Source organism: Ascaphus truei, chromosome 12 (assembly GCF_040206685.1).
Source record: "Ascaphus truei isolate aAscTru1 chromosome 12, aAscTru1.hap1, whole genome shotgun sequence".
Lineage (NCBI taxonomy): Eukaryota > Metazoa > Chordata > Amphibia > Anura > Ascaphidae > Ascaphus > Ascaphus truei.
In genome coordinates, this window is record NC_134494.1 from 48,641,202 (window position 1) to 48,713,290 (window position 72,089).

At 44.8% G+C, this 72,089-nt stretch overlaps 1 protein-coding gene across 1 annotated transcript; it reads left to right on the forward strand.

Annotated features, from left to right (window-relative positions):
* The first annotated feature begins 2,586 nt into the window (after window positions 1-2,586).
* On the forward strand, window positions 2,587-58,613 carry LOC142464236 (vomeronasal type-2 receptor 26-like). The gene is made up of 6 exons (XM_075567642.1): window positions 2,587-2,801; window positions 5,057-5,348; window positions 32,559-33,368; window positions 38,202-38,429; window positions 49,760-49,883; window positions 53,126-58,613. The coding sequence occupies exons 1-6, from the start codon at window positions 2,677-2,679 to the stop codon at window positions 54,037-54,039; spliced, it is 2,493 nt and encodes an 830-aa protein (XP_075423757.1). The 5' UTR covers window positions 2,587-2,676; the 3' UTR covers window positions 54,040-58,613.
* Window positions 58,614-72,089: the final 13,476 nt, after the last annotated feature.

Genomic DNA, 72,089 nt, shown 5'->3' on the forward strand with positions numbered 1-72,089 from the left:
TAAATACTTTTAGTGTAAAAAGGATGCTGGTTTTGGCAAATTAACACATTTTCCCCAGATGCCTAAATGGTCCGAAAACAGCATCAGCGATGGGATTAGAATATTTTCTACATGGCGTTTGCAGCTTTAATAAATAGAGCAGATTAGATTGCAATAAAAGTATTCCTTTCCCTCAATAATACAACAGGAGAAACATTGTATTATAGAATCATGACACATTTATTCTAAGAAGGAGCGGCTCAGTGAGTAAAGACACTGAGTGGCACTGAGTGTGAAGCAGGGGAGCCTGGGAGAAGGAGCGGCTCAGTGAGTAAAGACACTGACTGGCACTGAGAGTGAAGCAGGGGAACCTGGGAGAAGGAGCGGCTCAGTGAGTAAAGACACTGACTGGCACTGAGTGTGAAGCAGGGGAACCTGGGAGAAGGAGCGGCTCAGTGAGTAAAGACACTGACTGGTACTGAGTGTGAAGCAGGGGAGCCTGGGAGAAGGAGCGGCTCAGTGAGTAAAGACACTGACTGGCACTGAGAGTGAAGCAGGGGAACCTGGGAGAAGGAGCGGCTCAGTGAGTAAAGACACTGACTGGTACTGAGTGTGAAGCAGGGGAACCTGGGAGAAGGAGCGGCTCAGTGAGTAAAGACACTGACCGGCACTGAGTGTGAAGCAGGGGAACCTGGGAGAAGGAGCGGCTCAGTGAGTAAAGACACTGACTGGCACGGAGTGTGAAGCAGGGGAAGGAGGAGAACCTGGGAGAAGGAGCGGCTCAGTGAGTAAAGACACTGACGGGCACTGAGTGTGAAGCAGGGGAACCTGGGAGAAGGAGCGGCTCAGTGAGTAAAGACACTGACTGGCACTGAGTGTGAAGCAGGGGAACCTGGGAGAAGGAGCGGCTCAGTGAGTAAAGACACTGACTGGCACTGAGTGTGAAGCAGGGGAACCTGGGAGAAGGAGCGGCTCAGTGAGTAAAGACACTGACTGGCACTGAGTGTGAAGCAGGGGAACCTGGGAGAGGGAGCGGCTCAGTGAGTAAAGACACTGACTGGCACTGAGTGTGAAGCAGGGGAACCTGGGAGAAGGAGCGGCTCAGTGAGTAAAGACACTGACTGGCACTGAGTGTGAAGCAGGGGAACCTGGGAGAAGGAGCGGCTCAGTGAGTAAAGACACTGACTGGCACTGCGTGTGAAGCAGGGGAACCTGGGAGAAGGAGCAGCTCAGTGAGTAAAGACACTGACTGGCACTGAGTTTTAACCTAGTTCAATTCCCGGAGTCGGCTCCTTGTGACCTTGTCATGTCACTTTATCTCCCTGTGCCTCAGGCACCAAATACATAGATTGTAAGCTCCACAGTAAAGCGCTAGGTAAAACTAGCAGCACTATACAAGAAAATGCTTATTATAATAAGATAGCGGTGGCGAACCTTCTTATTTTCCAATTTACCACTAAACAGACCCTCTACATCCATTTTAAATAAACAGCCAACTCGAAACTAAATAAATGGCAAAAGTAAAGATGGGTAATTAAAACATTCAAATATTACAAACATCTTTTATTTAAAAAAAAGAAACAACTTCAAATCCTAATTTAAAAAAAAGAAGAATGTGAATTTAAATATCTCAATGTGATTTCTGAACTTGCATTTCAGTTCCCAGCTTCTCCATATTGGGATTGATGTCCGAGGTTGATAACAGAAGCAGACTGCGCCCAAATGAGCGTCTGTCAATGCAGACCTGTACTCGCTGTATTTTTAACAAAGTTCACTGCTGAAAACGTCGGCTCACAAAACAAATATGGGGAATAAGTTACATTTAATTGTAATTATTTAAACTAGTTATTAAAACTAATGTGATTTATGTTTTGTTTTTAATTAAAGTTATTCAAATTGTGTTCAATTTTCAAAATTTATGTTAATATTTATGAGTTTCCCGGTCATGTTATTTAATTTTAAGGATTTGGTATGGCTCCTTAATCGATTTTTCAGTTGCTCAATAACGCGAGTCATTCCACATGCCAACGTGGCCCGTGGGCCACAGATTGGCCACCCCTGTTCTAAGACATGTATATTAGAAGTGACTCTTACTCACTAGAGATGGACACATTTTTGGCTCCAATTTTAACCCGTTGCGGATTAGCCAGATCCTCTCAGCTGCGCATTAGTCGTAAAAAGGCAGATTATATTTCTTTTTTTCCTATTGGTCCGATCCGATATAAACGCGTTCTGTGGACCGGGTTAACGTTAAATCAGACGTTGGATTTTTATTAAATCTGTCTATGCTGCTCGAATAACCAATTGGTGCAAGCTATAGTTGCTAAAATCGGAACTCGGATTTCAATGTGCGGATCGGATTTTGTCTGACAAGCTCTGGGAAATCCGGGAAGGGGATTCAGACCAGGAAGGGGATTTAGACCGGGAAGGGGATTTAGAGTAGGAAGGGGATTCAGACCAGGAAGGGGATTCAGACCAGTCCTCTCATCTCTACACTTCACATCCCAATAACCAAAACTTCCGGCGAAGCCCATGGTGAGTTATGCGCAAAATGTCTTTCAAATATCTGTTTAAACGCCGACAGTGAGATTTCTGCCTTTCAGAAATAGACTCCTGAAGAAGATAATTGTGACTTTGCTGCTTGTTAGTGATGCTTTCGGAAAGCCACGTGCAATCCCGGTCTGTTTCTTGAGGTTAATGGGGGTTCTTCCAAACTACATCAAAGAAGGAGACATACTCCTAGGAGGAGTCTTGCAGTTGTACTACGCACGAATAGAGGGTTCTAGCAACAGATTTCCACCTTCAGTTTCTCTATGTGAGAAGTAAGTATTATTTTATTCTATCTTCATTTATCAGTCAACATGTTTAAAATGACTGTATTGTATAGATATTGGTCCTTTATTAAACATATTGAATGAGGCTTAATGTAAAAACCCAGGCTTACAATGTCAGTAGTGTAACATTATATAACAATGTGTGGCTCTGTACAGCTACTGTATTTGTTCATGTGTGCGCGTGCATGTGCCAAATTGTGTATATCATTGTATGTATGCAACTGTCTGTTTAAACTCTGGGTCTATTTGAATGCTGATGAGTGTATCATTGTGTCTGTGGATCAGTGTATGTGTACATACTCTGTGTGCATAAGTGAGTTTGTATATGTGTTAATGTGTGTTCGTGAATTGGTGCATTTGGAATACACAGTATCAGGTGTTGACATTATCAGTCTGATAAAGTTACATAGTTACATAGTAGATGAGGTTGATAAATGACATACGTCCATCAAGTTCAAGCTATGTTAAATTTAGACGACAGATACTCTATCCTATATCACTACTTACAGTATATTGATGGAAGGCAAATAAACCACCCCCTCCCCATCCCAACCCCAGTGAAATATCATCCAATTATATCTCATAAGGGGAAAAGTAAATTCCTTCCTGACTTCAAATATTGGCAATCAGATTGCTCACTGGACCAATATCCTTCCCATGTTTACTTATTAGGTATATCCCTGTATACCTTTCCTTTCTAAAAAGATGTCCAACCTTTTCTTGAACATATCTATTGTATCTGCCATTACAGTCTCCATGGGTAATGAATTCCACATTTTAAGTGCCCTTTCTGTAAAGAACCCTTTCCTTTGTTGCGGGTGAAATATCCTTTCCTCAACCTTTAATGGATGACCCTTTGTACTGTCCTTGGGATGAATAATTCTTTTGAAAGCTCCTTGTACTTTTTCTAACGTAGACAAATCTAATGCACAGTAGCTAGCCTCTCCTCATTTTAGATTGTCCATCCCCTTTATTAATTTGTTGGCTCTTCTCTGCACTCTCTGGTTCCATAATGTATTTTCTAAAGGACTGATGCCCCAAATTGTACTCCATATTCAAGGTGTGGTCTTACTAAAGCTTTATAAAGGGGCATAATTATGTTTACTTCCCTTATATCCATTGCCCATTTAATGCAAGATTAGATCTTGTTTGCCTTTGCAGCTCTTAAGGATTGTGTAGACATTTTGTTTAAATGGGGTATTCATCAGAAAACTCCCACTCAGATTAATGTGAGTTTGAGGCTTATTTAATAAACCCCTAACTATAAATGTAGTATGGTACTTTGCATAATTTATTTTGAATAAGACGAGCATCTTCTGCATCAGTGAACTATTTGGGGAGTATTTTTAAGAGGGTATTGTGACACTGTATTGTATGGGATTGACCCAAGTTCTATGCATGAGTTTCTTTACCTCTTTCTTTAGCGTAAACAAAAAAAACATCATCAGGTCTGAAGTGATGTTAACCTCCCTACTGTATGTTCTCTGTCAAATGTAAGGAAACCCGATTGCAGAATATTACTCCCAGATATTACCTGTACCTTAATGTCTTTTGCTATAAGGCACTCTTCTGGAACCAGGATCACATGTAGGATGTGAATGACTCCAGTGGTTTAACTCATCTCCTTTTGAAAGCACACAAAGTCCTTCTATTTTCTTTAACTTTATTGGGGGAGTCAACAGAAATATAAAAGGTACTTGCAGATGGTGTAATGTAGTGAGAGAGCGCTTCTCTAGCTGAAGGTGCCTTGGTATGGGGGGGGACAGTAAAAAAGGATGGCCTTGCGGGGGGGGGTGCAATGGAGGGTAGCATGTACTCAAAGCCTGCTTGAATGGAAAAGGGAACATTGTCCTGTGGTAGACAGGAAGAGTCCAAGGACCATTCCATAAAACAGAAAGGGGCAGGGGAACAACAGGCTAAACCATTCTCATGGCGATGAGAAATGGGAGGTTGCCAGGGCAACCAACTAGTGGCTGTGTAAAGAGGGAATGTGTCAATGATGTATCTTTACACATGCAGGTAGCTGCTGGAACAGGGGAACTAACAAGCAACTGAACTAGGGAGACAGAAATCCGTGAGCTGCAAAGAGACAGAAAATGTGTAATCCTGTTCCCGGACAGGCACCTTCCTCAGATTTAAGTCAGTGGGCTGTCCTCCATCACACAAAGGTGTCTTATAGCAAAATACTTTTTTGCATGGGCCTAAACGTAAACCTTCTTTACAAGGATGATCTCTTTTTACAGACACTCCATTCGTTTTCTTCGGCACTTTCTGGCGTTTGACTTTGCAGTCAGGGAGATTAATGAGAATATGAATATCTTACCCAACATTACTCTGGGATATGAAATATTTGACTCTTGTTATATGGATGTGGCAGCAGTGGAGGGGACCATGCGAGTTTTGTCAGGGAGGAGAACCATCTATCCTAACTATAACTGTCACAAAAATGGAACTGTTGTGGCTTTCATTGGACATCTGCTATCTTCCCCATCTCAGGCAATGTTACATTTCCTTCAAGTATACAGGTACCCACAGGTAAGAGATATATTTGTAATAAAAAAATGGATTTATATATTATTATTTTTTTTATTTAATTGAAAAGTTTCCCACAGTAGCAATTTCCAAAACTTCCCACTGATACCAAAAGAGATCTTGGGAATGTTTCAAGAAAATTGCATTCTACATTGCTTTTCTTGCTTCTCACAGTGATACTATCTTCCACATACTTAGAGATGTGTGTGTGTTTGTGTGTGTGTGTGTGACCTTTCCTTACCTCCACGCACGCCAGGGAGTTGTGTGGGCGGCCGTGTCTCATGGGGCACCCGGTGACTGCAGATGCAGGGTGCCATGTTGGTTTTCGGTTTGCGCATGCACAGTGGCACGAGAGCTGCGGCGTTCCTTGTGGAGAGCTGGTGCATGCGCAGTGAGAAGCGCATGAAGCAGGGACCAATCAGGAGGAGGCTCTCAGCTGGGACTACGATTCCCATGAGCCTCTGAGTCGTCACCTGTTCCTAGATAGCCAATAGGATTGTTTAGAGTAGCGTTTCCCAAATGGGGTTCCACCATGGCTCTCTTCCACCCCTCCCCCCCCCCAGCCCGCTCTCTGGTCAGGACTGCAAGATCACGCTCTAGCAGTGCGGCACTTCCGGTGCCTGCTAGAGCGTGTGCGTGCGTGCAGCCATGACTGCCCTGACCACCTCCTGCCCCCCCACTGCCGCTTCTCCTCCTGCCCGCCGTCTCCTCACCCCCCACTGCGTCCTCCTCTTGCCCCGCTGCTGCCTCCTGCATTGATGCCTCCTCCTCTTGCCCCACTGTCACTGTCTCCTGCCTAGCCACCGTCTCCTCTTGCCCCGCCGCCTCCTTCGCCCCCCCCCCCCCCGCCGCCAGAAACCACAGGGCAGGATACAAGGTAGGCATATAGGGGGGGTCTAGAGATCCATGGTGGCAGAGTGTGGGTGGGGAGATCCATAGTGGCGGAGTGTGGGTGGGGAGATCCATGGTGGCGGAGTGTGGGTGGGGAGATCCATGGTGGCGGAGTGTGGGTGTGGAGATCCATGGTGGCGGAATGTGGGTGGGGAAAGCCATGGTGGCGGAGTGTAGGTGGGGAGAGCTATGGTGGCGGAGTGTGGGTGGGGAGATCCATAGTGGTGGAGTGTGGGTGGGGAGATCCATGGTGGCGGAGTGTGGGTGGGGAGATCCATGGTGGCGGAGTGTGGGTGGGGAGATCCATGGTGGCGGAGTGTGGGTGGGGAGATCCATGGTGGCGGAGTGTGGGTGGGGAGATCCATGGTGGCGGAGTGTGGGTGGGGAGATCCATGGTGGTGGAGGTTGGGGGGTGTGAGATGCAGGGGGGGATATGAGGATGATGAGTGGTGCAGGGGAGAAATATGATTATGATGAGGGGTGCTGGGGGAGATATGTATTTTAAAAATGTACTGGGGCAGTGGGGGGGTCTTTTAAAAATGTATTGGGGCAGTGGGGGGGTCTTTTAAAAATGTATTGGGGCAGTAGGGGGGTCTTTTAAAAATGTATTTGGGCAGTGAGGGGGTCTTTTAAAAATGTATCTAGGCGGTGTGGGTCTTTTAAAAATTATCTTGAATCAAAAAAATTCGCATGCGGCTCATTTCTTTTTTTTTCATGTGCTACGCTAAAAATATTTAAGGGGTTCCATTCTGTTTTACAAAATATAAAAAGGGTTCCATTACTAAGTTTAAATGGGAAACACTGGTGTAGAGTGTGGCTGACAGGATAGGGAAGTATTTAGCAGAACCACGCTAGTCAGTGGGTGCTGGGAGAGCAAGGGGTGAGGAGGTGTGTGTGCAGGGGTCAGTGACACACTGCAGTAGGCCAGTATCTTTCCCATAGGCCCCAGTGCAGGCCCTGAGACAACACTAGTTTGTGGCTGCTGCAGAGAACAGCCCTTAGATAGGGACCTTGCCTGATTGATTCTACACACCAGTCAGAGACACAGACTGCGTTGAGGAGCCTGTCATTCTTAGTCTGGGCTCAGACTACGCTGCAGAGTCAAGGCATTTGGAGACATCCCCTGCAGTGGGGGGACTCATCGTGAGAGACTGCGCTGGATCGGCGGATCCTTTTTGAAGTGTCAGTGACCGGTTGCTGAAGCGCCCGGCAGGTATTTCCACAAGGGCACCAACATACCGGTACCTACAGGCGCTGATCCCGCCTTGGGGGTAGGTTTCTTTGGGACTGTTTCAGGGTACATGCAACCCAACCACACGTGGGTTTCTTGCAAAGGCTTATTTATTGAGTCTTAAAAAATACAGCACACAGAAACATAACAGCTTCTTTTCAGCACACAAAACAGAAATGAAGCCCCGAGCAGGGCTTGACCTTTCCTAACAAGGGCTGTTTAGATTCCAGCGTAACAGTACACAAACAGTTCATCAAAAATGTATTTTGAAGACAGACCTTATAGCAGTTATCCTACTTCAGCATTTCAGTACTCTCTCTTGATCAGACAGGCTGCATGTGTGTACAGCCTGGGGTTTTTAATGCTCCTTGATGAGGCAGCTGGGATCAGACTAATTAACCAGCCCTCTCAGCTGAAAGTTAACCTCGTCACTGCTGTATAGGTCTGCCAGGCATAAGGCTGGTGACGTTTATTCACCCTGTCACATTCCTCCCTTGTTAGTGTGTGGCTTGGGCCATGCATGGCTGAAGCCCGACCATCCACCCCTTCTCTAGAGAAGAAATCAGCATTCGCATTTTCTTTTCCAGGTCTTTGCTGAATCTCAAACGAGAAGGGTTGGAGTGCCATATACCACCTGGTCAACCTAGCATTAGAGTATTTCATATTATTTAACCACTTCAATTGAGAATGGTCTGTTACCAACGTGAAATGGACTCCCGCCAAGTAATGCCTCAAGGCCTCGATTGCCCACTTTACTGCGAGGCACTCCTTCTCAATTACTGAGTAGTTTTTTTCCCTTGGGAACAATTTCCTACTCAGAAAAAGGATCGGATGTTCCACTCCCTCAAACTGTTGTGAGAGCACTGCCCCTAGCCCTATCTCTGAGGCATCGGTTTGCACGATAAAAGGCTTACCGAAGTCTGGGCTTCTAAGGACGGGACCCTCTGATAGACACCTCTTTACCGCCTCAAAGGATCTCTGGCACTCCCTTGACCATTCCACTTGTGTAGGGGCACATTTTTGTGTGATGTCTGTTAGTGGGGCTGCAACTTCCAAGTAGTTGGGGATGAACCGCCGATAGTACCCTGCTAAACCCAGTAGAGAGCGTACTTGCATTTTTGTTTGGGGGGTCGGAACTTCTTTCAGGGCAGCTACCTTGTTGGCTAGTGGCCTTACTTTTCCACCTCCCACTGCATACCCTAGTACTTGGTTTCCGCCTTACCTAAGGCACAATTCTTAGTGTTGGCTGTGAGCCCTGCCTCTCTTATAGATTTGAGGACCGCTTTCAGCCTATTTAGATGGGCCCGCCAGTGTTTACTATAAATGACAATGTCATCTAGGTAGGCTGCGGCATAAGCCCTATGAGGTCTCAGCACTTTATCCATGAGTCTCTGAAATGTCGCTGGGGCTCCTTGCAGTCCAAATGGCATTGTCACAAACTGGTATAAACCCATGGGAGTGGCAAAGGCTGTTTTGCACTTGGACTTTTCCTCTAAAGGTATTTGCCAGTATCCTTTTGTTAAGTCCAGCGTGGATATATATTCCGCATTACCAAGGGTGCCAATTAACTCGTCCACCCTTGGCATCGGATATGCGTCAAACTTGGATACCGCATTGACCTTTCGGAGGTCCACACAAAATCTTACCTTCCCATCAGGTTTAGGGACCATAACTAGTGGACTACACCACTCACAGCATGATTCCTCAATCACGCCTAAGTGTAACAGGGTCTACCAGGGTCTTACGGCTTTCAGGCAACCTGTAAGGACGAGAACGTACTTTTACCCAGGTGCTGTCTCTATCATGTAAAACTAAATTAGTTTGCCCTGGTAAATCAGAAAAAACATAATTGAATTGTGTAATTATTTCTAACAAGTCCCCTTTTTGTTCAGAGGGCAATTGTCTACCCATTGGGATTTTCTCGTCACCACAGATGTTCCCCTGTGGGAGCTGAGGACCCAGATCCGTTTCCTCCTCCACCGGGTGGATGAATAGAGATTGCTGCACCTTCCAGGGTTTCAGCAAGTTAACATGGTAAATTTGTTTTCCCTTCCTGGAACCTGGTTGAGCGATCTCGTAATCCACATCACCCGTGCGGCGGAGTACTTCGAATGGGCCCTGCCATTTGACTAGGAGTTTGCTCTCACAACTGGGTAACAACAACATCACCTGATCTCCTTGGTGAAACACTCTCATACGAGCATTTTCATTGTAATGTCTCTCCTGACTGTAGTGGGCTGATCTAAGATTCTCCCTGGCAAAATGGCCGACCACATCTAGGCGCATCCTAAGGTCCAATACATATTGCAGGGTATTCATAGAAGGGGACCGCTGTTCCTCCCATGACTCCTTTAGGAGGTCTAGGATACCCCGAGGTTGGCGGCCATAGAGCAGTTCAAATGGAGAGAATCCCGTGGAGGCTTGGGGAACTTCCCACACTGCAAACAGCAGAAAAGGGAGAAGTTCATCCCAGGCTCTCTTCTCTGAATCTACAAATTTTCTCAGCATCCCTTTTAGAGTTCGGTTAAATCTTTCCACCAATCCGTCAGTCTGTGGATGGTAGACCGATGTCCAAACAGACTTGACCTCTAATAATTTCAAGACATCCTGCATCAGTTTAGCCATAAAATTTGTACCTTTGGCGGTCAACATAACCTGGGGAAGTCCAACCCGTGAGAACAGCTCCAACAATTTGTTGGCTACTTGCTTCGCCGTTGCTGTCCTCAGGGGTAATGCCACAGGATATCTTGTTGCATAGTCGATAAAAGGGAAGGGCAGTGGGAACAGCGATAATGCTACAAATGAAAATAGTGACACATAGGTGACTAACATATATTAAACACACTTTAAAAGTTAAACTGGGGGCTTCCAAGACAAAAGGTTCACAGAAACCAATATAGACAATAAAAACAAAAAAAACGGCGATTCCAAAAATGAATATAAATATAGCCTGACCAAATATAGAGTCCAATGGCTGGGATGAAATCCAGAGAGGGATCTTCAATGAAGTCTCATTTAAGGACAAACAAACAAATAAGACAAAAACAAAAAAGAAAAGAGAAAAAGATCATAGTGCAACTAAAAACAACTTAAACAAATAATCACTGATAAGATTGACAGGGGAATAATTACAAATTTAATGCAAATGAATTAAAATAAATAAATCAAACAACAAACACTTGAATGTTGGGCTAGAGACACTAATAAAGCGATGACATCCGGTAGGGGTAAAATTGAAACCCTACTTACCGCAAGGCTGATTGGTAATAGCCCGTAGCAAAATGTCCTTTACTTGAAACCGAAGCCTGTGTGGTAGTTGGTATTACACAGCCTCTAGAGATCCACGATGCCGGGGACTGCCACTGCTAGCACACTCACAGATGTCCTGATGTGTGGGGGGTACCGCAGGAGAAGGCCTGGACCCGATGCTGCCGAGGGAATCACCGAAGCAATACACGCAGACCAGAGGTCTCGCATTGACTCAGTGAGCCCTTTGTCCTCTCTTAACCCAGCCTGAGCTCTCTGAGTTCCCTGGTTCTCGTCCGGGTACTTCCCCTGCCTTCGCGCTGCGTGGGGACGTCACCGAGTCATCGCGAGACCTCTGGTCTGCATGGTCTTCGGTGATTCCCTCGGCAGCATCGGGTCCAGGCCTTCTCCTGCGGTACCCCCCACACATCAGGGCATCTGTGAGTGTGCTAGCAGTGGCAGTCCCCGGCATCGGGGATCTCTAGAGGCTGTGTAATACCAACTACCACACAGGCTTCGGTTTCAAGTAAAGGACATTTTGCTACGGGCTATTACCAATCAGCCTTGCGGTAAGTAGGGTTTCAATTTTACCCCTACCGGATGTCATCGCTTTATTAGTGTCTCTAGCCCAACATTCAAGTGTTTGTTGTTTCATTTATTTATTTTAATTCATTTGCGTTAAATTTGTAATTATTCCCCTGTCAATCTTATCAGTGATTATTTGTTTAAGTTGTTTTTAGTTGCACTATGATCTTTTTCTCTTTTCTTTTTTGTTTTTGTCTAATTTGTTTGTTTGTCCTTCCATGAGACTTCATTGAAGATCCCTCTCTGGATTTCATCCCAGCCATTGGACTCTATATTTGGTCAGGCTATATTTATATTCATTTTTGGAGGCGCCGGTTTTTTGTTTTTATTGTTGCATAGTCGACTATTACGAGAATAAACCTGTGTCCTTTCGCAGAAGGTTCTAGCGGTCCTACCAAGTCTACTCCAATCCCCTCAAAGGTAACTGACACCAAGAGTAGAGGAACCAAGGGGGCTGGTTTTTGTCCCTTGGAACTAGTCAGCTGGCATTCATTACATGTCGCACAGAATTTAGCAATATCACTATACATCCCTGGCCAATAGAAGCGGAACGAAATACGGTCCAAAGTTTTATCTCTACCAAGGTGAACACCCCAAGGGACAGTATGGGCTAGGGTGAAGACAGTTTTAACAAACGCCTTGGGAACCAATATTTGTCTGGTGAACTTCCCTGTTTGTGTCTGCTTATTCACCCTACAGTATACAGGATATAATTCGACAATTCAAAATGAGGGAACACCATTACCCGTTGGGCATTCAACCAGATGGTCATTAATTTTTACCACTTTGTCATATTGTCTGGCCAGGACTGGGCCTTCCCTCTGCCTCTGGCGAAAATCAGGGAGACATAGCTCTGGTAAATCCCCAGGGCCTATCGCTCCCTCCTTCTGGCCATCCCCAGTCATTACTTGTGACTTATGCCTATTTGTATGGCCATCTTGAGACCCAGATTTCTGCAACCAGTCCTGTTTATCATAGCGTCTGTGCCTCCGGGTCTTGGAACCCGGTGTCTACTGGGGAACAGGTCTGCCGAGAAGGGAAACAGTTTCCCAGATTTCTCCTGAGCCAGAGAACGAGGCTCCTTCTCAGAGACTGGAGCCATTAGGTTTGAAAAGAAAGGCCAGTCACAGCCGAGCAAAATGGAGGCAGGGAGCCAAGGAGCGACTCCTACTTTGATCCTGGCTTCCTGACCTTTTACCTGTAGCAGAATTTTGGCCGTCGGATACCATTTTACATCGCCGTGTATACACTCTGTACTCCATATGGAGTCAAAGGAAAGCACGTCAGGCGATAACAGTTTCTGGAAGACCAGCATTTTTCCAGAGCCTGAATCTACAAGGGCCTGGATGGTTTTACCCCCAATCTGGGCTGGAAGTAGCCAGCGCTTGCAACTTTCTCTGGGGAAGGCCGAGGTGACTGTCCTGTTGAAGGAACAATCCATCTGTGGACAGTCCACCTGACGGTGACCTTGTTCTTCGCAGGCCGAACAGGGAGAGCGTTCCCTCGCCGGAGGGTGCTGCGGATACCGCTCAGCTGGACCGGATACTGGAGACCAGGCATCCGATGGGTCCTGTGTACGACATTCTCTGAAGTTCCTATCATTTGGTGACGAGTGCCATCAGGAAGTAGATGAGGGTCTCGGCGGTGACTGGCGTTTAGACCTTTCCCTTGCTGGAAGGACTGCTCCTTTCGTGGCACTTTGCTGATGCGTATGTAGGGCCGTAGTTTCCCTGTTGGTCCGGTCTCCCTCTTTGGGCATCCGCAAGCACCGGTAAAGTCGGATCCGTCGGGTCCAAGACACTCGCCTGATCCTCAGCCCCAAGGAAGCTCACAACGAGTCGGACATCCAAAGCTAGGGTATCAGCAGCATGGCGTTTTACCCAAGAGCGTGCGGAAGGGGTTATTACTTGTAGGAATTGTTCCAACACAACTTGTTCAAGAACAGTTTCCTTAGTGTGTTGCTCAGGTTGTATCCAGCGAGTACACAAGTCCAATAACCACTGAGCTAGGACCCGGGGTCTCATCTTAGAGGTGTACTTCAGGTTCCGGAATTGCTGCCGGTAGGTCTCTGGGGTCAGACCTACAGTAAGCGATGCAGTATAGCGGCTTTCACTTGTTTGTAATCCATTGCCTGGTCCGCTGGGAGGCCCTGATATGCAGCCTGGGCTTCTCCTATGAGGAGTGGGGCCAACGCAATTGCCCAGCGATCTGCAGACCAGCTCTGGGCTTCGGCACCCCTTTCAAACTTCAGTAGAAAAGCCTCTGGATCCCCGTTTGGAGTCATTTTCCTCAGGAGGACCGGGGTTTGTTCGCATGTTCTGGACTGGCAGACCCCTGGAATTGGGTCAGCAGCATGCCATCCGCTCATCCTATGCTGCCTGCTGCTGGGTTAGGAGCTGGGTTTGCTGCTGCAATAGTCTTTCATCTCTCTCTGCCTGTAGTTGGGCCTGCTCCTGCATTAACAGTCCCTACTGTCTGGTCCGCTCCTGCATTAACAGTCCCTACTGTCTGGTCTGCTCGCACAGAAACTCTTTTAAAAAATTTCCATTTTTATTCCCATTTTTTTTTGTGTGTGTGTGGCCCTTCAACTGCAGGGGCCTCTCAAAATCCCAGCACTTCTGACACCATATGTTGCAGGGTACATGCAACCACACGTGGGTTTCTTGCAAAGGCTTATTTATTGAGCCTTAAAAAAATACAGCACACAAAAATAAAACAGCTTCTTTTCAGCATACAAAACAGAAATTAAGTCCTGAGCAGGGCTTGCCCTTTGCCAACAAGGGCTGTTTAGATTCTAGCGTAACAGTACACAAACAGTTCATCAAAAATGTATTTTGAAGACAGAGCTTATAGCAGTAATCCTACTTCCGCATTTCAGAACTCTCTCTTGATCAGACAGGCTGCATGTGTGTACAGACTGGGGTTTTTAAAGCTCCTTGATGAGGCAGCTGGGATCAGACTGATTGACCAGACCTCTCAGCTGAAAGTTAACCTCGTCACTGCTACACTGCAGACCTAAACATAGGTCTGCCAGGCACAAGGCTGGTGACATTTATTCACCCTGTCACAGGGACACTCAAGTGACCAAGGGACTGGTCGGTTACGCTGGACACAGTGTGGGATATACATGGTGGTGGGACACTATTGCACAGTGACGTGTGACAGGGGCCACTGGTATACAGTCAAGATTATTCATATGTGTTCATATACTCTATACAGTCAAGTTATTCATATGTGTGCATACAGTATACTCTATATAGTAAAGGATTATGACATATATGCGAGCTGTTATTGTTCTTGTCAGGGAAATCTCACATATTGGGGATCCTGGGCAAGTGGAGGCGCTGCCAGTTAACATATTGTTGCCCCAGGCTCCCAGTAGCGGACAAATAGACAAAAAATAAGTGCGCAACCCAAAAGACAACTCAATCATGTAAAAGACAATTTCTAATAGTGAAACACATAAAATACTGATCTTTATAAATCGTTGTTACACTGAACAAATTATATAAGGCACAACCCTACTGTGGAAGTGAAAAATGTATATAAACCATACAAAACCGTTGGTGTTGGCGTATGCTGCTATAATTAAAGAGTGGCTCGGCACTCCCGCGCACTAGAAATAGGAAACAAGAAAAAAGCGCAAAACGCAAATGGTGAAGTATATCAAAATATTTTTTTTTTCCAAAATTTTTTATTAGGCAAATACTTATTTCACATTGTACATATCATACATGTTAATACAGCCTAATACAAGTTTTCTCCATTTTTTGGTTAAAGAAACCAGAGAGAAAGAGGAAAGCTCATCGCCCCCCTGACCCTCCTGGGGTTGTAAGGGGGGTGCGAGTATGGAAACAGAGAGTAAGAGTGTGGAAAAAGAGAGAAGGGGAGGTGGGGAAGGGGAAGGGGGAAGGAGGGGGGGGATACCTGTTGCTCATCACATCCTCAGAATATTTCTATTGGAGTTTCAGGACTCGTTCTTTTTACTTTTTATTTTTGGGTTAGGGACGCGGGGGTGCCATATGGGTTAGCCACGGGTCCCATGTTTTATTAAAGGAGTCCGTGGATCTTTTCAGAAATGCCGATAATTTTTCCATATTCATTACCTCTTGTATCCTATTTTTTATCGTTTGTTTTGAGGGGGGAGACACTTTCTTCCAGGCGGCTGCTACTGCACATCTAGCCGCTGTTAGGATGAAGGAGATTAATTTACTTGTTGGTCGGTCCACATTTTCTATGGGCCTGGCCAACAGGTAGGTCAGCGGGTCAACAGGGATTTTGAGGCCGGTGACCTCTTCTATTAATTTTTGAGTGGTTCCCCAGTATTTTTGAATTTCCGGACATGTCCACCAAATGTGAGCCATGTCCCCCCTTTGACCGCAACCTCTCCAGCATAGATCGGACGCCTGGGGGTAGATTTGGTTTATTCTAACTGGAGTAAGATACCAGCGGAACAGTATTTTATATATATTTTCTTTGATTGTGGTACATATGGAGGTTCCTGATGCATTCTCCCAAATTCTTTCCCAGTCCTCTCGGTCTATAACTATTCCCAATTCTGCTGCCCAATGCAGCATATAGTCATGGGTGGGGGCTTCTATGGCCCTTTCCAATACTGCGTAAATTTGTGTTATAAGACCTTTCTGGTGGTCTGTTTCTCGACAGAGCCGCTCAAAAACTGTGAGAGGGGGAAATTTCAACGTTGGGGACAAGGTTCGAATAAAATGCCGAATTTGTAGATACTTGAACACGTCCAATCTTGCTATTTCATATTTGGTTTGTAGATTTTGATAGCTCAGGAATTCTCCAATGCTCAAGAGGTCAGCGATCGCTCTAATATTTTTTGCTTTGAATTGATCCAATTGTCTGGGCTCACAACCAGGAGGGAATTTCGGATTTTTGTGAATTGGTATGAGTTGGGATTGGGGCGATGTGAGCTTGAATTTATATTTGCATCTCGTCCAGATCTCCCATGTGTGTCTCATTGGGCCTAATTTAAATTTACTATTCTGCATGTCTTCCCTGCTCAGGGACCAAAGGCAAGCTGGTAGTGAAGGCGTCCCGGCGTAGTATGATTCTATATCTAGCCAACAGTATTGGTTTGGGTTGGCATTCCAGACTACCACCTGTCGCAGTTGTGCGGCTAGGTAGTATTTGGTGATGTCTGGGACACCAAGTCCTCCTCTACCCCTTGATGCCAGAAGAACTGTCCTAGCGGTTCTGGGTTTCTTACCCTGCCAAATGAAGTGGAAGATTAGTTTTTGTATGTTTTTTAATTCTGAGCCAGGGATGTGGATCGGGAGCGTCTGGAAATAGTATAATAATCTGGGGAGTATGTTCATTTTAACCGAGATCATTCTCCCGATCCATGATATTTGATATCCTCCCCATTTCGCTAGGTCTTGTTTAATTTTCCGAAACAAGGTCGGATAATTTTGTTGATATAGGGATTGGTAGTTTCTCGCTATCTTTACTCCCAGATACTTGATACTCGAGGAGCTCCAATGGTAATTAAAGTTTAATTTGAGGAGTTTCACCTCTGGCTCTGGCAGGCTTAAATTTAGTGCTTCCGATTTATCGCTATTGATTTTATAGCCTGATATGTCTCCAAAATCTCGGAGTTCTTTTTGGAGGTTAGGTAGGGATGTTTGGGGTTGCGTCAGGGTTAAAATGACATCATCTGCGAATAGTGATATTTTGTGCTGCCTGTGTCCAATTTCTATTCCTTTGATGTCTCTATTTGTTCTTATTGCCGCTGCTAGGGGTTCTATGGTTAATGCAAAGAGGAGAGGAGATAGGGGGCATCCCTGTCGAGTTCCATTAGTAATCTCAAATCTCTGGTTACTGCCCCCTGGTAGTTTTACTGTTGCAGATGGATTTTGATATAATCTACGGACTCCTTCTAGATATGCGTCTTTGAAGCCGAATTTGCGCATAACATGGTCCATGAATAGCCAGTCTATTCTATCGAACGCCTTCTCTGCGTCCAGACTAAGGAGTAGTGCTTTGGTCCCTGTGAGATGGACATGTTCAATAATGTCAATTATCTTTCGGGTATTGTCCGAGGCCTGTCTACCTGCTACGAATCCCACTTGGTCTTTATCTATTAATCTTGGTAAAATGGGATTCAATCTATTTGCGAGTATTTTGCTATATAGTTTGAGATCACAGTTAAGCAGGGAGATTGGACGGTAGCTTCCACATTGCATCGGGTCCCTGCCTTCTTTGTGTATTATGGCCAGGGTGGCCAGGGACATTGACGTAGGGATTTGATTTCCTTCCATAAAATCGTTAAATGTTCTTAGAAGATGCGTGGATATTACTGGCAAGAATCTCTTATAGTAGACATTAGTGAAGCCATCTGGGCCAGGAGACTTAGTGATTTTTAATGATTTGACCGCCTCTTCCAGTTCCTCTTTTGAAATCTCAGCATTGAGGACTGTGTTTTCCTCCTCCGTTAGTGTGGGGAGCTGACACTTATCTAAGTAATGTGCTATTAATTCGGATGCTACTGATTCGGGGCGGCCCTTTTTGGATCTTAAGTTATAAAGTTCGGTGTAAAATTTTGTGAATTCGGCTGCTATTTTATTGTCACTATGTTGTATCTCACCAGACCTACTCTTGATCGCCGTGATTTGGGACCGTTTATGCACCCCTCTTAATTTAGTCGCTAGAAGTCTGTCTGCCTTGTTCCCTTTATCATAATATTGTTGGTTGGTCCATTTAAGGGCTTTCTCAACATCCTCCAGCTGGATTTGTCTAAGTTTTGCTCTAGCTGTTGTCAATGTTTTATATATTTTTTTTGAGGGGTTAGCTTTATGAGTTTGTTCTATTATTTTGATATCATCCGTGAGCTCCTTTATTAGTTTTTGGCGGGTTTTTTTCCTGTGGGATGCGATGGAGATGAATTTCCCTCTAATGGTTGCCTTATGGGCTTCCCACAGGATTGCTGGAGAGGAGACGGATCCTGAGTTAAAAAAAAAGTAGTCTCTAATGGCAGTTCTGATCTCTCTTTCTATCTCAGGATGGTTGAGTAGTGAGTCATTTAGCCTCCATGAGTAATTTATTGTCTTTTCGAAGGGTGTTGTCAAGGTTATGGTAATCGGGGCATGATCAGACCATGTGATCGGTCCTATGTCGGAGTCAGTTGTTGCCGCCACCACATTTTTTGTGGCCAGAAAGTGGTCTATTCGAGAGTAGGTCTGGTGAGGTGCTGAGTAGAAAGTATAGTCTCTCTGGCCCTGGTGTTGGGTTCTCCAGATGTCCACCAGTGAAAACTCGCTCAAGATTCCCCTAAACCTTTTCCCTGTGATCTGGGAGGGGGTTGTACGGGGAGGACCCATTGTGGTCGATCTGTCCTCGGTAGGGTTGAGGACCATGTTTAGGTCCCCTCCCACTATCATCGATGACAGATATCCCGGGTCTATGCCCTCGAGTACTCTCTTTAGGAATTCGGTCTGATTCTCGTTTGGGGCATATACATTGATAAGAGCGATCGCTGAGCCCGCTAGGGAGCCATATACCACTAGGAATCTACCCTCTGGGTCCGCAGTTGTTTTGATATGATTGAATGGGGTGCCCTGTCTGATCAGGACAGCTACACCCCTTTTTTTGCTAGTAAATGATGCGAAAAAACACATTGGGAACACTTTTTTGAATAAATTTGGGGGGTCCTGTGATGTGAAGTGGGTCTCCTGTAGAAATATGATGTCCCCCCCTGATCTTTTCATATCTTGGAGTGCTAGCCTCCTTTTACGGTTATTCTGGAGGCCCTTCACGTTGAGTGAGGTGAATTTAATTGTGGTTTGGCTAGCCATTTGGTTTCTTTTTTAGGGGGTGTCGTAAGGCCTCATCTTTCCCATTTGAGAGGCCCTGATTCAGTAAGTCTGAGTCTAGTTTATATCTCTGTAGGTGTGGGAGTTGTGATTTTTTTTTAGCTAGAATAGCTATTTTAAACTGAGGGGGGAGGGCGTGGGGGAGGGACAACAGGGGTAAGGCGAAGATCAGCTGGGACAGGGTCTGCTGATAGAAATAGGTTGTAACGATGCCTTGAAAAGGCTTCAACAAACTTTTGCCAGCTTTAAAAACAGCCGGCATGTGGGCTATAAGAGCCCTTCTGGGGGGTTCCGGGTCAGTCCACCGTTGGACGTCTGAGGGGTCCAAACCCTCTATAGAAATTTCTTAACCCCTTTTTTATGTAAATTCTCAATCCACAGGAGAGGGAAGATGGGGGAGGTGAAGGTGTGATTCAGGCAGTTTAAACATTTTGCATTTTTGTACAACATCTGCTGCTTAGTATTACACCGCAGCCCTACTGTGCACATTTTGATTTTCCTCCCAGGCAGTTTCAACTTTCTTTTGTCAGTTTGCTTCGTCTGAATGGGAAGGGGGTGGAGGGGGGGGGGGATGGGGTAGGGGGTGAGGGAGGGGTTGGGGGGGTGGAGGGGGGGTGGGGGGGGTGGGGGGGGGCGGTTGGTGGGGGGGGGGTTGTGGGTGGGGGGGTGGTGGATGGGGGGGGGGTGGGGGGTGGTGGGGTGGGCGGGTGGGGGGGGTGGGGGGTGGTGGGGGGGGGGAGGTGGGGTAGTGGGGGGGTGGATTGGGATGGGGGGGGGGGGTTGACAGAACCTTTCCAACGATATAGGCCTTTCATATGTTTGTATGCTGCATCCATTATACCACTTTTTGCTATAAGTATGCAATATATTATCTGGGAATCAGTCAAGGCACCTTTTGTTTTCTTATAAATCCTTGCGTCCCCTGGATTCTATTCCAAGGAAAGGCATAGGTGTATAAACCACATTGCGTTTAATTCACAATTTTTATATATTACCGGGGGGGGAAGGGGGTGGGTGGGGGAGGGGGGCGGGGGGGGCTAGGGAGGGGGGGCAGGAGGGGTGAGGGGAGGGGCGGGGAGGGTGGGTGTGGGGGGGGGGGGGGGGTTGCGGTTCCTTTCCAACAGTGTAGGCGTTTCACATTTTTATGTGCTGGGTCAGTTGTACCACTCTATACAATAAGTATGCTATACACTATCTGGCAGTCAGCCTAGGCACATTCAGTTTTCCTATGAGCCTTTGCTTCCTCTAGGTTCTGTTCCAAGGAAGGTCATAGGTACATATCGCTTATTGCATACATTTTTCAACTTTTGTATAGCACCCGGGGGGAGGGGGGTGGGGGGGGTGGTGGGGGAGTGGGGGGGGAGTTGGGGGGGGGAGGGGGGGAAGGGGGGAGGGGGGGGAGTTGGGGGGGGGGGGGTTGGGGGGGGGAGGGGGGGAAGGGGGGAGTTGGGGGGGAGGGGGGGGAGGGGGGGGAGTTGGGTGGGGGAGGGGGGGAGGGGGGGGAAGGAGGGGGGGGAGGGGGGGAGGGGGGGGAGGGGGGAGGGGGGGAAGGAGGGGGGGGGAGAGGGGAGGGGGGGAGGGGGGAGGGGAGGGGGGGAGAGAGGGGGGGGAAAGGAGAGGGGGGAATGGGGGGGGAGGGAGGGGGGGGAATGGGGGGGAGGGAGGGGGGGGGAAAGGAGAGGGGGGAATGAGGGGGGGGGGAAAGGAGAGGGGGAAATGGGGGGGGGAGGGGGTAGTGAGGGGGAGGGGGTAGGGAAGGGAAGGGGGTAGGGAGGGGAGGGGGGGGAGGTTAATGGAACATTTCAGGCAGTACAGGCATTTCACATTTTTATATGTTGTAACTCTCATACCACTCTATGTAATGAGTATCTTGTATACTGTCTGAGAGTCAGCTCAGGCTTATTTGGTTCCCTCACTTCCTCTAGGTGCTGTTCCAAGGGAGGCATAGGTGAACATCACACATTATATATATTTTTCAACTTTATCTAGCGTCGAGGGGGGGGGGAGGGAGGGGAGTGGGGGGAGGGGGGAGGGAGGGGGGAGGGAGGGGGGGGAGGTTGACGGAACATTTCAGGCAATACAGGCATTTCACATTTTTGTGTGTTACATCTGTTATATCACTCTGTCTCATCAGTATGCTATGTGCTGTTTAGAAATCAGCGAGGGTACTCATAGCTTTTCTATGTACTTTTACTTCCTCTGAATGTCGTTCTAGAGGGGGGAAGTATAAGGGGAGGCATAGGGTCATTTCACACATTATATATACTTTTCGGTTGTGGATCATGGGTTTATGTATATCATTCTCATGTACTGTGGACCTGGGTTTTGGGGGTGAGGGGGAGGGTGGGGGCTGGGGGGGGGGGGAGTGGGAAAGGAAACCAGGGTGAGGGGGGGGGTGAGAGGGGGAGTGCGAGGGGAAGGGGGGGACGTGTGGTGGGGAGGAGGGGGGAGGGTGGGGAGGAGGGGGGGGGAAGGGCGGGGGGCTATGTGCTTGGGTTGTGGTTGAGACGGGGGGAGGGGGGGGGCTGCGGGGTACTTTCTATGATTTAACCTTTTATTATACTACTCACGGCCTCCAGGGCGCAAAACCTCAACTTGTGTTTGTGCGTCCTTTAAAACAAATCGGCTGAACTGGGTCCTCGGGGTCGCAGTTGTCCTCCGTCTCTTGAGCCAATGCGTTTTTGTTGGATCAGGCTCTGCTGATTGCTTGTTGATGGGCCGTACCCCCCTCCCCCCCTATGGGCCAAAAAAATCATCCCGTGGGATCGGGACTACCGGCTGAAGGGGGGGGGTGGAGCGAACACCCCTGCGGCCTCGTCCGAAAGACTGGGGATCGGGGCATGGCAGACCAAGGCCTGGAGCCAGACCCTCGTTGTTAACCGGCATTAGGGAAACCACGATCCCACTCCATCCGGTCGAGTTGAGTGTGGACCAGGATTTCGACTCGGCTGGCAGGATCTGCCTCGGTGTCATCGCGGGAATAGATGACATGTGTTCCACTGTGGGTAGCGGTTTCCAGAGTCGTCTTGATCGGGAGGTCAGCAGCTTCTCTCCAGGTACAGCTCCGGCCCGACGGGATACTCTTCGGTGTAGTTGTGGGTCTTCTCTCTCTCTCGGGATCGTGAAGGGGGGTGTTGTTTGGGTGCGGTGGCGGCTGTTACTTACTTGTCTCTGGAGTGCTGGGCCGCGATCCTCTCCGATGTCCGGGGTGGGTCTCCTGCGGTGTCTCCAGATGGCAGGTTGCCCGATAGCCATGCCTGAGGAGGGGTTAGGCCCAAGGCCTTTGCAAATGGGGCCATGTCCGCGGGGTATTTCAGGGACAGGAACTTTCCGTTTTTGTTCACCGAGATTTTGAACGGAAAGCCCCATCTGTACTGTATACCCTTCTCCCGGAGTAGGTTAGTCAGTGGCTTTAGCTCCCGTATGCGGTCTCTTGTCGCTTTTGACAAGTCGTTGTACACTTGTAGTGTCTCATTTTGAAAAGTTATTTCTCCCATGTCCCGGCATGCTGAAATAATTCTTTCTTTTGAGGTATATTTATGCATTTTTATTATGATGTCCCTTCTGCGTTTTGGATCGTCAGACTTGGGTCCTAGCGCACGATGGGCTCTGTCCATTTCCATCTCCTTTTCCTCCATCTCCCCGCAGACCAGATTGAAGAACTCCAGAAGGTAAGGCCGAATCTGTTCTTGTGTGACTGACTCTGGAACATTCCTCACACGGATGTTTTGTCTTCGGTCACGATTTTCTTGTTCCTCCATGCCTTCTTTGAGGAGGGAGATCTCTTCACCCAGGCGGCTGATTTCTTCTTCCGCTTCTCCCTGTCTTTGTAGGGATTCGGAGAGCTTGTTCTCTAGGGTAGTGGTCTTTTCTGTTAGCCCTGAGATTTCCTTCCTTATGTCGCTCACCGCAGACCGCAATTCCGTTTGGAAGGAGGTTTTGAGGGTGGCAGCCATTCCCGCCATCAGTTCTTCCAAATATGCCCTGGTTATTGCCTGTTCTGGGCTTGTAGGGGGGCTTTCTCTCGGCTGGGTCTTTTTCCCCGATTGGGAGGTAGCGCCATGCGGTCCGCCGCCATCTTGGGGATTCATAGTGCTTGCTTTCCCTCGCTGAGACGGTGAGAAAAATTTGGTAACAGCCTGGTTATTCGTTTTTTTGTTTTTGACATTCCCCTTCTGTTTGTCTATCTGATAGGACTATTTTCGTCCATAAATTTGAAGTTTAAGTGGGGGTTTTGTCGCTGTACAACCCGCGGGTTTCAGGAGCTCCTCTAGCAGCCGTCCATACCGGGTGACATCACCGGAAGTTCCCCCCATCAAAATATTTTTTAAGTAATAAAAAGGTGAGTATTCTGCGTACATCAAAGATATAGAACATTCGCATTTACGCGTATCAATACACGAAATTACCACACAGCAATAATCAGGGTGGAGGGTTAGGGGGATGTCTGTCTGGTGAGTTGTCTCCCGCAGTTTCCAGATGTCATCTGTGTCATTCACGGTAACAGCAACCTGCATCCAGCATCCAGACCGTCCGAGGAATGAAGATGGTAAAACCACTTGATCGTCTGTCCCGTAATGCACACTGTGTGTGTAGTCCAAGGAAAGTTCCTGTAGTCGACAGCCAGTTAGTTGGTAACGCGAGCACACAGAGAAGTGTTCACACCACAGTCAATCTGACCGGCACTTGGCAATGACGGCCCGCCTCGGTGTTCGCGCATCCCGTGTGACGTCATATTGATGAGCAACTCACCAGACAGACATCCTCCTGACTCTCCACCCTGATGATTGCTGTGTGGTAATTTCGTGTATTGATACGCGTAAATGCGAATATTCTATATCTTTGATGTACGCAGAATACTCACCTTTTTATTACTTAAAAAATATTTTGATATACTTCACCATTTGCGTTTTGCGCTTTTTTCTTGTTTCCTATTCCCAGTAGCGGAGACTCAGATCTCTGTGAGCCAGCAAGTAAAGCTAGCATCAGTAGACCCATCTAGTCAGAGGGAAAGAGGGCTACACACACATATATATATGAAAAAGAAAACATAGCGCCAAAATGAATATAATATTATAGATCAATTCTATATTCAATATTAAATCCTAAATACAAGATAAATGTCTAAATGTAATTCAATAAACAAATCTAAATAAAAAACGAATAGAACAGACAATACAAATAACATAAAACATAGAGATAATCCAGTCCCTTCAATGTTCAATTATAGCAGAAGACTTATGTAGTAGGATGTAGGCAGCTTTCAGAGGGATGAACCACATCCAGATAGGAATCTAAGGCTACGTCCATAGAGGGGGAGCCGTGCTGGCCGTGCGGATGCTGAGGCTTGCCTGCTCGGTCAGGAGCGATTCCATTGACTGGCAGGCGAGCCAGCGTGCGCGGAGGGGGGGGAGGCGGGGCAGTGACATCGCTGGGCCAATAGCCCGCGAAGCACCGGCGTCAACGTCATGATGCTGCTTCGCGCTGATTGGGTGTTTTCAGCCGACATCACGCTGATAAACAGGCTCTGTTGTCGGCTGAAAATCCCAGCGCCTCAGCACGCCTGCGTATGATCGCGGGAGCCCCCTCTCAAGACATCCTGATTGAAGATGAGGGGGCTCATCGTGGAGCGCCTGCACGGCTCAGCGCGGCTCCCCCCTTAAAAGAAAAAAGGGAGAGAGCGCACAGCCCATAGCGAAAAATCGTTTACACATTTAATAAAAGAATAGGGAGGGGGGGGGGGAAATAGGCTCACTCACAATCGGAGAATACAAATAAAAATAAATCAAGCATTCTTTCTTTTATTAAATGTATAAACTCGCCCCTCTTTTGTAGCGCTGACGTCTGTCTGGGTTCTTCCCAACACAGTCTTCTAGGGTTAATTATACAACAAACAGGATCATGCAAAGTATTACGTTGCTTAACTCAGACTTCTGCCAGCTTTATTTTCATCCAAATAAGGGACTGCAGCTTTAACATGTGTAGGCAGGAGGCACTCAGACATTAACCTTCAGTGGTTTACTCATATCAGTGTTACAGCATTTCACACAGTGTCACTTTTAAGAACCAAACCAAATCAAATAAACAAAATCCTATCCCATTCAGGGATCTAACTTCACCGCAGAATCAGCCTCTCTAACTGCTGCTGGGCCAACTAACCTGGTTCCCCCGTTTAAAAGAATGCCCTCTCATTTAGGGTCACTAGATAAAGCAGAGTCTTTTAGATACAGCAATAAAGATTTGTTTGTCTTATCTGTTCGTGGTGGGAACTCGGTCCCAAGTGTCCAGGCAAATCCTCTGGTACTGTGTTACTTGAAGGGGCCGTCCACCCCGAACTGGATGCAGGGGAGCAGCGAAACCCCCAGTCTCCAGGCTCCAAGAAGAGAGAGTGAAATGCAAACCTCTCTGCTCTAAATACCTGTGCTAGTGATTAGGAGAGCAGGTGAGGGAGAACTAGACACATTGTAATATGTGGTCTGGATTTTCCATCCACCAGCCTGAGTTAATGTGAAGCTGTGGAATGGATCATTTTTAACTATTCCTGCACTTCCTGACCTAAAACGGGGCAGAAAGCTGCCTAACATCTTTGGACTAGTCACAATATATATATATATATATATATATATATATAAAAATATATATATATATATATATATTATATATATATACAGTGTTCGACAAACCTATACATTTGCACGCCTCGGGCAAGTGGATTTAACATCGTGGCAAGCTCCTATTGGCCCAAGCAGCACACGTGTGGTACTAGGTGGCGAGTAGATTTTTTTGTTCGGCGAGTAGATTTTTTGGTGATTTGTCGACCACTGTATATATATATATATATAAAGATTTAAGGAGAAAATATTCTTCGTTCCAGCTCCAACATATGTTTGGAGAAATGCATGATTTAAATCTCTAAAATGTGAGTGTAATACGTACGAAAAAAAACCTTGTAAACTGTTCAGACATTCTGCCCTATGTTTGTGTTTCTTTATTGTTTCCAAATTTACGCTTAGGTCAATCTGTTCCTGTAATTAACCTCTCGGCACCTGTTGAGGACTTTGTGGCTGCATTTTAGGGACAGCTATAAGCTTTATTGGGTGAGCCCCTCCCTAGTATTGTTATATAACGAATCACTAAATTAGGTTTTTGTTTGTTCTACATTTTTATATATTGTGACAAATTACCCTTTTTGGCTGAAGGGTTTTTGTCTGTGATCCTTAAAACACTGTCTTTTCGGATAAACCGCAACACAGGACAGATCCAGCTCTGGTACAAGTGTTTTTATTTGCTGTAACACTCCAGTAGCTGAAAATAGGATAAACAACAGAATCAAAATAAATCCTGCTCCATCTGAGCACTAACTAGACAGAAGTTCTCTAGCTATCTTTTGATGGCTTCCTGTGAGAGGTTGCGTCCATATGAAGAAAAAAAAAAGTCAGGAAGTCATGCAGTGACAAGTATTCGTTGCTAAACCAGGACAGGTTTATTCCTTTGACAGTTTGTATAGATGGATTTCCATGTATCAGCTCTTTAAAGGAGGCAGGAGCAGCAGATCCTGGAGAGACTGGAGTGAAGTGCAACCTTCACCTTCATCCTGATCTGCCAACTGATCCCTCCTTAAATAACATCAGACACTTGGTTCATTTAGGACCAATCCAAGTTCAGCCAACCACACAGGGGAAACATTTCCAAAACATATACACATTAGACAACATAAAAAAACTTGGCATCACAGATACAGTTTTCTACAGCAAAACATAAGTAAATATCATAAATATTAACTGCACGTTTTTACTCTTGCAAAATAAGAAGTTACTGAAATGGAGTATCAACTGCTTTACTTTAAACCCCATTCAATGGTATAAACCACCATGTACAGTATGGTATTGCAGGAAGGAAACGCCCTTTCCTTTTCACAGATTCTGCCCAAGCAACATCACACACCAAGCCACCTTAACAAGTCCTGCTCTTGTTCAGGTAAAGATTTGTCTATATTTATTATACCTGGCCATTAAGAAGTAACCCCCCTCCATTCCTGCTAGAACTGCCTGCATGTGTAAAATACATTAAGATTGTGCAACAAATAAACCATTCCTGCATTCATTTGACAGAAAAGACAGACACAAGTGGTGCACTAATTGCAAGAAAACAAATATGCACTTTACTCTACACACAAATTTACAAGCAGCCCTGTCACATATCCCCCACTTTAAGCCAACCTTTACTCAGGCAGGGATGCTGCAATTTTACTCTCCAGTAATGAGAAATAGGGAACCTCCGTTCTCCTTACCTTCCAAATGCTATCTCTGATATGCCTCACCTGCCGTATCAGGTTCACACTCACTCAGGACCATCAAAGACAATTTTTCTCTCTTTCCAACCTTTTAACAAATTAACGTGGTATATGGACTGGTCCCTTCTTCCTGGTATGCTTACTTGGTAGTTCACAGCCCCCTTTCTTTTCACAATGGTATATGGTCCTTGCCATCTAGCTACCAGTTTATTCTCTCTATCGGGCAACAAGAGGAGCACTTTATCTCCAGGAAAGAAGACCCTATGTCTTGACTTTTTGTCATATCACACTTTCTGGTGTTGTTGAGCCTTACTCAAATTTTCATTAGCCAGAACCTGCACCCGGATGATCCGTTCCCTCCTCTGGGTGATATACCCCACTATATTATTCCTCAAAGGGTCCCGCTGCACCCAGGAATCTTTGATTAATGCTAGCACACCCCTTCCATAAAGGAGTTCAAACGGGGAAAACCCTATTGAGGCTTGTGGTACTTCCCTGTTTGAAAACAATAAATAAGGCAACCACTGGTCCCATTTGTTAGGCTGCTCACCTACCACCTTTCTAATCATCCTTTTCAGTGTCCCATTTAGCCTCTCTACTAAACCATCACCATTGGGGATGTACGTAGGGTCTGGATTCCCAACAACTGATACACCTCCTTCATTAGGTTTGACATGAAATTTGACCTCTGATCCATGAGAATTTCACGAGAGATTCCCACTCTTGCAAATACTTGAATAAGAGCATTTGCTACATTCTTAGCAGTAGCACTGGGCAGGGGAATTGCTTCTGGATACCTGGTGGCATAATCACATAGTACCAGTATATACTGATTACCTTTAGAACTTTTTTGTAAAGGACCCACCATCCATGGCCACCCGGTCAAAATCTTCCCCAACTACCGGTATAGGGATCAATTTCCCCCGATCCATGATGTTTACTGGGGCCACCTTCTGACACATAGGACAAGAGGCACAGTATTCTCCCACATCCTTATGTACTTTAGGCCCCCCAAAAAATGCATTCATATTCTACATAGGGTCTTGTCTCTACCCAATTGACCCCCCATTTGGAACATCATGTGCCCGTCAAAGAATCTCCATTCTAAATAATTTTGGCAACATGACCTGCTCCACCTGAAAAGAAGACTGAGGATCCTTGCGGACCCTGGTTAATACACCCTGCCATAATACATATGATGGTATAGGCCCAAACTCGCTCATCTCTTCAGTTGGGATACCACCTGCTGGAAAAAAGGGTTTAGTGAGCTGTCCTGCTGTTGCGCCTCTACAATATCCTTGCCCCAAACATTATTGACCCCGTCCATGTCCTGCACCCCTAATTCTCTAGGACCGAGTGCTTTGGCCTTTCTTCTTTGCCTTTGGGATTTCCTGCCTCTCCCCTCTTCATCAAAGATCTCTGGATGAAAAGGAAAAAGTCCATCCATAGAGGTTTCCGAGGACATGTCCTTCTCCTTTTCAGCCTGCTTCTTCTCTTGGGCCCTTGTGGTAACTGCTGAACAGTGAGTCAATAGTCTTAACAGACCTGGAAAGTCCCGCCCCAGAATCACCATGTAGGGCATATTCTCCACAACCCCTGCCTGTACTTCATGTGTTACCGTACCAACGGTGGTGGGCAGCAGAATGATTGGACACCGCTTATAATGTCCATCGAGGGGGGTGAGGGGGAAAGCAGCTCGCGCATATTTTTGCTCGGCCGGAAAAAAATGTGACAGCCCTGGAGACCCCATGTATTTGGGAATCCAACACAAAGAAAATGTCCACGCATACAATCCTTCAGTATAATCTTATAGCCTTGCCATTATCTAGTGAGTGGCCCTATCTATATAGGGACACTATCCTTGACTATAAAATAACAAGGTGATCTTAGATCATTAAACATAGTTTCACACTTACTAGACTAGGGCTGCATGCAGACTGTTGAAACCCCCTCCTGTTTCTCAATGGAGTCCACCTGGTGTTGATAGGACACTCCTGTGGTCCTCCTGGAGTCTCAGGCCCAACCCCCAATTCCTCCATCTTTATACCACCTAGTGACCTCACAGGTCACCATAGTTACAGGGGAGTGACTGGGCACCTTTCCACATACCCCACCCCTGTTACTTGGTAGATGCAGGGGTGGGCTCTTTCTAGAATAGGGGCAAGGCTTAAATTTTAGTTGGCTGAGTTGGAACAATATTTTAAAGGTCATTGATTTGCAACAACTCATCAGACATGAACCCCTTGTGTACCTTTAGTAACCCAAAGGGGAGGGAAGGGGGGGGGGGAATTACACACATATATTGGCACTGGTACCTTCTTAGCAGAAGCCAGTTACTGCCCGACCAATATATTTTGCAGTGTAACAGGTATCTAAGTTATATATGGTTAGCTAATTAATTGAAGGTACTGATCCTTCTAAGATTACTATCTGCCTTAGACCCATAGTCTGGTCCACTAAAAGGCAGTAAGATTAGCTCCTAATACCTGTGCATACAGTATACACATTTTGCAATAACAGAGGAACAATTGCAAACCCCACTATTTTAGCTGAGCGAGAGTTACATCTATTGTATGTCCTTGTAGACAAGCGCTGCGTCCAGAAAGCTTGTTCGGTTTCGTGGGGGTTCTTTTTGCTGGGTGTGGGTCCCATTAGGTCGTGCGTCCAGCTGGCCTGGGGAACCGTACCAATTGGTGTCCTTAATGTGTGAAGAAAGTCTCTCAGTTCTGGCAGCTTGCTGACTACCTTTTAAAAAACCCCGTGCAGTAAGGACTTCAGGCTGCCTACATTATTAGGTGCACCTGCAGCTAGCCTCTCCAGAGGAGTTTAACCTCCTGCATGCTGGAAGGCACATATACTGCACCTCTCTCTGAGCTACACAGACAGTGACTCGGTCACAATATATACAGTGGCGATAACAAGTTTGTGAACCGCAATAGTAATTATGGAAATTTCATCGTTTTTCCATGATAACCTTTTTGAATCAAAACCAGTCTTTTCTTAAATATCCAATAGGGTTTATATTAACCAATTCCATGTCTTTTAAAACAAAATGATGTACGAATTAGACAAACAATGCATAATTAAGAGTCAGGGTATGTGAAAAAGTAAGTGAAACCCTTGTTTTATCAGCTAAATTAAAGAGAATAATTAATATCAGGTGTTTAAATAATTAGGTAGATCTTCAGGTATGAGTTTGGGAGGCCACACCCTAGATAAAGATCAGAAACTTTGTGAGTGACTCCCATCTGTATCAGGTTTAACGAACTGCGTTTTAAACATCTACACTAGTGAGTGTGCGTTTTTACAGATCTCAAACTACAAATGTATTAAAATTGAATTATGCTATGGAGCATGCGCTTCTGTTTTTTGTTATATATATTTATATATACGTGTGTGTGTTCATATGTCTGTTTTATCGGATGGAAATCTCCATAGACTTTAATTGCATATCTATATCTATAAGTCTCAAATAATGTTTGTGTGTGTATGTCTTCCCCCTGTGTGATTGGCCCTGTGTTCCCCCTGTGTTATTGGCCATGGCGCACCCCCCACCAACCCCCCCCCCCGTCACCCCACCCCTCACATTGCAAGGAACATCTCACTTGCAGTTGGAACCTAAGGAGAACAACTTGGCAAACCGACACTCCTCACCGCCCACACACCTCCGCTGCTCCTTGGCGCAGGCCTCACCTCTCCCCCACCACCAACCCCCCACCCTCTGGTCACACCACTCCCACCCACCGCTCCTCGGCGCCGTCCTCACCTCTCCTCCACCAACCCCCCTCCCTCCGGTCACTCCACTCGGCGCCGTCCTCACCTCTCCCCCACCAACCCCCCTCCCACCGGTCACTCCATTCGGCGCCGTCCTCACCTCTCCCCCACCAACCCCCCTCCCTCCGGTAACGCCGCTCCCACTCGGCGCCGTCCTCACCTCTCCCCCACCAGCCCCCTCCCTCCGGTCACACCGCTCCCACCCACCGCTCCTCGGCGGTGGATCGCGCTCACAGGTGCATGCATAGCGCTCCATGGATGGGAGGAGGGAGAGCAGAGAAGGGCTAGGCGCGCGACAATCGGAGGAGCGCGGGAGAGAGGAGCGGTGCTGTGAGTCCTGGCAGAGGGGAGGGGGCTTTGTGTGTGTGGGGGGGGAGGGGGGACGCAGTGTGTGCGTGGGGGGGAGGGGGGGACACAGTGTGTGTGTGGGGGGGAGGAGGGGGGACACAGTGTGTGTGTGGGGGGGAGGGGGGACACAGTGTGTGTGTGGGGGGGAGGGGGGGACACAGTGTGTGTGTGGGGGGAGGGGGAACACAGTGTGTGGGGGACACAGTATGTGGGGGGAGGGAGACACACAGGGTGTGGGGGGAGGGGGGGACACAGTGTGTGTGTGGGGGGGAGGGGGGACACACTGTGTGTGTGGGGGGAGGGGGGACACAATGTGTGTGTGGGGGGAACGGGGGGGACACAGTGTGTGTGTGTGGGGGTGGAGACGGACAGTGTGTGTGGGCGGTGGGGAGGGGACAGACAGTGTGTGGGGGGGGACAGACAGTGTGTGGGGGGGGGGGGACAGTGTGTGTGTGGGGCGACGGACAGTGTGTGTGTGTGGGGGGGGGGACAGTGTGTGTGTGGGGGGGGGGCAGTGTGTGTGTGGGGGGGACACGGACAGTGTGTGGGGTGGGGTTGGCAGTGTGTGTGTGGGGGGAACGACAGTGTGTGTGGGGGGGGGCAGTGTGTATGTGGGGGGGACCACAGTGTGTGTGTGGTGGGAAGGACGACAGTGTGTGGGGGATAGTGTGTGTGGGGGACCCTGTGTGTGTGTGTAGAACACTTTAGGGGGGGAAACGGAGCTGCGCAGGGGGGGGAACACAAACAGAGAGGGGGGGCGCGGAGAAACTGACAGGGGGAGTGGGAAATTGTACTCCCGGGCAACGCCGGGTCTCTCAGCTAGTATAGAATAAAGAACAAAGAAACTTGTTTGAGCTTAAAAAAATCTAGATAATGCAAGTCTAACCTCCTGCTTCACTGTCACGAAGTCTACAATTTAATGCTTTGTATGCCCACATTTCAATATGCCACTGAATCTACTTAGCAAAAACTGTGCAATTAGTAATGTCACGTTCTCCTATATTTGACAGATCAGTTATGGAGCAATGGATTCCATTTTCAATGACAGGAAAAAGTTTCCATTATTCTTCCGGACTGTCCCTACTGATCTTGTCCAAAATGCGGCAATCCTACATTTACTGAAGCACTTTGGTTGGACTTGGGTTGGGATTGTGACCACAAATGATGACAGTAACCAGAGAGCCAGCGAGGAACTAAGACATGAAATCATCACAAGTGGGAACTGTGTTGCCTATTTAGTGCAGCTATCATTGGAGGATAAGTCTAATTGGAAAATATACTATGAACGTGCACTTCATGTGATAGGGAATTCTTCAGCACAAGTGATAATCACCTACCTCACTTTCGATTATCGGATTAAATTGTTCGAATTTATGACCAGGTTTCAGATCACTACAAAGGTTTTGATTTTACCTGCTACTGTGTCAGTGGCAAATAATTATCAGACCAGAACACTGATGCCTGCCCTAAATGGCTCCCTGATGTTCTCTCCTCCAAAAGGAAACATTCCTGGTTTGAAGGAATTTCTCTACAGAGCAAGTCCATCCATATATCCAAACAACAGGCTAATAAAGGATTTGTGGAGGGCAACATTTAAATGCAATGCATCCCTCGCATTAAAGAGAAAATATATCTGCACAGATAATCAGTCACTCAGTTTACTCTCTACCTCTGACTATGACGTTGATAATTTCAGACTCACGTACAGTGTTTACACTGCAGTATATGCTTTGGCACATTCTTTACACAACCTGTATTCAACTTATTTCCACAAGCAGAAGATCCCTGTATCAAAAATTAATACTTTGTATCCTGGAAAGGTAAGTGATCAGCAAAGTACATAAATATACAGCTGAACTAATAAAGTTAAAGGTGTGGTTTCACATAGGGGAATAAACAAATAACCTATGTGACAGCAAAGGGTTCTCCGGGCTGAAACGCATTAATTTCAGCTCCAGGACCCACTGCTTGATGTTTATTAAAAAAAAAAGTAATGACTAGTATTGAATTTCTTATTTAAATACAGAAAAATATTTTGGGGAAGCACAGTAGGTGGGAAAGAATCTGATGTGTGTCCAGCACAAGAGAGACTGAAAAACATAGACCAAAGCTTCCTACTGTAAGTGAGATACTGAGCAGAACTCTGCCCACGAATGTCTTAGTGCCGTCTCTACCATTTATTAAAGAGCAGTGAAGAAAACAACGTTTCAGGTCCCATACCGCCGCTGTTAATGTGTGTGTGTGTGTGTGTGTGTGTGTGTGTGTGTGTGTGTGTGTGTGTGTGTGTGTGTGTGTGTGTGTGTGTGTGTGTGTGTGTGTGTGTGTGTGTGTGTGTGTGTGTGTGTGTGTGTGTGTGTGTCAATAAGTGCACAAATAAAAAAAAATATTTATCCAATATGTTTTTGTTCTTTTAAAAATCTTATTTAAGAAATTATTCACACACACATATACACACACACACACACACACACACACACACACACACAGTACCTTCCCAGCATGTCGCTCCCGGCAGTACAGACTCTATACATACAAAAAGTGTGCGCTACGTGCATGCGCGTTCGCACAGGCGCTCGAGCCCGCAATTACTATATAAAAAGTCTCAGGGGGCGCCACTAGATACGGAATCTAAAGGTTCACATACTTTTTCACACATGGATGTTGAATGTTGAATCATTTGTGGATGAGATATTCTTATACTGACATATCGGATAGTCTGGTAATCACATCCCCCAGAACTGATATCACAATCCATACTGTAGGTTGTCCATAGAGTCTGTTATCATTTGCAGATATAGCAAGATTAACAGAAACCATTGATCATTAACTCCTAACGAGTTAAATAACTGGAAGTCGTACTATATTGAAATTAATGTTTCAAATATGAAGACCTTAGGTCTAACACAAAGGTCCATAGTTCATGGTACAATTTACCAAAAGGAAAATGTCAGGCACAGGAACACATACAATATATTTACAAATATATCATAGCGAGTATCTACATAGAAGTTAGCAACTGTTACTAAATAATTGTATAATATCAATTTAAACTAAGCAGAACTACTGTACATGTTGCAAAATGTTGCAGCGCGAAGCGTTGACCCACACAATAGAGCCTTAGGCTGCGTCCAAGGTCATCGCTTAGGCGCTGACCCATGCTGAGGCACGCTGACCCTTCTCAGTGAGCCCCTGCAGCCGCAATGAGAGCGGCTTTAGCAGGGGTGTCTTATTACATTTTTAGATTTGGTGCTCACCGGAGTGCAGGGCCGGTCACGTGAGCGGTTCGCCCAATGAGGGCGAACCAGCTCCGTGACGTCACAGCCCCCCCCCCCCCCCCGACACGCCCCTGGACAGCGCGCGGACCAAGGCCAGGGAAAGTCCCTCAGCCTCCGCGCACCTCCGCATGGCTGCAGTCCTATGGACGCAGCCTAAGGCTGCGCTTATAGTGGCGGCGACGTCGCGGCAAAACAAATGTATTGCCGCCGTCGCGTGTGCTTATAGTAAGCGCAACGCGACGGGAGCGACGCGAATTTCTGAAGCCAGTCAAATTTGATTTTTCAGAGGCTGTCGCCACATGTGATAGCCTCTGAACCAATCAAAGATTTGGTCGCCCGCGACATCGCCGCAAAGCGAATTACAACTTTCGCTAGCGGCAACGGGTGACATCATTCGTCGCGTCGCCATCGCGCGCACTATAAGCGCGACCTTACAAATGCAAACCAACATGGGGAATAAACGGTTCTACAGGGGGATACACAGAAGCGTACTTACCACATACAAACGATACCGTCCTCCGTTCTGCTCCAAATGAGAAGCGGGACCTCCTCAGTATCAGAGCGCGTCTTCCAGTGTTTGCTTGCAATTAAGGAGCGGGTGTCCCGTCACTAGCACCCAAGGCTTGAATTCATTGGACTTTCTGTAAGTGCGATTGTGATTGCCTGCGTACACAATAGAATGACAGTGTTACAGTATGGTTGCCTTTTTTTCTTCTGTTTTGTCAGAGCTCAATGGCTTTCTTGTACTGAGGAGGTCCCGCTACTCATTTGGAGGAGGACGTTTTACCAGTGTACTTTTATTGCCTTCTAGTGTTCACTTATTGGGGCTCTGCGCTGCTCTGTTGGCTTGTGTTACTTTATTATAGTGGCTTGGAACCTGCTGTTTGGGAGCAGCAATCCTCTAATTAGACTTTTAGAACAGATCACTATCACTATTGTATTATGTGTGTTCTTATTTACGCTTTTTGTGGGACTCAACCTTTAATGTGCTGGCTAGCCTGCCCCTACCGTCACCGCAATTGGTGAAGTTCAGAGTAAAAATTCTGTGCCACATATAAACTGGTATGAGTAGCCACAATGTGAACTTTTATTATCAAGATAATACAGTATAGTCCAGTTATAGGACCCAAAAGCCCAAGGAAGTGTCTATATATGTGATATCACTAATGTGAAACACCAATACCCCAAATTCCCTGGCTGTGACAGGATATCCACTCTAAAACTATTAATTCAATTTGTGGATATCACTTATGCTCATAGCGCTACCAGCAGACATTTCATAAACGCTCAATATCAGCTTTTCTATGTGTTGGTAAACACAGTAAAAATGTCAAAGTAGCTATGTGCTGGGTAATACCGTGAGGTCTCTCCTACTAACTGCCCTACAATGTCCCTGACAGAAGGAAGAGAGACAAGGTCGGAGTGGAGAGGGAGAATCTTGCCCTATAAAGAGTGCCTTTAGCTCTATATTGGATGCCTAACAGGAGGGGAGCTACACCACACAAGGAATCAGCCTCCCTGCTAGATGGGGTGTTCTTTATAGGGAAAAACTTTCCCTCAACACCAATCAGATCAATTGCTATTGTCGAATGTGTTTATATTTTGTTTAGACCTCGCCATGTATATATGCACTTACATTAGTTCTTGTCTATTTAAAAAATATATATTAATAATAATCTTTAGATTTTACCCATACTTAGAGAATCACTCACAAACACTGGATGAGTAATCTCACATCCAATATAGAACCAGGCTCAATATTGCCTTATTGCTAATTAAATCACCAGCTCTGGTGCACATCTTCGTTCTCTGGATGCCTGTTTGGATTCTTCTCCATCAGGGCTACTTCTAGCCTTAATCTGCCCACTTCTCCACATGCCATATTAACATTTACTGACATTATTAGTTCATCGACTTCCACGTTCATCGGTAATGGTTGCACATACCTGGGGTCTTTAACCACCTATGTTTTGGGTGGTTTCTTTTGATTGCTTCTTAAGAAATGCATATCACAAATATTTCAAATGTTCATGAAACATTAATATTTAGTAGAAGAATGGATTATAAGTGCTTCTGCCTTCACACACCACTGTAGTAAGTCTTATTCTGGACTATGGTAATGTACGTTGTGTGGTTTCCATCCCTGTATTTTACTCTTGTTTCCTTCTTATGCAATTGCTAAAAGCAAAAACCCTTCCCGATCCCTGTGGTTTTGGTTTTTTCATCTCTCACTAGCACTTGCTTCCGCCTGTTTCCCTGAAGGTCAATCCCGGACGTTAGTTCTTTTTAGATATTGTAGTCTTCTGCCTTGTTTTCCCCACGGTTCTCCCTGTGATAGCATTGTTTCTTACCTTATTCCTTATTTTATGCATTCCCAAATGTTTTCCCTACATTTCTGTTTGTATTCCAATAATAAAAACCATCATAAATCCAAAGAAGACTTTGTATGAAAGAAAGAAGGAGATGGGTTAACTGCTTATTAAGTCATAGTAAACTTAGGACAGAACAGTAAAAACAGCTGGAGAGAGGCTGATCACGGACAAGCTGCAGAGAAAGCAGGCACATGGCACCTCAGCACAGCTGCCCAAGCCAAGGTACAAGCCCCTTAAATCCACCCCTGAGCTACGTCCCAACAGGTAGGCCAACAAAGGGCCATGCTATGGACATCCAGTCAGGACAGGGATCAGAGCCACGGACACCTGTGAGTACAGCTATCACTAGACATACCGCTACAGGACACGGGCTGGCACAATCTGAGGCAGTCGACCACCATTAACACAGGTAAAAGACCGCACACCACACACATTGACAAAGGCCTACAGACACCCGCAGCATGGCAGGACTCGGAGTCTCGCCAGACACCACGCAACTGATTGACAGCACAGACGCTGAATCCTCTACACAACTGGAATGGACGCAATAGAGCGTAAGACTTAAACGTCGCACTTACAGAGAAGACCCACAAAAAATATGAGTCTGCCATTGGGTCACCCCGTGACAAGTTAGAGAAGGCCTGAGAAGTCGCGTGCAGGGATGCCCAAAAATATTTTTGCACTATGCCCCCCATTCACTGTTCTGCCATGCCTGCTGTCCTCGTGCCTCCAAACAAATCTAATTCAAGAGATAATGCGCAAGATTCCAGTCACTCATGATGATCACATTCAGTGCTGCAGATCAACAAAGGCACCTTATGCACTGACTGATACTTAGAAAAAGACTGTATAATATCTTCAAAGAATGCCACATGTACTGTATTTCTAAAGTCCAGTAAGTATTATCAGCCAGCTGTAATTTGCGGCAGTAATAATGCAGTTTTGAAAACCCTTGATTGAATATGCAACATAATTGTTCTCTCTTGTGTTTTGTTATTCTCCTTAGCTTGCGCAGTATTTAAAACATGTTCATTTTAAGACCCCTTCTGGAGATGAGATCTTCTTTGATGAAAAAGGGAGCTCAACAAGTAAATTGGATTTGTTAAACTATGTGATCTATCCTAATCAAACATCAAGAAGCATCCAGGTTGGACAATATCGCTCCTCTACCTCTCATGGACAACAGTTACTTGTCAATGACAGGGACATCATGTGGGGATTAAAAAAAAAGGGGGTAAGTAACAATGCTAAATTCGTTAATTAAAGTTAAAGATAAGTGGAATTCAAACCACTTTTTTCAAAAACAATTTTCAATTTTTTTGTTTTTAAATGTATAAAAAAAAAGCAAAATATACACATACCGATCCCAGCTCATACTCAAAATATTACAAAGGCTTTCTGAAATGACCCTATTTTGTGATACTTTTAGAAATTAGCATTATGCACAGTAATTAAAACCAGAGAAAGAACATGAAACACAGACAGAGCTCAGTGCACATCCAGTGAAACTTATACACGGTACAGTGCCTAAATATATATGTATAGATATTGTGACAGAAACCAGGGGTTGGTAATAAACTCCATATACAGGGCTCCCAGGATACTGAACAGTTTCTGTCCTGTCTAAGCTGAACAGGGCAGCCTCGTAGTACAGGCACTCCATTCCACAGTTTGTCTGCTGCCTGTTTTCTGTCACCTGTCATGCTGATTAGAGTTCAGGTATATAAGACCTGTTTCCTGTTTCCTCTGGGCCCCGCCCAAGAGCCTGGGAGGCTGCTGAACTGCAGAGGGGTGAGAAAGCCACTTTCCCAAATCGCTTCATTCATTCTGTTAGTTTGTCTAAAGACTGCAAAGGTACTTATTTTGTTGGTGGAAGTGGACAAGCCACTTCCAACTCTGAGTCAGGGACATCTAAGTTTTAAGTTATCGCTCAGACGAGCAGCTTTTTGTTTGGCTTTGTTTTCTGTTTACACTATAGCAGTCCCAGTGCCTGGGACTGAATAAACCAGGTATAGCCTGTTTAAAGGAACAGTACGTGACGTCTCATCATTTAACCTACCCTAAAAGACCGTGTTCTAACAGTCCCGGACAGACGGCGGAGCCCCGGAGTAAGCCGTTTGTCACAATATCTATTAAATAAAATGGTCTTTTAGTTTAACATGTTGGCCAAAGTGTTGTAAGCCCCTGAGCTGGGGCTGCTATGGCAACTCACAGAAATGTCTGGGGGAGCTACATGTAGCAATAATGTTGCATCTCTAACACAGCAAGCCGCTGGGAGAGGGGAAATCACACTGTATCTATCACACAGGCACTGTGTTTGTGCACAGAGCCAAACACATGCAGCTGGCACTGAGAAGCTGACAAGCAGAGCTGCAAGGAAAGGGGGGGGGTGAAACAGAAGTGCAGTTCTTGTTCCATGACACTCCCCGTCTGGTATCTGGAGATACCACTATATAATTAAATATGTGGAACATATGTGCAATGCAAACAAACATAACAACATAATAATGCAAAATCCATGTCCACATAACGAGGTGATACCGGCCGGTACCACTGGCGTTGAAATCCCTTGGCAAAGTCTTTTAGGAAAGGATGTTGGGTGGATGAACCGCTCCAGGTTTGCTGGTTTCACCACAATGTCTTTCTGTGAAAGTCTCTGGCACTGTTTCCTTTCAACTTTGTGAGAGAACAGTCCCTTTGACTCTGTAGTTTTCTCTCAGAGTGCCTCACCTCGTGGATGTGCCAGTCATGGTAGTTTGTCATCCTATCACCTGGCGTTTGGCGGGAGGAGATGGCTTTTGGTTCCATGCGGAAGCGGATTAATGTCCCTGGAAGACTGATCGTCAAGTCTGGTCCAGTGAGGAGGGCGTCGTTCAGGGAGACTCCCTGCAGCTGAGCGCTAGGGCTGAACACTACCCGGATTTGATCGGGTTCCTGAGGGTGGTAGGCCCCAGATGATTGGAGGTACCCACATTCTTCGCCTTCCTTCATTAGAGGTGCTGGCTTTGCGTGGCTGGTAAGGAGTCTCTTCTGGATGAAGGCCACAAAGTTGCTTTTGGTCTCCGGCTCCCTTTGTGGGTTGCGGCGGAGCGAAGTGAGCCTAGAGATGAGAAAAAATGCTCCCGAGGTTCACAGCACCTTCACTCAGCCAACGTATGATGTAAAAAACTTTATTAGTAACCAGCACAGTACAGCATGATCACTCTGACGCGTTTCGTCCTATCCCGGACTTTTTCAAAGAGTGCCGTTCATACAACATGTCCCTGTTCATATAGGGGGTGAGTCAGATCAACAACCAATCGAAATAAAGGTCAATTTAACCTGCACCTGATCAATCAGGAATAGGCTATAATCTAGTGATTGTTCTCATTACCATACCCACGACATGGGGGGACATGCACAAATACAAAAATACAAAAATGCATACATATTTAGACAAAATAAATAAAAACAGCCTAATGCTGTATAAAGTTAAAAACATAGAAATGGGTGTAATACAACTGCTGGTATTAGATTAATTTATCAATTGATATTAAATTAACTATTCATTTACTCTGGTTGAAAAGTGGATATGGTCATAACCTTCATAAAGATAATGAAATAAATTCTATGAACACAAATAATTTATATATTTGTCAGAACATCTCTACAGTATATGCAATGTGGGTAATTTATCATTATATATATAACACAATATACATTAGTACGCTATTAGGTCATAGTTCAATACAATGTAGCACACCTTGAACACCCCTCCACAATGGGCCATTATCCCACCAAGAAGTGCTTAAGCTCCCAGTCTTGGTTGATTCCGGCCGGATGGAGTGTGTTCAAGGTGTACACCCAATACATTTCCTGTTTGTTCAAGACACCTTCCCTGTATCCTCCCCTAGTATGACATGGTATATGCTCAATTGCAGTGAATGAAAAATTATTTATACCTCCTTTAGGGCATCTAGAAAAATGTCTAGGGACGGGGTGTGTAGTGTCCTTTCTTTTAATAATTCTTACATGCTCTGCAATGCGAGTTTTAACTGATCTAATTGTGCGTCCTACGTACATTTTATTACAGCCGCATCTTAGAAGATATATGGTGAAAGCCGTATTACAATTTAGAAACTCCTTTATGTAATGTTTTATTCCATTGGACTCAACATATTTAGTACTATGAGCATACTTACACATAGAACAATTTCCACATGCAAAGAAGCCCTTAGGGATCCCTTTAACTCTGACAGACTCTGACTGAAAGTGGCTAGGTGCAAGATGTGATGCTAAGGTTTTAGCTTTCCGGAATGTGAATCTTGGCCCATTTTTTATGTACTCTGCAATATCCCTGTCCAATGACAGCGTGTGCCAGTGTTTGTGTATAATATCACATATTTGTTTGGACTGTCGGTTATAAGTGGTAACAAAATAAGGGCTTACGTCCCCTAGCTTTGGGACTGTTTTTGATATATAAATCGAATAAATCTATTCTTAAAGGGAGAGCTACTGATTTGTCAGGTGCAGAGTCTGATTATTCTGAAGGCGATTATAGATCACATTCTGTATCCTTTGAAGGTTCTACCGAAAGTATACGGGATAACCAGGGGAGGTCAAGGAGTGACAGTAGGTCCTCCATTACATCTACAGGAGCCAGAGCAAAGACACAAGAACAGGCACCCCCCTCTTCTTCTTCTTTTTTATCAGCAGGAACAAGATCACGCCACGAACCAGACGATCGCAGCGGAAACGTAGACACACGCGGGCGAACGAAAAGGAAAAAGTATATGTAGATGAATCTACCAGTAATGTCATTAATCTCTCCGGAATAGAATTGTCTCATTCACAGCTGACATTACTCAACAAAGGATTGGGCTTTGCTCCGGTACAGGACTTCCATCTTTTCCAGACGGTTATTGATTTACAACGTTTCACACGTAAATTGTCTCTTAAAAAGTTCTTTTCATCTAGAAGCCAATTTCAATCTGTTAACATGTCGGATGTCCCAGATTTCTGTGACACTAACCCCTCTGGTGGTGTTAATAATATTGACAATGTTGTTATGTCTGATGTTACTTTAGATGTTGTGCCTAATGTCTCACTTCATACATTTCAGGAAACCTGCGTGCTGTCTGACTTGGATGCACTACTTGAGCAGCAAGGTGAAGAAATCAACTCTTTCTCCCAACCTTTCTTCAGTACCCAATCATCTGGTTTAAAAAATAAGTCTATCTTCTGCCCAAATAACAGTAGGGGACCGTTCATCACGGCATTTGAAAGGTTGGTAGAAAGAGACCTGAAAATATTAGCTAAGGGCTTTTCTTACTCATCTCTGCATGCCAACAATCTGACGTACACAGAGGTCCAAGAGTTGAATGTCTTGAAAAGTAATAACGACATCATGTTTAGAAATGCTGACAAAGGGGGGGCCCTTGTTGTGTTATCAACTACTCAATACAGAGAAGAGGCATTGAGACAGTTGGGGAATCCACAAAATTACACTTTATTGAAAAAAGATCCCACATCAGAATTTATGTTACAGTATGAGGAACTTATTGAATTTGGAAAAATTCTATGCACTCTAAATAAACATGAAATTGAATTTCTAAATAACCCACATCCCGTGATTCCAGTGTTTCACCATCTCACAATGATCCATAAGACCCTGGTCAACCCGCCTGGGCGTCCAATAGTGGCGGGTATAGGATCTTTGGGAGATGGTTTATCACGCTTTGTGGATTCTTATCTAAAACCTCTTGTTTTTTCTTTGCCATCCTTTATAAAGGAATCCACGGATCTCATGGTCGATGTACAGGACCTGGTCTGGAAGAAAGAATACAGATGGGTCACGCTTGACGTGGTCTCTCTTTATTCAATTATTCATCACGATCACGGGTTATCAGCTATTGCACATTTTCTTCAATTATCACAATTATCCACGTCACTTTGCACTTTTCTTTTGGAATCTATAAAAATTTTATTAACTCACAATTACTTCATGTTTGATTCACGTTTTTATTTACAGTTGTTAGGCACTGCAATGGGCACGAGTTTCGCACCTTCATATGCGAATCTATTTATGGGTTTATGGGAAGCACAACATATCTATCACAGTAGTAATATTTATCGTTCACAAATCATTTATTTCAAACGATTCATCGACGATCTCATTATAATATGGGACGGCGATGAATCATCACTTTATTCATTCATTAATATACTTAATACCAATGATAAAAATATCAAATTTACCTATGAGCATAATATTAGTTGTATTAACTATCTAGACCTGCTCCTGTACATCGACCATGACCAAAAAATCCAAATTGACATTTTTCGCAAACCCAATTCTAGAAATAATTTGTTATCAGCTAAAAGCTGTCACCCACAGTCATTACTCAAAGGCATTCCTAAGGCTCAGTTTATACGGTTAAGACGTATATGCTCGAATGATGATAACTTCTATTCACAATCAGAAGCATTGTTCGAAAGATTTCAGGCCAGAGGCTATGGCATCAGGGACATCCAAGCGGCATTTGATCACGCTAGGTCATTAGATCGTTCTGTACTTCTAGAAAAGAACAAGAAAAAACACCATTTTGGGAATATATCAAAAACAGTCCCAAAGCTAGGGGACGTAAGCCCTTATTTTGTTACCACTTATAACCGACAGTCCAAACAAATATGTGATATTATACACAAACACTGGCACACGCTGTCATTGGACAGGGATATTGCAGAGTACATAAAAAATGGGCCAAGATTCACATTCCGGAAAGCTAAAACCTTAGCATCACATCTTGCACCTAGCCACTTTCAGTCAGAGTCTGTCAGAGTTAAAGGGATCCCTAAGGGCTTCTTTGCATGTGGAAATTGTTCTATGTGTAAGTATGCTCATAGTACTAAATATGTTGAGTCCAATGGAATAAAACATTACATAAAGGAGTTTCTAAATTGTAATACGGCTTTCACCATATATCTTCTAAGATGCGGCTGTAATAAAATGTACGTAGGACGCACAATTAGATCAGTTAAAACTCGCATTGCAGAGCATGTAAGACTTATTAAAAGAAAGGACACTACACACCCCGTCCCTAGACATTTTTCTAGATGCCCTAAAGGAGGTATAAATAATTTTTCATTCACTGCAATTGAGCATATACCATGTCATACTAGGGGAGGATACAGGGAAGGTGTCTTGAACAAACAGGAAATGTATTGGGTGTACACCTTGAACACACTCCATCCGGCCGGAATCAACCAAGACTGGGAGCTTAAGCACTTCTTGGTGGGATAATGGCCCATTGTGGAGGGGTGTTCAAGGTGTGCTACATTGTATTGAACTATGACCTAATAGCGTACTAATGTATATTGTGTTATATATATAATGATAAATTACCCACATTGCATATAGAGATGTTCTGACAAATATATAAATTATTTGTGTTCATAGAATTTATTTCATTATCTTTATGAAGGTTATGACCATATCCACTTTTCAACCAGAGTAAATGAATAGTTAATTTAATATCAATTGATAAATTAATCTAATACCAGCAGTTGTATTACACCCATTTCTATGTTTTTAACTTTATACAGCATTAGGCTGTTTTTATTTATTTTGTCTAAATATGTATGCATTTTTGTATTTTTGTATTTGTGCATGTCCCCCCATGTCGTGGGTATGGTAATGAGAACAATCACTAGATTATAGCCTATTCCTGATTGATCAGGTGCAGGTTAAATTGACCTTTATTTCGATTGGTTGTTGATCTGACTCACCCCCTATATGAGCAGGGACATGTTGTATGAACGGCACTCTTTGAAAAAGTCCGGGATAGGACGAAACGCGTCAGAGTGATCATGCTGTACTGTGCTGGTTACTAATAAAGTTTTTTACATCATACGTTGGCTGAGTGAAGGTGCTGTGAACCTCGGGAGCATTTTTTCTCTTCTACTTGTGACGTCACATCCGGTTGGAGCACGCAGACGCCATCCACAGCGGGATCCCTCCATTGCAGAGTCTCCGGATCAAGCTGTGAGCTGTAAACAGGGACGGCTTTTCCTAGGGACCTCCACGCGGTACACAGGGGAGACAGGTGAGGTTTTATGGTAGCCGGGCTGTGATTTACTAGGGGGCGCCCCCCTGGGAGGTGTCCCCGTGTACCTCTACCGGTGTTCCAATACCCCACTCCCCATGTTAGTATCGGAGGTACCCCATATTCATATTTATACCTATATTACTAAATAATGGGCGTCCAACCCTCTTTCCTAAAACGCACTCCATAGTGCCTGGCTAGTGGCCTCGATATTTGGGGGTCTCACCCTAGTTTTTTCTACTGAGCCTAGAGATGGCAGGTTCTCTATTGTTCAGGAGGCGTCTTTTTGGTGAACGGAATGGTGGCGGGTTCACCCAGCTGCCCGGTCCGTCTTTAACGAGCTCCTTGACTGTTAACCTCGGGAATCCTCTATCTCCCTCAATGGTGTTTGTTTGTCGTCCCTTGTTGTCTGGAACGCTGTGCACCGTAGGTCATCGGTGCATTTCTCTTGCACGAGAACATCTCCACGTAGTTTGGTGAAACGCTTTTGTGTCTCTTTGTTGACTGCCATCGGGAGGTTATTGTCTCCCTGGACGTAACGAAGAACAGTCTCTTTTGCCCTAGTAAATCCCTTTATGAAATGTCTCCGTGGCTGTCTCTTTTTAGACGTGTGAGAGGACAGTCTTTTTGACACTGTGGCTTCACCTGTAGGGCGCAATCTTTGGCGGCTATGCCAGTTGTGGCAGCTGGCTGCTTTGTCGCTTGATACTCTATGGAGAGGAACAACTGTACGTCTTAGTCGTGCCATTGCTCGCGAGAGGACGGTTTGATTGTTTATTGCCTTTTGGACGATCCCTTTGTCGGTCACCTTTGGGAGGTTACTTTCTTCCTTCGGTGGAATCGATTCATCATCCTTAGCTGTCTGGACTGCTGAGCATCCCAGGCCATTGTTACATCCCCCCGATGTGAGGATGTTTTTGTTGATCTCAGGGGTATGACCTTGTCTTTTCTCTTCACTTGGCCCGTCGGTCGCTTGGAGATGGCCAAGACATGGTTCAGAGAGAGATGTTTGTCCACATTCTGTTACCACCGTTCTGCGGGCATCAACATAGTCTTGCCCGTGCTCTTTGTTGGTGCACACGTTCCCCACTATCACCCATCCTAGGTCAAGTCTTTGGGCGTATGGTGCGTTGTGGCGTCCGTTATGCTGTTTACGGACTTTATGTACCCTCATGATGTCCCTGCCGAGCAGCAGCAAGATCTTGGCGCCTTGTTCTACCGGCAGGATGTAGTTGGCTATTCCTTTAAGGTGGGGGTAATGGCGTGCCACGTCTGGTGTGGGAATCTCGTCCCTGTTTGTGGCCTTGTGGTTACACTCGATGAGTGTGGGGAGAGCTATTTTCACTCTGTTATCCACTGAACATATGATGTAACCGCTTGCTCTTCTCCCTGTTGACTCAGTTGACCCTGCACAGGTTCTGAGGGTGTAGGGTGAGGCATTGTCCTGTAAGTTGAATAGGTTGAAGAACTCCGTCTTCGAAAATGATCTGTTGCTTTGGTCGTCGAGGATTGCATACATCCGAATAGCCTTCTCAGGTTGTCCCTGGGGGTGCACTGCGACAAGGCATATTTTGGAGCAGGACATTTTGTCGCTTTCTTTGCCGCAAACTTCGGTGCGCTGAGATGTGATGGATGTTGGCTCTCCTTCTCCTTCCTCCCCGCCATGCTCCACTACGGAGGATGGGTTGTTGAGTTGATGGAGTGTCAGCGCCTCTGGGTGTAACGATGTCACGTGCTTGTCACTTTCGCACACTGTACATTTGATTTCTTCTTTACAGTCTTTGAATAAATGAGTTGTGGAAGCACAACATTTGAAACAAGCTCCCCATTCCCTGAGTATGTTCTTTCGCTCCTCTATGGGTTTCATTCTGAATCCGATACACTCGTTAAGCGGATGCGGCCTTTTGTCTATAGGGCATTCTTTGTTAAGGTCCCTTGGTTTCTTGTCACCGGCGACCGACTGATCGGGAGTAGTTTGGACCGAGATGGGTGTTTGAGTGTTACCGTATCTCGCCACGGGTCTCTCATTCCTCAGGCTGCTTGAACTGTGTGTGGTTTGCGCACCTAAGATGAAACTGGGATCGTTCCTTGTCCTTGCCGCTTCGCGGATGAAGCTTACGAAGAATGAGAATGTGGGGTAGACGACTTGCTTTGTATTTGGAGCCTTGTGAGATCCATTTTTCTTGGAGGTTGAAGGGTAGCTTCTCCAGGATGGGTCTCACTCCACGAGCTGAGTCTAGGGCGTTGAGACCTATTAAGGAATGGTCTTTCCTCGCGAACTCCAGTTCTTGCAGCAGGTCCCCGAGCTCTCGTAACTTCGAGTAGTCTTTAGTTGTGATCTTGGGGAAGCTGTCGATTCTTTTGAAGAGCGAATCCTCGACTGCTTCGGGGCTGCCGTAGGACTCTTCTAGCCTTTCCCACACTAGGTCAAGACCTACTTGGGGCTGGTGCGCGTTTGCCGCCCGAAGTCTCTTCGCGTGCTCCCTGGATTCGTTCCCCAGGAACTTGAATAGCAGGTTGAGCTCTTCCCTTGCTGAGAAGTCCAAGCTGTGGATTGTGTCTTTGAACGTGAACTTCCGCTGAGGAGATGGGTACATTTGGTGCGCTGAGGGCTTGCTGGGAGTTAGAGCTGGCAGCAGGTTAGGGGAGGTTGTATGTGTAGCCCCTGCACTAGGCCAGGTTACCCCCCTAGGCCCCAGTTAGTCCCCAATCCTATAATCTAGATTCTGGTTGCTACTTAGGTAGGGGCCCTTCCCCTTTAGTTATTTGCTACGTTCAGGGATACAGTTCATCTGCTGGCAGCCCTGATTATCGTTATTCTGGAAGCCAGAGGTCATGTGTAAGATGATTTAGCTCAGATAGTGTCAACTCGGCCCTCTTTTCCAAGCACGACAAGGTCTGTTTCTTTTCTTTACTTTATTTGTAGAAAGCAGGTAAAAACAGTCACTTGTGTAGAGGTATAGGTGTTGGGATAGAGTCTCTCTGTGTGTGCTTGGTAGTAAAGGTAGGTGAAAAGATAATCCTACAGTACCAGTACAGGGGTTACAGCAAGGTACTCACTCATCCAGAGGTATGGTGGAAAGGAAGTCCCAATGTATGCTGGGAGGCAAGATAGCCTGGGACAGACCATCTGTGGGCAGAGCAGAGGGGGAGAAAGCAGACTAGCCCATTTGGGAGAAAGGCTGGGGCTGCTATGGCAACTCACAGAAATGTCTGGGGGAGCTACATAAAGTAGCAATAATGTTGCATCTCTAACACAGCAAGCCGCTGGGAGAGGGGAAATCACACTGTATCTATCACACAGGCACTGTGTTTGTGCACAGAGCCAAACACATGCAGCTGGCACTGAGAAGCTGACAAGCAGAGCTGCAAGGAAAGGGGAGGGGGGGTGAAACAGAAGTGCAGTTCTTGTTCCATGACAATCGTGTCTGGGATCAGACCACCACTCAAGATAGAGACTATCTTCATGGTGGGATCGTCCAGTGGGATACCACCCAATGCCGAGGCAGATTCATCGTGGGATCAGTGGATCCACTCTGTATTCTTTTCAGCGCTCGGGTGTGGACACACCCGGCAGGTACCTTCTTCACAACACGTGCACCAACCACCTACTCAAACTAGTGGGCAGCGCTGTCTCACACTTGGGTGACCTTGGGACTCTTGGGACACGGAGTTGGGGGATAAGGTGTGGAGTTATGGCCCTGTGAGGCCCAGTGTTACAGGGTGACACTATTGTCATATGGTTATATGGTTCTGTGTGCATATAGTAAACTGTTTATCCATACCCTGGTGTATGTGGTTACTGTATGCGGGTCCTGTGTCAGGGGTTATTCTACACTCTAGAATCCTGCACAGGTGGAGGCGCTGTAAGTACATTCCAGAATACACCCAGGCTCCACGTGGCGGAGGTTCAGTCCTCCTGTGAGCCTGACAGGTAATGCACCACACCTGGTAATACATGTAGATTTCCCCACATGGTCCCTATCTGCGATTAGGGGGGGAAGTGTGTTACATATGTATATAGCGAATATAGCATACTTAATATTTAGGCTTGAAATCAACCTATCTTAAAATCTATCCACACACCCACCAATTACATCCTAACTGTACAGAGGGTTAGGAGGAGGAGAATAATTCTATTGTTCCCAACAGTGTGTGATCCGCTTATTTTTATTGAATTTCCGTGCTGTCTTAACGTCCCTGCTTGTCTGTCATTTCCTAATAAGGGTATTTTATTTAATGTGACATTTTAACTATGCAACTAATTCATCCCTTGATTGGAGCGCTTTTCTAGCCTTTGCAAGCATTTGTTCTCATTGGCCAGTGCGCTACCTTCTAGCACCCAATCAACAATATATATTAGACTGTAGTAAGAGCTCCTCCCCCCCCCCCTGCCCCTTATGCCATTTATCCCTGTTTTTCTTTATATATTAATTCTGAGCGTTCTTGAGTTTGCCGTCTCACTCCATATTACTTCTAGATTCCGCGCTCCGTGTGCAGTGACAGCTGTTCCCCGGGATATAGGAAAGCTGCACGTGAGGGACAGTCTGTCTGCTGCTACGACTGCGTTCCCTGCTCAAAGGGAACTATCTCAAACATGACAGGTGGGTGAGCACACACACCCCATAATCACTACCGGGGGCTAAATTGCTGCACGTAAATCTCATTTTATATTAAGCGTGTGTGCCTATGTACTAACCTGACATTTCTCATTCTGCATCATCGCCGTACAAAATAACGTTTGCACAGAAATGGACTGAGCTAGGCGTACAGATGTGAATAGTATGTACTAAAAATGTATGTTTCCGTGCGCCAACAAAATAGGAGAAAGTGTTTAAAAATCATCCCCCAAGTTGAACCTGGCGTAAACTCTAAAAAGTCTATTTATATTGTTGATTCATCATTAAGTTGCTATTTATCAACCCGAATTTAGATTTTACACGGTATGGTTGTTTCATTAAATTGCTAAAGGAAATGTATTACTTTCACAGTATGGCTATTATAAATAATATTATACAAATAATTTATATTTACAAACACTAGTTATAAATGTAAAAAAAAATACACAGAATGTGGTTATAATTTAACTTGTAACAGGTATTTAATATGTTGTCAAAATTAATGTCAAACAACAATATGTATGAAGCCTTCATACAGTAAATATCATGTGCATTTTTGGAACGTTTGTACTACTTTTTAGCACACAAAAATTTGATACAAAAAAAAAAAAATTAAATATGATCTTAATACATAGGCCTTGAACACTTTCAGGATATAAAATAAATTCACCAATACAGAAACTCGCATGGTGTATCGGGACTGTTTTTTCTCCCCTTATCTATTAATGTGGGAAAGAGAGCAGTCAGTGTGGAAACACTGCAGATTGTAGGCATAAAAGGTTTTCTGTGTGCCCATAAAGGAGAAAAGTAATAGACATGCTACAAGTATTATTATTATTATTATTAAAAGTAACATTAAGGAAGAGGAGTCCCTGCCCCGAGGAGCTTACAGTCTAATTGGTAGGTAGGGAGAATGTACAGAGACAGTAGGAGGGAGTTCTGGTAAGTGCGTCTGAAGGGGGCCAAGCTTTATGTATCATGTGTTCACAATATCCACAGTGCTTTTCATATGCTTCTTTAAGCAAGTGTGTCTTAAGGTGGGTCTTAAAGGTGGATAGAGAGGGTGCTAGTCGGGTACTGAGGTGAAGGGCATTCCAGAGGTGTTGGGCAGTCAGTGAAAAGGTTTAAGGCGGGAGAGGGCTTTAGATACAAAGGGGGTAGAAAGAAGACATCCTTGAGAAGAACGCAAGAGTCTGGATGGTGCATAACGAGAAATTAGGGCTGAGATGTAAGGAGGGGCAGAAGAGTGTAAAGCTTTAAAAGTGAGGAGGAGAATGGAGTGTGAGATGCGGGATTTGATCGGAAGCCAGGAGAGGGATTTTAGGAGGGGAGATGCTGAGACAGATCTAGGAAAGAGTAGAGTGATTCTGGCAGCAGCGTTTAGGATAGATTGTAGGGGAGACAGGTGAGAGGCAGGAAGGCCGACAGCAGGAGGTTACAGTAATCAAGACGGGAGAGAATGAGAGCCTGAGTCAGAGTTTTAGCAGTCGAGCAACAGAGTAAAGGGCATATCTTTGTTATATTGCAGAGGAAAAAGCGACAGGTTTTAGAAATGTTTTGAATGTGAGGGGCAAATGTGAGAGAGGAGTCGAGTGTGACCCCTGGGCAGCGTGCTTGGGCTACTGGGTGAATGATCGTAGTTCCAACAGTAATGTGGAAGGAGGCAGTAGGTTTGGGAGGAAGTATGAGGAGCTCTGTTTTTGCCATGTTGAGTTTAAGGCGGCGGAGGGCCATCCAGGATGATATAGCAGAGAGACATTCAGAAACTTTGGTTTGTACAGCAGGTGTAAGGTCAGGTGTTGAAAAGTATATTTGTGTGTCGTCAGCATAGAGGTGATAATTAAACCCAAAAGATGTTATTAGGTCACCTAGAGAGGGTGTATACAGAGAAAAGAGAAGAGGTCCCAGGACAGAGCCCTGGGGTACCCACACAGAGAGATCAATAGAGGAGGAGGTGGTGTTAGCAGAAGAGACACTGAAAGTACGATGGGAGAGGTAGGATGAGATCAAGGAGAGAGCTTTGTTCCGAATACCAAGAGTTTGGAGAATGTGAAGGAGAAGAGGGTGGTCCACGGTGTCAAATGCTGCAGAGAGGTCGAGTAATATGAGCAGAGTGTAATGACCTCTGTCTTTGGCAGCATGGAGGTCGTCAGTTATGTTAGTGAGGGCTGTTTCTGTGGAGTGAGCAGTGCGGAAGCCAGATTGTATAGGGTCTAGGAGAGAATAGGTGTTGAGAAAATGGAGCAAGCGAGAGAATACAAGACGTTCAATGAGTTTAGAGGCAAAAGGCAGGAGGGAGACAGGACGATAGTTAGAAAGACAGGTAGGGTCAAGCTTGCTGTTTTTGAGTAATGGTATGACTGTTGCATGTTTGAAGGAGGATGGAAAGGTTCCAGAGCAGAGGGAGAAGTTTAAAATGTGTGTGAGCGTAGGGATTATAGTAGGAGCAAGAAGTTTTAGGAGATGGGGTCAAGAGGACAAGTGGTAGAGGGAGAAGAGACAATCAACAGCGACACATCCTCCTCTGAGACACTGGAAAAAGAGTCAAGGAAGGCAGGAGGAGAGTTAGGAAGAGGAGTAGGATGGGAAGAAGAAACAGAGGGGATGTTCTGCCGTATGGAGTCCACCTTTTCCTTAAAATAGTCAGCAAAGTCCTGAGCAGAGATGGAGGAAGGAGAGGCAGCTGAGGATGGTTTGAGTAGAGTATCAAAGACAGAGAACAGTCGGCGTGGGTTAGACTTGTGCATATTGATAGTGAAGAAAAGTAGGCTTGTTTAGCTTGCGAGAGGGCAGAGTTGAAACAGGATAGCATAAATTTGTAGTGAAGGAAATCTGTGAGAGTATGAGATTTCGTCCAGAGGCATTCAGAGAAACGAGTGGAGGAACACAGCATGCGTGTGTGAGAATTTAGCCAGGATTCAAAGTCAGAGAGAAAGGCAGAGGGGGGGTGAGTAGAGGTAGGTGGGCGATAGATGACCGCCACATGGACAGGGAGAGAAGAGAAAATCTGGACAGTGTGAGCCTCATAGGAGGGAAAAGCAAGAGATGGTGGAATAGGAAGGGTTCGGTAAAGGCAAATAGAGGAGAGCAGGAGCCCCACGCCTCCACCCCTGCCATCAGTGCGCGGAGTGTGGGAGAAGGAAAGGCCACCATAGGAGAGGGCAGCTTCCAGAGCATAGATATGACATGTTTTCTGGCCTTGATGCATTCTACACTTTCTCTTTCAGACATGGCAAACTGTCTGCAGTGTCCTGAAGATGCGTGGCCCGATGAGAAGAAAGTCATGTGTGTCAAGAAAACATTGAATTTCCTGTCCTTTCAGGAACCCTTGGGATTAGCTTTAACAACACTTTCTGTTACATTCTGTATTGGAACTTTTTCTGTGCTAGTGGTCTTCATTATACATAGGGACACACCCATAGTCAAGGCCAACAACAGAGATCTCAGCTACACCCTCCTCATCTCCCTCATGCTGTGCTTCCTCTGCCCCTTGTTATTCATTGGCCAACCTACAATGGTGACCTGCCTGCTGAGACGTGCTGCCTTCTGTGTCATCTTCACATTGGCGGTTTCCTCAGTCCTAGGAAAAACTATCATAGTTTTTGTTGCTTTCAAATCCACAAAACCCGGCAGCAAGTTAAAGAAGTGGGTGGGAAAGAGATTATCTAGCTCGGTTGTCCTAATATGCTCACTAGTGGAATTGGGGATCTGCCTGGTGTCTTTAGGGCACTCCCCTCCATTCCCAGATAGAGACACCAAGACGGAAACTGGGAAAATAATATTACTATGTAATGAAGGCTCCATCGTTGGGTTTTATATACGACTTGGCTATATTGGATTTCTGGCTCTCGCCAGCTTTATTGTAGCTTTTATGGTAAGGAAGTTGCCTGATCACTTTAATGAAGCTCGCAATATAACATTCAGCATGATGGTCTTCTGTACTGTTTGGGTAACCTTCATCCCAGCATATGAGACCACCAAAGGCAAAACCATGGTGGCTGTGGAGATATTTGCCATTCTGGCTTCTAGTGCAGGGCTCCTGGGCTGTATTTTTATTTCTAAGTGCTACACTATAATGATAAAGTCTTACTTAAATATTAGGGAAACATTATTAGGTAGAATACGAAATTATCCAAAGTAAATATATTTGTGTGTCTATGGCATTTACTTTTTTTAACTAAAATATTAGATAAATTAGAAATAATACACTCCAGTATGAACTTAGATCTCAGTGATTAAATGCCCAGTCAACAACGTTTCTGGTGCCCAGTTTCTTGCAACAATAGTGAGTGGCCCTTGTCTTGCTTTCTATTTTTTATTGTTACATGAAGATTACTATGGAACCTTAATATAGTGACCCACGGTTGGTCTTTAGGGAGCTTTAATTCTATTTTCTATCAGGTAATGCCCAAACACATATTTACAGAGAGTCCCTTCATTACCACCCACAAGCGAATGGAATGGTAGAATGCTTCCATCAGAATGTAGGGTCCATATGTAGAGGGATTCCACTTAATACGGATTTGATTATGCTGCTGCTATAATACATTGTTTCATATAGTTACAGCAGTACATATTAGAAAAGGTTGAAAAGACATGTACGGTACATTGAGTCCAAACTATATTAAATTCAGGTGAATAATACTCGTCCTATATTTGTATTTACAGCATATTGATCCGTAAGGAGGAAAACAAAAAACCCAAGTGAAAAATTAATTAATGAAATCTCATTAGAGTCAAAATAAATTCCTTCCTGATTTCATGAAATCAGCATGCGGATTTGACGTTAATAAATCCATTTGGAGTCTTTGGAATCTGCCTTTGGATTCCACAAGTACAGATTTCTTTTTAATCCGATAATGTTTCTAAGCGTGTTATTTAAAAATCAAATCCGCGCACCTCCATTTTGCCACTCCCGCTTCCTGCCTTTTGTTTTTCTCATGCTTATGACTTTGAGGAAGGGGAGAGGGTGTGTGGGAACGGGCTGGTGGCTGGGTTGGTGTGTGGATAGACAGCAGGCAGTTCTATCAGCCGCAGGCAGGGAGAAAGAGATGAGTGAGTTTGTTTGTTTTATTTTTGGTTTAATTTTTATTTTCATTATGGAGAGTGGTGGTGGCATCTAGGGCAGGAGGGGATCTGCTCTTGCCTTTCCTGTGAGGAGGACATTCTCAGTTAACAATGAGGCATATTAGCAAGGGCAGCAGTAGATGTACCGGTTGTTTTTCCTGGTACCAGCTGTAGTTGAAGTCCTGCGACTGCATCTCCTGTTGTGTGCATGCCTCAGGAACCTGTTGCTCCTATTGTTGTTCAGCCTCTTCTACAGAGACAGGATATGTCTGAGTTGAGCTTGAGTGAGGTTTAACTTTCTTCAACCTCGCTTTGGAAATAGCTCTGTGCTCGAGGATGCAGGTAGTAGTGAGGATTGGAGGCTATTGTCTATTTGGTGGAGAGTGAGTTTGTGTCAGGGCCACGTTTATCAGCAGCTATTTCCTCTGTGTCATTTAACTCAGGTAAATCTGGCTGTATAGAAACTAAGACTGTTGATGTTTCCTGTGCCGAAGTCCATCTGTTTGAAAATGTGTGCGAGCAGGAAATGCAGCAGCTCTTGTTGCCAGCGCATGCAGGTTAGGTCAGTGCAGGGTTGCCAGAGCAGGCCCAGTTCTAACCTGTAGTGGTCCTCCATTAAAAGTTTTGAATTGGTGCCCCTGGATCTTGTTTCCGCTGCAACATCTGAGTCTGTCACACCAAGCATCTCCTTCTGCTTTAGCTGGGGCAAACAAAGCATCAGCAGGTGCAGTTACAAGGGTGGAAAAATCAAGATGACGTGGGTAAGTTAGCAGGGAATGCTTCTAGCATTGAGGAGGTCGTGACTGATTTAAGTTTGTCTGGGCAAGGATGTTGACAGTGACATTGGGGGTGGTGATGGTGGCTCTTCTGATGAGTGTCTTGTAGAAGGTGAGGCAGAGGAATGCAGATGTGTTTTTCGAAGATGTAAAGGTAGTAGCCCTTAGGTTGGCATTTGTGGTATTACAGTCTTCTCCACCAGCTCACAGGCATCACAGGGGTCCAGTCGTCTGCCAACATTAGTCACCTTCACCTTCATCATGTGGGAATTATTCTAATTGCCGCGTTATGACACCGTGAGAGACTCTGCGGTGGTATACTGTGTCCTTTCTGGTGCAACGGGGCATAGGGGCAAGAGTGGATGCCGCCTGGGATGTGTGATCTGCAGCATACATGCAGAACAACCACTATGACCTCTAGGAAAGGTAGAGTGAGCAAACATGTGTCTCCAGACATGATCCTGCTCTGGGTCATTGTGGAAAAGCTACCATCACCCACCAAATGAGGCAGCCACCCACTCCTTCCCAATGGCACACCCGACCCAAGCTGGCTCCAGGGTCTTCCCCTTCTGTGAGAAGTAACTCTGTTGCTTCTCCACCTATATCCCCACCTCTGGAACCTGCTTCCTCACATCCACCACTCCCCCAGAGACAATGGAGTTAGGGAGTGAGAACGAGACCTAGCAGGCTTCAGAGACAGGGTCTGTTGCTAGAGTACAGACATTGTATCCCTTTGCGTGGCATTATGTGTTGCTGCATTGCATTTACTGTGGGGACATTGTAAATAGAGGAGAGGTAGTTGAAGATGCTTGGACATGGCTCATTGGTGAGCCATGTCACCGGACATTACATTGTTTGCAGCAGTCATGGTCAGGATCCTGTCCCTGTAGCTGCACGTCATCCTTCGTCTTCTCCGTTCTCCCCATGAAAGCAATTGGCTCAGTCCCAATTCAATTCCTCTGGTTTACTTTTCCTTACTTCTAGTCATTGACCTTGTCCTTTACTGTCAGGTGTCACTGTACAGAACGCAGAATTATTTTTCAGCCATGATAGCAGAGATGTCTTGGAAATGGTGCAGGTAGGGAACGAAACGTTGATCTTCTGTTAGAATTATTTATACATTTTATAGTATTTTTTCACAAGACAACTAGACTGACGTTTTTCTATGATTGAATATCTGTGTGAAGTGCTGACAAGTCATGGTAGAAAGGGGGGGTGATAGACAGCACTCTTTTGGTTTGCTGACAAGTCATGTGTCAAGTGTTCCAACCTTGATGTTACAGTGGTGGCTGTTGTAGCAGTCTATTATTTTATGCAGGTTTAATCACAGTTACTTTAATCCTATTGGCTTTTCAGGACCAAATAGGAAAAAGTGAAAACCACATAAACAAAGAATAATAGAACTGATAAGTTAAAAGTGCACTGTAACTTGAATATACAATGTATTAAATCAAGGAGATAAAGGAAGGGCGTTAAAAGTAAAATAATGCAAAAAGGGGGGTAACCAACAACCCCGCCTGGGATGAACACTGGAAGGCAGGCAAACTTTAAACCATACAGTGGACTCTGCATGGATGCACCAGTGTTTGGAACACCACCACGATGTTCATTGGGACCTCTGCTTCCTGGTCTCACATAGCTTGGCTAATGCCAGGAACAGGTTGGTTGGGAGGTCCCAGGGCTGTGGCACTGGGCATATCACATCACAATGGCCACAGTGGCCAGTAGTATTACTTGGCAAAAGTTGTGGAACAGACATCCGCACTGTGAGTCGCGACTCTGAGGAAGTGAGGAATGGAAGCAACGCAGCACCTGTTTGTGCTCCAGTCGCCCTTTCTGGTGTAATAGAGGTAATCCCCAGTCTGCTCTGTGGCAGACTCAGCGGCTTACTGGGAGTACATATTCCAAGACTTTGCAGAGTCCCTTCCTGGCTGTGAAGAAATTCCTGCAAAGTCCCTTGTTGACAGAAGCCACTTGATGCAGAATTCAGAAGTTTAATTTCTTGCTCCTCCATTGTGAGAAAGAGAATCAGTTTCTTCTCTCCTATGTTGAGAGAGACTTCTGGAAGTCCACTCCGTCATTTGTTTTCTTGCTGGTGCTGCCTGTTTAACTTAGCAAGACCTGTAACAGGTATAACATCGCGTAAGTGTGGTCTACTCTTCTCCACCAATTTGCTGCACCATTTGAGTTGAAACATGCATGTACCATTAACATTGTTTCTTGTGACAAACAAAGAGTTGTATATATACCCGAGCATTACTGAGAAGTGGAACAGTAACTAATTTAATGACATACAAATGTTAAGCAAGCCAAGCACTATGACCGCTGCCAACCCGAATTATGTCATGGAGAAAGAAGGGCAAGAGCCCATATGCCGATGCTCCAGATATGAAGGAAACTGCAAGTGTAAATAATCATCATGTCTCATGAATGTTCATTGAACGCTTGAGTGAGTGAGAATGACGGGAGAGGACTGCTGGTTAATGCTTGAGTTAGAGACACCCGTGCATAAGTGGACTAAAACTGCAGCTAGAGGAAGGAATGATCGGGAGAGTCCTGCAGCCTGAGCTCCAAAAGACCTCACTAGCGAGACACCCAACCCCCATACACAATTCCAATACCTGAAATATATGCTGCTGTCACACGGGCACCAGGGCAGCTTAGAAATAAAGTCATAAAGAACTCATATGTTCCGTTCCCCGTAGTCTCTTGCAAAGTCGCAGGATCAAGGATTCTCCAGTCTGGTGCGTGATCCTGCCGATACCGTCCAAACAATGCGGAAAAAAGAAAAAATAGGCTGAGCACTGCAGAGCACTAGTATGGAAGCTGGACAAAAGGTAGCTGTGAAAAATGGTTTCTTGAAGGTACAACATCCCTGCAGTCACTCTGATGCATTTCGTACCTGTTGGTACTTTGTCAAAGAGTGACGGTAGGTAGAGCTGGGGAACCTTTTTGTAGCTGCTTCTGGGTAAAGCTTAATTGAAAAACTGAAGGCAAGTGTATTAAGTACCTCTGAATTGAGGAACTCAATAGAAGAAAAATTGAGCACAGCAGCAAAAAGATGATGGGGCTACAATATGAAGACTAAATAAAATCCATTTATTGTAAAGGTGACGCATGGCACAAGCGAGATCGGTACTCTAACGCGTTTCACAATTATTGCAGCGCTTCGTCAGAGTGTGTGATTCTATTGTGAGTATCCATCTTTGTAGCCTTTTCCCCAAACCAGAAGTGATGTGATGGCACATACCACGTGTGAATTGGATGAAAAACGCTGTAGAGAAAACAAAGAAAAATATGGACCGGGCACTTCTTAAAAAATAAAAATGAAAATAAAAAGTGAACTGTGTCAAATCAATAAAGAAATGTGATATATATATATATATATATACAAACAAAAGACTGCGCCTATAAATGGGTGTACATAATAGACAAATGTTATACGTATATATAAAAGAATTTTAGAATTGCCCTTGACAGTATGGGCTATTAAATATAATAACGTGAATTCTAATAAGATGATGATTTAACCAAATAGATAATATATATAAATGTCAAAGAATGATATAAGTATGTCTATATATTGCTAATGTGTATATATTGCTAACTGAAAATATATGTGGCCATAAATAATATAAAACAAAATGAACAAGGGATAATATTGAATAAAAATCAATGTAAATGCATGAACCGTAGGTAAAAGTCTAAAAAATGAATAAATCAATAGTTTGATGACACTGTAGTCAGGATACTGGCAGCCTTCCACAAAGAATCAACGAATTCCAAGCAGATCTGTTCAAAAAACACAAAAAGAAAGCGCCCGATCCTTGTGCAATAAGTCCAAAAAAATACACATTTAATATCCCTTAAAATTCCAACAAAATACAAACTCACAAAGAACAAAGTTAAAATAGCATGTTATGAGGTATACTCATGCACCAAACGGGGACTCAGCTATTCAGCTCACTCAATCTCTTCACCGCATGGAATCGCAATGCTCCTCTGGGTCTCCGTCCAGCAGGAACTCAGGGAGCGACACAGTTACTCTTGATGTCCTCCGGCAACACAACTTACGTGTATTAGGTTCCGGGCTGAGCTGTGTACTGCGTGCAAGCTGATATTGCAGCTGATAGTGTCTATGAGTCCAGGGTGCCAAGGTGAGCAACCACACTAGCAACGCGACATACACCCTACGCGTTTCTTCACATTATGTGATTTCATCAGGGGATGGATCTTAGATGTAATTCATTAGTATATATATATTTAAACGATCCAATCAAATAAGATCTAGCTAAATGGCCTAATTGGTAACAATTGGAGATTTGCTTGTGTCACATTAACTCTTTGTATACAACAATAAAATTGTGCAGAGTGAATATAAAGCAAATACAAGAATAAATCTAATACAAACATAAAAAATTAATTAAATAAAAATAATCAGATATATAATTATATAACTGCACAGTAAATACCATAAAATTCATTTTTTTTAAACACAAAAAAACAAATCTCCCTTTAAGATATATGAATATATTCTCTCATGTGTATGAGTTTATCTGTACACTGTTAGTATATTCAACTATTAATCTTAGTGTTCAATGATTCCATAGTAAAATTAAGCATATATAGAAATAAATGTATATATATTAGTATATAGATACAACAGTATACACTTACACACATACAACCAGATTCTAATGATGGTATATGGTATTTGAGGAAAAGGAGAAGAAGAAAGAAGGACTAAATACAAATTAAACATAAATATCAATTAGAAAATCCAATTGATCAACTCATATATTAATATTATTTTAATAATCAATAATTAATTCATTTTGAGGGCTTGTATGAGAGGATCAATTAAAGACTAACTTTATAGATTTAAATTTATTAGATATTTAATTATCAGAAATTGGTCAAATATTAATATAACCACTATTAGAAACAACAGATAAAAATTGGTCAATTTAATAATCATTAAAGCTTAATACTATTTTCCTATAAATTTTTGTATTATTTCATTTTGTCTTATGAATGCCATGGGTATATGCTCCAGAGACAGGAGATGAGATATAGAGATATGATTATGGTCTATATATATTATTGTATATTGTAGTGTATTATATCAAAGACCTTAGATAAATCTTAAATAGATCAAATTAAAACAAGATGAAAGCATGTGATCTTATGAATTCTTTAATAAATGTCCCCTTTTCTATGAATAGAAAAAGGGGGGAGGAATAAAGGAGGAAGAAGAGAAAAGAAAGAAGTGAAACAAAACCGAGGATTTGTATCCGAGATCACCAGTAACGCAAATTGTCAAGACTGTACTAAACAGCCCACCATACAGATCACTGCTGGAAAGAATCAAATGAATATGTTCCTATGTGCTAAATATTATCTATAATGTGTGCTGAATGATGTGTGAATGAATATTAATCTAATAAATAAAGTGAATAAATATTAATAAATATATATGTGATGTTTATAATTATATTAACTTTAATATTTGTGTGTAATTCTTGGAACACCTCTGTGAAGATAAACTATAATTATTGAATTATATTTATAAATGTGGTCATAAAAAAGGTGTAATAAATTATGTGACTAAAAATCGTGTTGAAAATATAAATAACAATTCTGAATATATATGCGAGATGGAACCCTCATGAGATTGGCACGGAGGGAACATGTTAGACATGTTCAACCCAGACCTCCATGTCATATCACCATTTTGGGAATTGGCACTAATTAAACTACTGTACTGACTAATTAAACTACTGTCAATGCAATCATTCATGCCACCCGGACTCAATGTCCCCAAAACATAAATCCAATATGTTTCCCGTAGATATAAAAGTTTGTGTCTATCACCGCGTAATAAACTAGAATTAATGGCTTCAATACCCATCACCACTAGTTGTGTTTGGATTTATAATGGCGGGACAAACTATGAGTGTGTAACCCATGTATGATGTTTCTACGGTGTTCCAAGAACCGCGTGCTCAAAGGGCGTGCAGTCCTCCCAATGTATTGAACACCACGCGGACATATGATGGCATAGACCACAAAAGTGGATAGACAATCAATAGGTCCTTTTACTAAATGTGTAGATCCATTTGAATGTGATGAGATGGAGTCGGATGTTTTTAGATGTTTACAAGTTAAACATCTCGTACGTTTACATAAAAAGTTTCCATTAGTTTGTTGCTTATTTTTTATTAATTTTAGATCAAGAGTTTTTAATCTGCTAGGTGCCAATAAAGATTTGATGTTTCTTGCTTTTTGGAATACAACAGGTGTCCTAAAGGGCAGTTTATTACCTATGATTGGATCATTTAATAAAATGTTCCAATGTGCATTTAGTATGGATTTAATTTTGGAAAAGGCATGATTATATTGCGTAATAAAACAAGGTGACCTACAATTGTTATTTGTTATTGTACCACTCTGTTTACTAGTTATAATTTGCCATTTAGACTTCTCCAAAAGTTTTTTCCTCTCTATTAGACCTACTTGTTTAAAAGTCTTGTGTACAGTATTCCTATTATACCTTTTGTCACAAATTTGTTAACAAGAATTTCCCTCTGGGCCAAGTAGTCAGAGTCAAGAGAACAATTTCTCCTGACTCTGAGAAATTGGCCCCTGGGGATGTTCTCCAACCAACTCTTATAATGGTTACTAGCATTGTGTAAATAACTGTTAGTGGCTATTTTCTTACAATAGGTTTTATTTATGATCTTATTGTATAAATTGTTTCTAAGTTCCAAATCGAGAAAATTGATGATAAATTTTTTTATTTCAAATGTGAATCTTAATCCCATATTATTAATATTAAATGTCTGAAAAATATCCAATAAATCTTGCTCCTCACCATCCCATATGAATAAAAGCTCGTCTATGTAACGGCCACACTAACAGTGTACAGATACACTCATACACATGAGAGAATACATTCATATATCTTAAAGGGAGATTTTTTTTTTGTGTGTTTTTAAAAAATGAACTATATGGCATTTACTGTGCAGTTATATAATTATATATCTGATTATTTTTATTTTATTAATTTTTTATGTTTGTATTAGATATATTCTTGTATTTGCTTTATATTCACTCTGCGCAATTTTATTGTTGTATACAAAGAGTTAATGTGACACAAGCAAATCTCCAACTGTTACCAATCAGGCCATTTAGCTAGATCTTATTTGATTGGATCGTTTAAATATATATACTAATGAATTACATCTAAGATCCATCCCCTGATGAAATCACATAATGTGAAGAAACGCGTAGGGTGTATGTCGCGTTGTTAGTGTGGTTGCTCACCTTGGCACCCTGGACTCATAGACGCTATCGGCTGCAATATCAGCTTGCACGCAGTGCACAGCTCTGGCCGGAACCTAATACACACCAGTTGTGTTGCCGGAGGACATCAAGAGTAACTGTGTCGCTCCCTGAGTTCCTGCTGGACGGAGACCCAGAGGAGCATTGTGATTCCATGCGGTGAAGAGATCGAGTGAGCTGAATAGCTGAGTCCTGGTTTGGTGCATGAGTATACCTCATAACATGCTATTTTAACTTTGTTCTTTGTGAGTTTGTATTTTGTTGGAATTTTAAGGGATATTAATTGTGTATTTTTTTGGACTTATTGCACTAGGATCGGGCGCTTTCTTTTTGTGTTATATATATATATGTGTGTGTGTGTGTATAATGTGAAAAAAATTACTTGTTAGAGAGATTAATTCGGATTTTCGATCTGAGCCACGAGTAGATCATTGGCGAAGACGGAATTCTTCAACTTATTCAACTCACAAGACAATGCCTCACCCTACACCCTCAGAACCTGTGCAGGGTCAACTGAGACAACAGGGAGAAGAGTAAGCGGTTACGTTATACGTTCAGTGGATAACAGAGTGAAGATTGCTCTCCCCACACTCATCGAGTGCAACCACATGTCCGCAAACAGGGACGAGATTCCCACACCAGACGTGGCACGCCATCACCCGCACCTCAGAGGAATAGCCAACTACATCCCGCCGGTAGAACAAGGAGCCAAGCTCTTGCTGCTGCTCCGTAGGGACATCTGAGGGTACATAAAGTCTGTAAACAGCGTAATGGACCCCACAACGCACCATACGCCCAAAGACTTGACCTAAGATGGATGATAGTGGGCAACGTGTGCACTGACAAAGGGCACGGACAAGACTATGTTGACGCCCGCAGAACGGTGATAACAGAATGTGGACACTCATCCCTCTCTGAACCATGTCTTGGCCATCTCCAAGTAACAGAAGGGACAAGTGAAGAGAGGAGACAACGCCATACCCCTGAGATCAACAAAAACATCCTCACATCAGGGGGATGTGACAATGGCCTAGGATGCTTAGTGTTTCAGACAACCAAGGATGACGAGTCGACTCCACCGAAGGAAAGTAACCTCCTGAAGGTGACCGACAAAAGGATCTCCCAAAGGAAGAGAAACAATCAGACAGTCCTCCTGAGAGCAATGACACAGCTGAGACGTACAGCCATTCCTCTCTACAGAATATCAAGCGACAAAGCAGCCAGCTGCCACGGCAAAGGATTGTACCCTGCAGGTGAAACCACAGGGACAAAAAGACTTTTCTTTCACACACGTAAGAGGAGACAGTTGCAGAGACATTTCACAAAAGGATTTACAAGGACAAAAGAGACTGTTCTTCGTCATGTCCAAGGAGAAAACAACCTCCTGAGGGCAGTCAAAAAAGAGACACAAAGGCGTATCACCAAAATACAGTACGCGGAGACGTTCTCGTGCAAGAGGAATGCACCGATGACGTAGGGTGCACAGCATTCCAGACCACAAGGGATGACGACAAGCAAAAACCATCAATGGAAGATAGAGGATTCCTGAGGTTAACAGTCAAGGACCTCGTCAAAGGCGGACCGGGCAGTTGGGTGAACCTGCTACCATTCCATTCACCAAGAAGGCACCTTCCCAACAATGGAGAACATGCCATCTCTAGGTTCACTTCGCACTGCTGCGACCTACAAAGGAAACCGGAGACCAAAAACAACTTTGCGGTCTTCATCCAAAAGATATTCTTTACTGGCCATGCAAGGCAAGCACCACTAATGAAGAAAGGTGAAGAATGCTTGTTCCTCCAATCATCTGGGGCCTACCACCCTCGGGAACCCGATCAAATCCGGGTAGTGTTCAGCTCCAGCGAGTCTCCCTGAACGACACCCTCTTTACTGCACTAGACCCGACAACCAGTCTTCCAGGAGTGTTGTTCCGCTTCCGCAAGGAGCCAAAAACCGTCTCCTTCTGCCAAACGCCAGGTGATAGAGTGACAGGCTACCACGACTGGCATACCTATAAGGGGATGCACTCTGTAGGTAAAACTACAGAGACAAAATGACTGTTCCCTCACAAAGCTAAAAGAAAATAGTGGCAGAGACTTTTACACAAAGGCATTGTGGTGCAACCAGCTAACCTGGAGCTGTGCATCCACCCTGCATCCTTTGCCAAAGAAACTTGGCCAAGGAACTTTGAAACCAGTGATACCGGCTGGTGTCACATTGCTATGTGGACATGGACTCTTGCATTGTTTGAGAATGGGATGTTACCTTTGTTATGCATTGCACATATGTTCCACATATGTCAGTTATATAGTGGTATCTACAGATACATGACGGGGAGTATCATGGAACAAGAATCACATTTCTGCCTGACCACCCTTCAGCTTGTCAGCTCCTTAAGTTCAGCTGCATGCATTTGTTCCACATACACACACCGTGCCTGTGTGATGTATCAACATGTTGCCCTTTCTGCCTGTAAGCAGGTAGCCAGTGAGTTGCTACAGCAACCTCTGAGATTCTTCTCAGAATGGGCTATGCTGCCCTCCCCTCTTGTTTGTTTCCAGATAGTCTGTCCCAAGACAATTCCTGCTACCCAGAATTCCCTCACACTTCCTTTTACCTTCAACATTGGCTGAGTGAGTATGTTTTGTTACTTCTCTACTGGCAAGGTCTTATCCTTTTCACCTTTCCCTACTTTCAAGCACATTCACTATAAGAGACATTCTCTCACAACACCATCTTCCACAAGTGCCTTTGTGTATCCACGCTTTCCTCAATAAAGTAAGAAAAGACAAAGAACTTGTTGTGCTTGTAACAGGAATGGGTTGAAGCTATCTGGGCTATTCATACCACACGTGACTCTGGCCTCAGAATATCAGATCTTCCAGTGCAGCGCCTCAATCTAGCAGGGCTCCTGCCAGGGACAGGAGTTCTCCCCACAAGCCACCCTTCTCCATAAACACACATTGTATTGTATTGTATGTCTTTATTTATATAGCGCCATAAATGTACATAGCGCTTCACAGTAGTAATACTTATCACATAAATAACAAATAATATAAATAATAGATCATGGGAATAAGTGCTTCAGACATAAAAGTAACATTAAGGAAGAGGAGTCCCTGCTCCGAGGAGCTTACAATCTAATTGGTAGGTAGGGAGAACGTACAGAAACAGCAGGAGGGAATTCTAGTAAGTGCGTCTGCAGGGGGCCAAGCTTTATGTATCATGTGTCCAGGATTATCCAGTGCTATTCATATGCTTCTCTAAGCAGATGTGTCTTAAGGTGGGTCTTAAAGGTGGATAGAGAGGGTGCTAGTCGGGTATTGTGGGGCAGGGCATTCCAGAGATGTGGGGCAGAAAGTGAGAAAGGTTTAAGGCGGGAGAGAGCTTTAGATACAAAGGGGGTAGAAAGGAGACATCCTTGAGAAGAACGCAAGAGTCGTGATGGTGCATAGCGAGAAATTAGGGCTGAGATGTAAGGAGGGAATGTAAAGCTTGAAAAGTGAGGAGGAGAATTGCGTGTGAGATACGGGATTTGGTCAGAAGCCAGGAGAGGGATTTCAGGAGGGGAGATGCTGAGACAGATTTAGGAAAGAGTAGAGTGATTCTGGCAGCAGCGTTAAGGATAGATTGTAGGGGAGACAGGTGAGAGGAAGGAAGGCCGGACAGCAGGAGGTTGCAGTAATCGAGACGTGAGAGATTGAGGGCCTGAGTCAGAGTTTTAGCAGTTGAGTAACAGAGGAAAGGGCGTATCTTTGTGATATTGCGGAGGAAAAAGCGACAAGTTTTAGAAACGTTTTGAATATGAGAGGAGAATGAGAGAGAGGAATCAAGTGTAACCCCTAGGCAGCGTGCTTGGGCTACTGGGTGAATGATCGTATTTCCAATAGTAATGTGGAAGGAGGTAGTAGGGCCAGGTTTGGGAGGAAGTATAAGGAGCTCTGTTTTTGCCATGTTGAGTTTCAGTCGGCGGATGGCCATCCAGGATGATATTCCAGAGTGCATTCAGAAACTTTGGTCTGTATCGCAGGTGTAAGGTCAGAGGTTGAAAGGTAAATTTGTGTGTTGTCAGCATAGAGGTGATATTTAAACCCAAAATATGTGATTAGGTCACCTAGAGAGACTGTGTAAAGAGAAAAGAGAAGGGGTCCCACGACAGAGCCCTGGGGTACCCCCACAGAGAGATCAATAGAGGAGGAGGAGGTGTTAGCAAAAGAGACACTGAAAGTACGATGGGAGAGGTAAGAGAAGATCCAGGATAGAGCTTTATTCCGAATACCAAGAGTATGGAGAATGTGAAGGAGAAGAGGATGGTCCACGGTGTCGAATGCTGAAGAGATGTCGAGTAATATGAGCAGAGTGTAATGGCTTCTGTCTTTGGCAGCATGGAGGTCGTCAGTTATTTTAGTGAAGGCTGTTTCAGTAGAGTGAGCAGTGTGGAAGCCAGATTGTAGAGGGTCTAGAAGAGAATAGGTGTTGAGAAAGTGTAGCAATCGAGAGAATACAAGACGTTCAAGGAGTTTGGAGGCAAAAGGCAGGAGGGAGACAGGTCGATAGTTAGAAGGACAGGTAGGGTCAAGCTTGCTGTTTTTGAGTAATGATATGACTGTTGCATGCTTGAAGGAGGATGGAAAGTAGTAGAGAGTAGAGAGTCAAAGACAGAAAAGAGTCGGCATGGGTTAGACTTGTGTGTGTTTATTAGTGATGAAAAGTAGGTTTGTTTAGCCGGAGAGAGGGCAGAGTTGAAACAGGATAGAATAAATTTGTACTGAATGAAGTCTGCGAGCGTATGAGATTTCCTCCAGAGGCAATCAGAGGAACGAGTGGAGGAACGCAGCATGCGTGTGTGGGAGTTTAGCCAGGGTCTGGGTTAGAAGGGCGAGGACGGCAAAGAGAAAGCGGGCCATGAAGATCAAGAGATGAAGATAAGGCAGATTTGTAGTTCCTGACCAGGTTGTCAGGGTCTGAAGCAGAACTGTGAGAGGAGAGGGAGGAGCGTAAAGTGGAATCAAGAGCTGGTAGGTTAATAGAGCGCAGGTTTCTGCAAAAACGAGGGCGAGATGGAGATGGAGATGCAGATAAGCAAGAGAGAAAATGAGATGACATGATGGTTAGAGAGAGGAAAAGGGGAAATTGAGAAATCGGAGAGGGACGTTTATAGTGAAAACCAGGTCTAGGTAGTGGCCATCCTTGTGGGTGCTGGCTTCAGTCTACTGTTGAAGGCCAAAAGAAGAGGTTAGAGAGCGAAAGCGGGAAGCCCAAGGGAGAGAGGGGTCATCAATGTGGCAGTTGAAGTCCCCAAGGAGAATAACAGGGGAGTCTGAGGAGAGAAAGAAAGAGAGCCAGGATTCAAAGTGAGAGAGAAAGGCAGAAGGGGGATAAGTAGAGAAGGTGGGCGATAGATGACCACCACATGGACAGGGAGAGGAGAGAAGATCTGGACAGTGTGAACCTCAAAGGAGGGAAAAGCAAGAGAGGGAGGAATAGGAATGGTTCGGTAGCGGCAGAGAAAGGAGAGCAGGAGCCCCACGCCTCCACCCCTGCCACCAGGGCGCGGAGTGTGGTAGAAGGAAAGATCACCATAAGAGAGGGCATCTTCCAGAACAGAGTCAGTCTGAATGATCCAAGTCTCAGTTATAGCAAATAGGAGCAGAGAGTGAGAGAGAAAGAAGTCATGCACAGAGAGGAACTTGTTAGAGAGGGAGCGAGCATTCCAAAGGGCACAGGAGAAAGGAAGAGAGGAGGGAGGGTGGCAGGGGATTGGTATGAGGTTGGAGGGGTTTACACCAGAAGGAATAGAAGTTGCATGTGGGAGGCAAGGACGAGAGCATGTAGAAATAAGGCAGGGACCAGGATTGGGAGAGATATCCCCAGAAGCGAGGAGGAAAAACATGGACAGAAAGAGAATGTGTGAGGATGATTTGTAGGGGTGTGTTTTAGTGCAGGGGATATAGCTGTGTGGTGTCAGAGGGCGCAGGTAAGAAAGTAGTTCATGTGAACTGAGAAGTGGTGAAGGAAGGAGAGATGGCGAAATATGAATAGAGTTAGAGACATGATGAGGCTGGTGGAAGGAAGTGCATAATTTGAAAATAAGTGAGGTTACAGCAAACATAAAAAGTAGAGGCGGCATCACAGCAATAGTAATGTGTTGAGATGTGCAGTCTGGGATGATATACTCCTTTCCAGCGTAGTTCAAATGCAGGAATCAGAAGCAGTAGATGGTGTCCACTTTTTCCATTTCTTTTTGAACTTCCTTTTTTAAACTTCCACACTACTTTAAACATTTCTACTTAAAAGCATTTCTGCTTAGGAGCATGGCATAGGCATATGCTGGTACAACAGGTGTTTATTAAGATGTTCACAGCCATTCCATTTTCCTCCTTCTTCCCTGGATTAGACCCAAGGGGCTTGAGGCCCCAAGAGCCCATCCTTAACCCCCTTACCCCCTGATGGGGCAAGGTGGAACAGCTCCCACTCCCCTGAGGGAAGGGACAGAACCAGAACAATTTAGTGGAGTGCCAGCTTTTATAGCTGGAGAGGGGTTTGCAACTCTGCCCCATAACAGGGCAGGTCCAGGTTCTGACAGGCATCACACCTTTTGCATGCGATCCAGTCAGTACCCTCCCAGGCATGACACTCCAAACTGCCGTTTGGCCTGCACTTGGATATGATAACATTGTATCTATTCAGGCTGCAACTTGCAAGCTAGGCCCCGTGCAGGAGTTTAACCCCAACACTGTCTGTTCCTATCAGGACCTATAATGTTAAGGCCAAAGAAAAGTGTATAGCCAGGGACACTAGGCATAATATATATAAATTATATTCTATATATATCTTTCACAGATTTTGTTCACATGTAGTTTACACCTTTATATTTATTTAGAGTGTGATCACTGGACATATAGTCCTCTTAAATTCAGAGATTTTGATCTATTGAGCACTATTGGGAAAGGATAGAGCGCCATCCAGTGGCTTTTTCTATATTACATTACATTACATAGGTAACATATGTGCTCATTTGCATGTCATTTCCCAGAATCCCTCGCTGCAGTGGAAGTGCTGTGTGCTGGGTGATAATGGTGAAAGGTGGGGTTACAGACCTATTTAAGACATGCAAATGAGCATAGAGTAATATTTCCATTTGCTTTATATATATATATATATATATAGAGGTATACATGTAGAGGTATCAGTACCGTGTTACCCTTATTATCATACAGACAACCTCATAATCTCAAGAATATTATGGTGAGGAGTAAAGTATTCAGCAGCACAACTGAATGCGGGACGAACCCATGCCAGGACGCAAGATGCAAAACCTGCGCAATGCTCTACACAGTGGACACAATACAAATACCACACAGGAATCGGGAATACAAAATCAGAGGAAGATTCACCTGTTCCGCCAGCAATGTCGTGTACCTCATCATGTGCATGAAATGCCCAGGGGGCTGCTACTACATAGGTGAGACGGGCAGGGGCTAAACAAGAGAATGAACCTGCATCACCACAGCATCACACGCGGAACAAGAGACGGTCCTGTCAGCGAACATTTCTCTGACTCTGGCCATAAGATGAACGATCTGAGGGTTGCCATACTCAAAGGTAATCTTAAAACACCGAAAGAGAGACGGTTGCATGAATACAAATTTATGCAACGGTTCGGGACACTTCGCGGTGGCCTAAACAGAGATCGGAATTTTATGAGTCATTGCTGACACAAGTGAACTCTCTTCCCATGAGTGCTAAAGGCCATGTCTGTACATACTGTGCTATATGTATGCACACACAGCTGTCTTTCACACAACTAATACTCCTTGTTTTTCCATCCCTATACACCAATAGGGACCACATAGTATCTACACACACATTTAGTTTTGCTACAATCTCTCACATTTCCACACCTAACCACACCATTTATATTAACTCCCACTCCACACACACCTTTTGTAAAGCACTGTATACACAGTGGGCTCTCCATTCATTTATATTCACACAGATACACACATACACTCTTACATCACTAACTTTCAGTAACCATTTAACACCTCTAGCCATAAATCACATCCACACACGGGGGAGGGACGAGCACAGATAACATTCCAAGAGACACTGTTTTTAAGTATACCCTTTGCTTGCTTCATTCATTGTAACATCGCCGGAAGAAGAGATCAATGTATCTCGAAAGCTCGCACAAATAAAAGCATTTCGTTAGCCACAGAACGATATTGTCTATTTATTTTTTGATTATTATATATATATATATATATATATATATATATATACTGCTGCGGCACAGTTTATTCGAGCATTTGCCCGTTCTGTGCCGCAGCAGTAGCCTGGCGCGCGCCCGAGTGTGACGGGCGCACGCCGAAGCAGCGGAAGAGCGCCCTCCGATCGGGGCGCTCTCCCTACCGCTGCCGGGTCCGCCGGGTCCCCCGGAACCCCCTGCCGCTGTCCCGAGATCGCGGGACACCAGGGCTCCCTCGGGGAGCCCCTGGACACGCGTGCAGGGGGCGCACGCTCCCGATGACGCGTGACCGCGCGTCTATGACGCGCGGCACGCCGAGGGGCGGCCACTAGCAAGCCGGGAGATTTCCCGGCTTGCGGTACCGACCACACTTCAATAAAGTGTGTCGGTAGTGTATAGAAAAGAAAAAAGCTGCGCCTCTGATAGAAGTGAACCAGTGTAGATATAATAGTTCTAATAAATCCCAATAATTATGTACTATTGTGGGAGTATCCCTAAATCACATATGCAATTACTATAAACACCTACAGATCATATAATGGGCACATACCAATTATAAAACAACATATGATCGAAAATAACATATAAGAAAAAAAGCAAACAGGACAGAAAAACCAGTCCTCAAAATGTTCCAATAAATAAGATGGATGCTGGTGTGCAGGGTCTCCGGCAGCTCTCAATGTGGACAAACCACGTCCACAGGGTATCTAGAAGGAAAAAAAGAGGAGAGAGCGCACGCCCATAGCGTAAAAT

Coding starts and splice junctions, on each gene's coding strand:
- LOC142464236 (XM_075567642.1), top strand. CDS start 2,677: ATGGGGGTTCTTCCAAACTACATCAAAGAAGGAGACATACTCCTAGGA. Junction 33,369..38,201: donor ATACTTTGTATCCTGGAAAG/GTAAGTGATCAG, acceptor TATTCTCCTTAG/CTTGCGCAGTATTTAAAACA. Junction 49,884..53,125: donor AACTATCTCAAACATGACAG/GTGGGTGAGCAC, acceptor TTTCTCTTTCAG/ACATGGCAAACTGTCTGCAG.